Below are 72,089 nucleotides of genomic sequence, written 5' to 3'. Positions count from 1 at the left end.
TATGAACTAAACTAAACAGAAAATAAAACTAACCTAAACAGGTACTAGGGCCCACATGGCAGTGGCTCTAGGGGGTTAATTAGGGCGTCATTAGTCGTACGCGGCCACGTCAGATTGCGCCGGTGGTTAGACAACACCGACGACCCAGAGCGGCGGTGGCTTGCCGAAGTGGCGCCAGGGGCGGTGGCTAGGTGCGCTGAGGGCACCAGGAGGAAGCCCACGCTCCCGCGCATCCAACAGAGGCAGCGGCAGGTCACGGGGTGCCCGGAGTCGACGACGGCGAGCACCAGGGCGGCGGCCGGAGATCGGGCATCGGCGAAAACGACGCTACAGCGCATGGCAGGAGCAACGGATGAGTGTTCTAGGCTCCTGACGGCGTTTTGAGCATGTTTCAGTGCTCGGTTGCGGTCATAACTGACTCTCGCCGCAGCGGTGATGAAGCTTGACGGCGGCGAGCTTTCGGGTCCGACGGGGCAGCTAGCTAGGGGACAAAAACGAGCTCAGGGAGCAGGGGGAAATACAGCGGAGCTCACCATAGTGTCGAGGCGAAGCTCAGCTGGGTCGAGGAGGCGGCAGAGATGGCAAATCGACGGCGGCGGTCATCGGATGCCGGTGAGGAAGACGAGCTCGGGGGCATCACTGTAGGCCGTCCGGGGTGGTGTTATTCGGCTTGAACAAGCGAGGCGTCGTGGCGGAGCGATTTGGCACTGCGACAAGGTGTGGGAAGTGCGGTGGCCGCGGTGGTGGTGAGCGGCGGCGACGGCTGCGTTCGGGTGGCCGCAAGGGGGAGAGCGGAGGAGGGGGAGGAGCACGGGGAGATTGTTAGAGGGCCAGAGGGGTTGCGTGGCGCCCTTAGCCAGCTCCAGGCTGTCGGCGGCAAGCAGGAGGTGGCGAGCTACGGGCGCGCGCGCGTCGGGCACACGCTCTGCGTCCGACTGGCGCAAGGTGGAAGACGACTCTGCCCCTGGTGGGCTGGGTCGGCCTACTGGCCGCCAGGTGGGCTGCAGGTAAGGGTTTTGTCCTTTCCTGTTTTTTTCTAATTTTGTTCTGTTTTCTATTTTACAGGTTTGTTTTGAATTTGGTTCTGAAACCAATTCAATTTTTTTTGCTTCTGAAAATATTTTTAGGAGCTAAAAGAATTAAACCAATGCTCCACAAAATATTTCAGAATTATTGGACCTATATTTATTTAATAGTAGATATAAATCCAATTCAAATAGCTATTGATTTAATTCAAATGCCCAAAATAAATGTTTCTGAGATACCAAAAATATTGATTTGGATTTTTCCTCTTGCCAATATTTCCAGAGGATAATAGGAACATTTTCTCGGACATATTTGAAGCAATTTTATCTTGATTATTTTTTACAGGATTCTGAGGCTTTGAAAGTTCCTCAATTCAAATTTCATTTGAATTTAAACATGGTGTAGCAACCAAGCTAGTCCAAGGCCAGGGTAAAGCTAGGGATGTGACACTGGATCCGCTCGACAATCAGCCAAGATGACATTGACGACCTGGTTGAGGGGGGACTGATCCCCCACGAATCCGTGCGGCTCCCGGGGAATGAGACTGAGCCGAAGCCGCAGGAGGGTGAGTGCGTTCTCCTTGCCACCCATGTCGACCGCGGGTTTTCTTTGCCTCCCCACCCTTTCTTTCACGGTTTCTTGAACTTCTTTGGGGCTCAACTCCACCACTTTTCTCCAAACACCATCGTGTACCTTGTCGCTTTCGTGTCTATGTGCGAGAACTTCTTGGGTTGTCGACCACACTGGGGTCTCTTCATGCATATATTCACATGTCGCTATCAGACGGTCAAGAAGGCCAACCCAAGTGACGAGAGGACGCACATGATACAGATGTGCGAAGGTCTTGGAATTCAGATGAGGAACAAAAGCACTTTCCCAACTAAGATCCTTCCCGACTCGGTTCGGGGTTGGCAGTCGACCTGGTTCTACTACAAGGACAAGCTGACCCCGGGCCAGTCGACTAGACTTCCACCCTTTTCCATGGCTCGAGTGGAGAAGCCCTCCACCTTGAGAGTAATCCCAAAGGAGAAGGCGCAGGTGAAGGTGTTGGTCGAGCGGGTTGTCCAACTTGTTCGCGACGGAGTGACCGGTATGGACTTGTTGGAGGTCTTCCTCAGTCGACGCATCCAACCACTCCAAGCTCGTGACCATCTGATGTGGATGTACTCAAGACTCGAGGATTCCACTCGGATCCACCCGGAGGATGTCAGTGAGGACACAGTGGAGCATTGGCTGAGAGGTATTGCCGGCAACAAGGATAATCCCCGAGGGTCCAGGAGGGTGGTTCCATTCGACCATTCGCGCCAGCCGGAACAGGTAAGATTCTGCATTGTCGAGTGTCTTCTTGTTTTACTATGTAGCTTCCTGTTGACGGTCGACTATCTTTATTTTATTCCTTGTCTTTCAGGCTCTTGTTGATATGTACTCAATGTCGAATGGAGTGCAGGAGCAAAATGTCGAGGGAGAGGTGAGCGGGGGCGAGAGCGGCGAGTGGCACTCGAATACAGAGGAGGACGAGGAGAGCGACAACCCGAGTGACGAAGAAGAGGTCGACTAGCCTCCTCACAAAGAAAGGAGGTCCAAGCACGCTCACGACCCGGCAAGCACCCCTGACCTGGTGGCCGCACCAACTGGGCACTCTTCAAAGTGCCCTCGGACGTCTTCTCCGGTGCCGACTAAGAAGGTATCTAAACAGGTCAAGACCGCACCGCCTCCAGCACCGAAACCATTGAAGGTCGCATCCTCCAAACCGCCGAAGGCTTTGCCGAGAATCAAAGTGACCATTCCCACCATCTCTAGGTAACCATCTGACCTGATCTTTTGGTCGACTCGAGCAACAGAACATAACCGACTGAATGCTGATATTTGTAGTGCTGCTACCTCTGGAACTTCCTCCCGCCAATACCGAGACGAGGAAATGGAAGACGCGGTTACCTCCAACCCAGGTACAATTCTCGTGATCTTGTTCTTGATTATTTGCTCAATTAAATTCTGGCGATTCAAGGGGTCGACCGATTTATTTGCAGCCCCACCCAACGTTATCGAGCTTCCGGATGATGATGAAGATGTGGCCCCGAGGCCCAGAAAGAACAAAGAAGTAGCGGCTAGCAAGACATCTCAGCCGGGACTGACGACGGAACCAACTGTCCGACAACCTGAAGATGCAGGTGGGGCCTCTGTAACTTTTGTTGTCCCATTGTCGAGTGAGCGCCCTGCACCGTCGATTGTGCCAGTGTTTCCTTCAGCCGCCCAACCCCATGCCTCGGAGCTCCAAGCCCCCGCATCTGGGCCATCTGCTCCTTTCTTCACCAACTATCATGTTCCGGAAAGCCAGTCGGACGCCGCTGCAGAGGCTATCCGTCAAGCTAGCATGATGATGGAGTGGATGAAGATGGTGCATGACAACAGCCAGGCTGCTTATGACGCCTGTGCGGCTCTTTGGGCCAATGTCCAGGTAAGTTGGCTTTCGACTGACCTTGTTCTATTAGGATATGCTACCTGAAATATTTTCTTTCATACAATCTTTTATTGTTTGCGTCGAATCTGTACACCCACTGGGTGTTTTGTTGTCTTTAGTATTTGCGCTCTGCCACTCGGCCTAGGCGAGTGGGATCTGAACTGGTGGGGGCACGCTAAGTACACCCCTGGGGTCTGAGTAGTTTTCACTTTCCTTTCTTCCACTCGACCCGGGCAGACCAGCTGAGTGGGATCTGAACCAGTGGGGGCACGTCAAGTGCACCCACTGGGTGTAGTGCCCGAGACCGCGGTCGACTGCTGGCAGTCGGCTAGGGTCTGAATAGTTCTTTTCTCTTTCTTCTCTTTTTTTACTCGACCTGGGCGGACCAGTCGAGTGGGGTATGTATCAGTGGGGGCACGCCAAGTGCTCCCGCTGGGTGTAGTCCCCGAGACCGCGGTCGACTGCAGGCAATCAGCTGGGGTCTCAGTAAACTTTTAAGTTTTATTCACTCAGAAGTAAATAATCTTTGATCTTGTCGGTTGACATGTCTTTTACCTTCTGCAGAAATCTTGTACTCTCATTTCCAAGTTCGCCAAATATGAGGAGAAGCAGAGGCAACTCAACCTTGACTTGGAGCTGGCCCAACAAAAATTGAAGAAAGCTCAAGATGAAGCTGCTGGTATGGAACGTAACTGCCTGTCGACTGCTCACGTCGATCGTCCTTTAAAATATTTCTTTGATCTCTTGTTTGATCCGATTGCTTATTTTGTAGAGAAAATGAGGTTGGCTCTGGAGAAGGACTTGGACCTTGCAGCTGCGCAGAAGGAGGCCCAAGATAAGATGGTCCTTGCAGACCAGAAGATGGCTTTGGTCGGAGTGTTGGAAGAAGAAGTAAGCAAGCTAAAGTCCTCTCTCACTGAATCCAATCGAGAGGTAACTTGTCTGAAGAAGGATAAGATGGCTCTGAAGAGGTAACTTGTCTGAAGAAGGATAATTTGCTCTAGAGAACTCTTGCCAAGAAGCTCTTTCTTATGCTGGAAGGTACTCATTTTAATCCGACTGCTTTACTACTTGCAAGTTAGTCCTGTCCAGTCGACTCACTAACTCTTTGACTGCAGAATTATGCCCAAACTTTGACGAGGAAACTGGACGGATCGAGACGGGTTTAGACCCTATCATTTCTCCCGTCGGTGACGAGGCTGCCATGAATGTGCTTCGACTGGAATCCCATGTCGCCAGTGTCACAAGGTACCTCGCTCGTATGAAGGTGGCAGTTTCACGGATCGACTCATCACTCTGGCCAAGGGCGATGCTTCAAAATGACCTCGAATCTCTGATGACTCGGCTCAACAAGGTTCCTAGTCGAGTGCAAGAGTGGAAGAAGTCCTCTGCCCAGTGTGGTGCTGACGTGGCGTTGTCCTTGGTAAGAGTCCACTGCAAGGAAGCTCGCAAAGATAAGCTGGTGGCGGTAAAGGTCGCCAACACCAAAAGACACGATTTCTAGTCCTTTATGGAGACTTTCATAGCTTCCGCCACTCGGATTGCAGATGGAATCAACTTGGACGAATTCGTTGAACCTGCGAGCCCTCCTCCTGCTGAATGAACAAACTTTGAGATTTAAACTTGCCTTAAATTTTCCTCGGGATGCCGAGTGGTTGCTGTATCCATTAAACTCCTTCGGGCTTGATGCTCGAATACTTTTGATCCGTCGCCTGGAATTTTTAGGATCTATCTAAACTTGGTTTATTTTTGAATATGTTTGTATTTGCCTTCGCATGGTATTTGCTCTTTGGGATGTAGCCCTGAAGTGGAGAGTTCAATCGACCAGCGCCTCATCGTCCCTGCGGATAGGGATGGGGCACACATTGTATTTGTGGTGTAGCTCGGAGAAGAAGGCCGCAGTCGACCTGCACCTCATCGTCCTTGCGGATGGGGATGGAGCGTACGTTGTACTTGTGGCGTAGCTCGAAGAAGAAGGTCACAGTCGACCTGCACCTCTTCGTCCTTGCGGATAGGGATGGAGCGTACATTGTACTTGTGCCGTAGCTCGGAGAAGAAGGCCGCGGTCTACCTGCACCTCGTCGTCCTTGTGGATAGGGATGCAGCGTATGTTGTACTTGTGGCGCAGCTCCTAAGGGGAAGGTTGCAGTCGACCTATACCTCGTCATCCTTGCGGATAGGGACAGACTTTAAACCTTAGGCGAGTACTGGACTGCAACTAAGCCTCCGAGTGGGAGGGTTGCTCACCACTCAGTAGGATTTTTTAAAATTAGGCGAGTACTGGAATGCAGCTAAGCCACCGAGTGGGAGGGTTGCTCACCACTCGGTAGGATTTTACAAACTTAGGAAAGTACTAGACTGTAGCTAAGCCCCCGAGTAAGAGGATTGCTCACCACTCGGTAGGATTTTACAAACTTAGGCGAGTACTGGACTACGGCTAAGCCCCCGAGTGAGAGGGTTGCTCACCACTCAGTAGGATTTTACAAACTTAGGCGAGTACTGGACTACAGCTAAGCCGCCGAGTGGGAGGGTTTCTCACCACTCTGTAGGATTTTACAAACTTAGGCGAGTACTGGACTGCAACTAAGCCCCCGAGTGAGAGGGTTGCTCACCACTCGGTAGGATTTTACAAACTTCGGCGAGTACTGGACTGCAGCTAAGCCCCCGAGTGGGAGGGTTGCTCACCACTCGGTAGGATTTTACAAACTTAGGCGAGTAATGGACTGCCGCTAAGCCCCCGAGTGAGAGGATTGCTCACCACTCGATAGGATTTTGCAAACTTAGGCGAGTACTGGACTGCAGCTAAGCCCCCGAGTGAGAGGGTTGCTCACCACTCGGTAGGTTTTTACAAACTTAGGAGAGTACTGGACTGCAGCTAAGCCCCCGAGTGACAGGCTTGCTCACCACTCGGTAGGATTTTACAAACTTAGGCGAGTACTAGACTGCAGCTAAGCCCCCGACTGAGAGGCTTGTTCACCACTCGGTAGGATTTTACAAACTTAGGCGAAACGGATTCGCAGCTAAGCCCCCGAGTGAGAGGCTTGCTCACCACTCAGTAGGATTTTACAAACTTATGCGAAACGGATTTGCAGCTAAGCCCCCGAGTGAGAGGCTTGCTCACCACTCGGTAGGATTTTCTTTTGAACTTAGGCGAAACGGATTCACAGCTAAGTCACCCAATGGGGGATTTCAGACGCAAATAAAAGCAACAACAATCATTCAAGAGGATTGTAAAGCTCTTGTCTTTGATAAACAAATTACAAAGGTATTTCTTATTACATTTTATTTGAATGAGTACTTAAGTATAAAAGGGGCGGAGCAGCTCCGCATTCCAAGCTCGTGGCTCGTCCTTCTTATGCTTGACATTGTGAAGGTGGTATGCTCCATTGTGGAGCACTCTGGTGACAATGAAGGGACCTTCCCAAGCTGGGGTGAGCTTGTGTGGTTTCTGCTGATCCACTCGAAGAACCAAGTCACCTTCTTGAAAGGCTCGACCCTTCACGTGTCTAGCGTGGAATCGACGCAAGTCTTGCTGATAAATGGTCGACCGGATCAAGGACATCTCTCTTTCCTCCTCTAGGAGGTCAACTGCGTCTTGCCGAGCTTGTTCTACTTCATCTTCAGAGAAGAGCTCAACTCGTGGTGCATTATGAAGCAAGTCACTCGGTAGAACAGCTTCAGCTCCATAGACCAAGAAGAATGGAGTTCGGCCAGTCGACCGATTGGGAGTTATCCTCAATCCCCAAAGAACTGATGGAAGTTCATCAACCCAGGCGCCCGCTGCGTGCTTGAGATCTCACATCAGTCGGGGTTTCAGTCCTTTGAGAATCAGGCCATTTGCTCTTTCTTCTTGTCCATTCGACTGGGGATGGGCGACTGAAGCATAGTTGACTCGTGTGCCTTGTGAGGCGCAGAAGGTTCTGAACTCATCAGAATCGAAGTTCGATCCGTTGTTAGTGATGATGTTGTGCGGAACCCCATACCTGAATGTCAACTCTCTGAGGACATCAGTACTAGCTTCAATATTCTTAATAGGCTTGGCTTCGATCAATTTGGTAAACTTGTCGACTGCTACAAGCACGTGAGTGAACCCACTCCTTCAGTTGACCAACCATGTCCAATCCCCAAACAGCAAAGGGCCAGGCAAGTGGAATGGTCTTCAGGGCTGATGCAGGTTTGTGCGACATATTGGAGTAGAACTGGCAGCCTTCACATATGTCGACTATATCTTTCGCCATTTTATTTGCTCGTGGCCAATAAAATCCAGCTCGGTATGCTTTAGCCACAATGGTCCAAGAGGACGCATGGTGACCACAGGTCTCCAAATGGATGTCGTGGAGGATCACTCGACCTTCTTCTGGCGTTGTGCATTTTTGGCTAACCCAGTTGCACTTTCTCTAAACATTTTTCCTCTTATTACAGTAAAGGCTTTGGATCGACGGACGATCTGTCGAGCCTCTTCTACATCCTCTGGGAGCTCTTTCCTAAGGATATATGCAATGTATGGCACTGTTCAATCGGGAGTGATGACCAACACCTCCATGATCAAGTCGACCACAGCTGGGACCTCAACTTCAGTCGGATCTAAGGCACTCTTAGGCTGCGGGGGCTCTTCAGCGAAGAGATCTTCTTGAACTGAAGGTGCATGAATATGCTCCAGGAACACATTACTGGGAATAGCTTCCCTCTTGGAGCCTATCTTTGCTAAATCATCTCCTGCTTGATTTTTTAGTCGGGGTATATGATGGAGCTCTAACCCCTCAAACTTCTTTTCCAACTTCCTCACCGTGTTGCAGTAACCAGTCATGGCTGGGCTTCTGACGCCCACTCCTTCATCACTTAATTGACTACCAAATCTGAGTCGCCATAGACAATGAGGCGACGGACGCCGAGTGAGATGGCCATACGCAACCCATACAAGAGTGCTTCATATTCTGCTTCATTATTGGAGGAATCAAAGTGAATCTGGAGGACATATCTGAGCTTGCCAACTCAGGGGGATACCAGTACCACCCCAGCACCGGAACCATTCAGCATCTTGGAACCATCAAAGAACATGGTCCAGTGCTCCGAGTGAACTTGAGTCGGCAGTTGTTGTTCGATCCACTCGCGAGGAAATCTGCTATTGCTTGGGACTTGATAGCTTTCTTTGCCTCGAACTTGATATCTAAGGGAAGGAGTTCAATAGCCCACATTGCCACTCGACCAGTTGCATATCTGTTGTTCAGAATCTCTGATAATGGAGCGTCGTTGACGACTATAATGGAGTGATCGGAGAAGTAATGTGCAACCTTCTTCGTGGTCATATAAATCCCATAAACAAGCTTCTGATAATGTGGATATATTTGCTTTGACGGGGTCAAAACTTCAGAAACGTAGTATACTGGGCGCTGAACTTTGTAGGCTTTTCCTTCTTCCCGCTCGACCGTAAGTGTTGTACTGACGACTTTCCCAGTGGCTGCAATGTAAAGCAGTAAAGGCTCTTTGCTGATTGGAGCAGCAAGCACCGGCTGGGTGGAAAGCAGGGCTTTAAGCTCTGCAAATGCTTCATCAGCTTCAGGAGTCCACTTGAACTTATCTGACTTCTTCATCAGTCGATAAAGAGGCAGTGCCTTTTCACCGAGGCGAGGAATGAATCGATTGAGGGCGGCCAAACAACCAGTAAGATTCTTGACATCATGCACACGCACAGGGCATTTCATCTGGAGTATGGCACCCATTTTCTCTGGGTTAGCGTCGATCCCTCGTTCGGAAACGAGAAAACCGAGTGATTTTCCGCCTGGAACTCCAAACGTGCACTTTGATGGATTAAGCTTGATATCATACCTTCTGAGGTTGGGAAAGGTTTCAGCAAGGTTAGCCAGTAGGTCGGAACCTTTACGTGACTTGACCACAATGCCATCCATGTATGCTTCCACATCCCGACTGATCTAAGTGAGCAAGCACTTCTGAATCATCCGCATGAATGTGGATCCAGCATTCTTCAAACCGAATGGCATAGTGACATAACAGAAGCACCCGAATGGGGTGATAAAGCTGTTTTTATCTCATCGGGTCCATACAGACGGATCTGATGATACCCGGAATAAGCGTCCAAAAAGGACAAACGCTCACACCCCGCAGTCGAGTGGACTATTTGGTCGATGCGAGGGAGAGGAAAGTGATCTTTCGGGCAGGCCCGATTGATATGTTTGAAGTCGATGCACATGCGAAGTGAGTCGTCCTTCTTTGGGACCATGAGAACATTCGCTAACCACTCGGAGTGGTAAATCTCTCGGATAAACTCAGCTGCTAGAAGTTGAGCCACATCTTCACTGATTGCCTTTCTCTTCTGTACGACTGACCGTCAAAGATGTTCTTTGACTGGTTTCACTCTTGGGTCGACTCGCAAACGATGCTTAGCCAGTCCCCTAGGAACACCTGGCATGTCAGAAGGTTTCCATGCGAAGATGTCCCAGTTCTCAGGGAGGAACTGGATGAGCGATTCTTCCTATTTGGAGTCGAGTGTTGTTGAAATGTGAGTCGGAGCGGCATTGGGATCCGTCGGGTGAATGCGAATCGGCTTCGTTTCACCAGACGACTGGAATGCTGAATCTATGGCTGGCTTCTTAGCTCGCAACAAATCACTCAAATCTGCATTTTTTTGATACTCCTGCAATTCCACTACTGCCATCTGTGCATCGGCGATCTTTGAGCCCTTCTGGAAGCATTGTTCTGCCTTCTTTCGATTGCCAGTGATAGTGATCACCCCTTTAGGACCAGGCATCTTCAATTTGAGGTACATGTAACACGGTCGAGCCATAAAACGTGCATAAGCTGGCCTGCCAGAATAGCATGATAAGCGCTCTAAAAGTCTACAACTTCAAATGTCAACTTTTCTTTGCGGAAATTCTTGGAATCGCCGAAAACTACATCAAGGGCAATCTGGCCGAGTGACGCGGCCTTCTTGCTAGGAATAACTCCATGGAAACTCATGTTTCTTTCACTGAGTCTGGACATCGGAATGCCCATTCCTTTCAACGTCTCTGCATACAGTATATTCAGAGCACTGCCACCATCCATCAGAACCTTAGTCAATCGAGTGCCTTCGACTACTGGGTTGACCACCAGCGCTTGCCTTCCAGTGGTGGCTATATGCGCTGGGTGATCGTACTAGTCGAATGTAATGGCAGTCTGAGACCACTTCAAATAACTGGGTGTCACCGAGGTGACCATGTTCACTTCTCTGTTGATGACTTTCAGTCGACTCTTACTCTCAACATCAGCGAAAATCATCAGAGTGGAATTGACATGGGGGTAACCATCATCGTCCTCTTCCTCATCCTCGACTTTGTCCGCTTCCTTCTCCTTTTCCTTGGGTTGTTTCTCTCAGAATTGCTGGATTAGGAGTCAACACTGTCGAGTGGTATGTTTTGGATAAATGAAATTACCCTCTTCATCTTTCTTGGTGTGAATGTGGCATGGTAAATCTAGCACATCATTTCCATCTTGATCTTTTACTTTCTTGGGGCTCCACGATCCTTTGGGTTTCCCTTTGAACTTTCCTTGAGTCACGGCTAAGGCTTCTCCAGGAGCAGCTGGCTCGGCCTTGTGCTTCTGCTTCCGACTGGAGTTCCCTCCTCCGATTTCGTGGGCGACTGTTTTGTGCTTGCCACTCCGGAGTCGGTCTTCTTCTTCACCATTGGCGTACTTGGTGGCAGTCTCCATCATCCGAGTCAGAGTCATATCTCCTGTCCGACCGAACTTCAGATTCAACTCCCGATACTTAAAGCCTTCTTTGAAGGCACAAATTGCTTGGTGATCTGACACATTCTCGACTGCGTGGTGCAGTGTGATCCATCTTTGGACATAATCCCTCAAAGTTTCATTTGGTTTCTGAATGCAACACTGTAATTCCGTCAGCCTTGCCGGCCGTTTGCAAGTACCTTCAAATGTTCTGACAAACACTCGGGCAAAATCTTCCCAAGTATAAATACTACCAGGCGCTAACTGATTCAGCCATGCTCTGGCCGAGCCCTCTAACATCAAAGGGAGATGCTTCATGGCCACTTCATCGTTGCCACCACCAATCTGTACAGCCACTCGGTAATCCTCAAGCCAAGTGTCAGGCTTGGACTCACCAGTGAACTTACTAACTCCAGTCGCCAATCTGAAGTTGGGAGGAATCATCGCAGCCCTTATGGCTCTGCTGAAGCACTCTGGAGCTAAGACATGCACTCTGCTGCTGGTTGGAAAATCCCTGTCGCGGTCTTCTCTGTGAGCTCTGTTTCTGTCGACTAGGCCCTGAACGAGAATAGATCTCGCGTCAAAGCCTGGTTCCCTGGGGTCAACTGGAATCCTTCACCCACCACTGTGAGGATGTCTGTCATTATGCTGCCGAGGTGTCACATCCCTAGCTAGTCACTGCTTGTCCTTGCATCATGTTTAAATTTATGAAAGTTGAATTGGGGAAAGTGGAAATTCTCAGAAATCATTTCTAAAAATGATCAACATTAAAAAAATTGCTTCAAATAAACCCAAGAAAATGTTCTATTCATTTCTGAAAATATTGGCAAGAGGTAAAATTCAAACCAATATTTTTGGAATCACGGAAATAATTATTTGGGTCTTTGAATTAAGTCAATACTTATTTGAATTGGAGATATAAATTCCTATAAATACTTCTATAACTCCAATAATTCTGAAAACTTGTGAGTGGCTCTGAATATGTTGTATCAGGCCACATGATAATTTTCAGAAGCTACAAAAATGATTTGGTTTAGAATGTAAATCAAAACAGAGGAATAAAAACAGAAAATAGTAAGAGAAATAGAAACACAGAGAGAGCTGACCTGGCCTCACCTGTGTAGCCCACCAGAGAGGCCGGCCCACCACCGTAGCAGCCCCGCTGGGCAAAGTGAGCCCAGCCCACCACCACAGCCGCCACCGTCTTCAACCTCCTGCCAGTAGGCAGGAGGGCGTGTGCCCGACGCGCCTGCCCACGCGCCTGGCCACGTCCTGCTTCTCGTCGCTGCCCCAACGCCCAGGACGTCGCCACACACCCCCTGGCCCCTCTCGCTCACTCCCTCGAGCTCATCCCCCTCCTCTGTTCTCTCTCTCGCACGCACCCGAGTACGCCCGTCGCCGCCGCTCGCCATAGACGCAGCCACCGCATCCCCTGCGCCTCTCCGACGTGTCCCCGTGCTCCGCCCTGACCCCCTCTTCCTCCTCACCGAGCCGCGTGACGCCGGAAGCCCTAAAACACTGGCCACGCCGTCTCCTTCAACCTCGTTCCGCCGAGATCGTCGGCGACCGCACACCGTCACCAACCCGTCCTCGAGCCCACCGAGCTGCTCTACGTGACCCCAGTGAGCTCCTGCTCCGAATCCCCCTCCTCCCCGCCATTATTTCAAGCCCAAACTGCCGACTCCTTGCTGACCGAGCTTAACGCCGCTCGGGCTCTTTGCCGGCGCCGCTCCGATGCCCATTTGGTCGCGCCAACGTGCCAAACGACGCCGCCGCATCACGTAGTGCCTTGCCCGCGCTTTAGCTCGCGTGTTTGCTTGCTGCAGCCACTTTCCCGTGGATAGCCGAACTCCGGCCACCGCTGTCGAGCTTGCCGGCGTCGTTTACGGCGTCCCCATGTCCAGCAACTTGCACCACTTGATGCGGCAGCTCCCCAGCTTCACATAGATGGCCTCCGCCGTCATTCTGGTCGCCGGAGTGCAAATCCCGCACCCTCCACCGCGTCTGCTGCTGCCAGCGGCTAAACACCGGCGCGTTAGCCCCAGTTGACCAAGGGGTTTGACCTCCCCTATCTCAATGACAGGTGGGGCCTCCCTGCTAACTAACCTAGATTAGGATTAACTAAACCTAGCTAATTTAGCTTAGCTACTGACATGCGGGACCCGCCCGGCTAACTAAGTTAGTTAGGGCTAATCCTATTTAGGTTTGTTAGGTTAGTCACTGACCAGTGGGCACAGCCCAGTTAGTTAGGGCTAACTAACTTAGTTAGTTGACTGGGTCACTGACCAGTGGGTCCCACTGGTCAGGTTTGACCTGGTCGATTCCTTTGACCTGCTGACGTCACCCCGACGTCATGCTGACGCAGTATATGCTTCTGGGATTTTAAATAAGTCAGAAATGATTTATTTATTTTCAGAAAATACCCAAAACTTCTAAAAATTATAGAAATTCAACCGCAACTCCAAATGAAATAAATTATATAAGAAAAATGATCAAAAAAATCCAATCTATCCATCTGTACAATTTTAATGCATGTTAGAATGACTTATGGCTGCTGTTTAGGCCAAATCATATGAATGGCATTTAAACCCTCACATATGGAGTTTGAATTGAACCTAGGGTTCAAACCAACTCCATTTAACATGTTGCTAGTTGCATTAGCTCAAAACACAGCATATTGACATGTCATGATCATGCATCATATTGTCCATTGCATTGATTGTGCTCTCCTTCTCTGTTGCCGGTATTTGTCCCCTCTCGATAGACGTGCTTCCGACGATGAGTTCGATGACACCGATGAAGAACTATAATATCTTCAGAACTGCGAGGCAAGCAAAACCCCCTTGTTCATTCCGATACAATCCCACTCTCTCGCTCCTGCTCCCTTTTACTGCATTAGGACAACAACGATTCAACTATTACATGTTGCGGTAGTTGAATCCCTTTCCTCTGCATGACCTGCCATTGCCACAGTAAATAGATGAAACCCACTAGCATGAGTAGGAGTTGTTTGAGCCCTGATGTGCCTACTCATTCATGCTTGTTTGTCATGCTTGCTACTGCCTAGAGTTGAGTCAGGTCTGGTTCATCAGGGATGAATCGGAGGTGTGTGAACATGTCCTACTGTGTGTGAGCTAAGTGAGTGAACACGATTTGGTAAAGGTAGCGGTGAGAGGCCATGTAGGAGTACATGGTGGGTTGTCTCACTGAAACCGTCCTCAGGAACTGAGTTCTGTGTTTGTGATCCATGAAACAACTACTACCACACATTGGTCCCTGAAATATGACCTCGCTCGACTTATTGACCCCTCTCGTCCTCTGTCCAGGAGTGCAACTAGTTTCTGGTGTTTGTAGGTTATGTGTTGGCGGCCGTGCATAGCGCTGACCCTAGGGGTGGGCTATGATGCGGTAGATACACTATGGCTGGGTATGTCGGGCGCCCGTTTGGCGTCTCGGGACCCTGTACACATCGTTTGGGGCCGTTGAGGACACCCCGGACGGATTTCCTTGCGGATGGAACCCGAATAGGCGATAAACCTGGACTAGAGACTTGTGCGATTAGTCAGGTCGTGGTCTACACCCACATCGGCTTTCGCTTGAAGTCTGCCGAGCACATGTCGTGTGCAGACGCTAAGTGGTGGAAACATGTATGACGAAGTACACCCCTGCAGGGTTATAAACAATCTATTCGAATAGCTGCGTCCGCGGTAAAGGACTTCTAGGTTGCCTATAACAGTTCATAGACAAGTGGAAGTGGATACTCTAAAACTCGCAAGATACGTGTGAGTGCTATGGATGGCCTTATCATAGGTAGACGGGAGCGGATCCATAGTGGTGTATTGATATGGTGAATATGTGGACTCGTGTGCGCCACCTCAAAAGAGTTGCTTGGAGTCGTAGTTCAGGATAGCCACCCAGTCAAAGCTGTCTTGCTGCAGTTAAACTCCACTACCCCTTTGTTGATACCGATGCATATGTAGCTAGTTCTCATGTAAGTCTTGCTGGGTACATTTGTACTCATGTTTGCCTATTTTATATTTTGTAGAGAGACGTTAGTCTCGCTAGTAGTTCCGCGTGGACTTCGACGTTTAGCTTGTTACCTCAGCTACGATCTTGTGCCCTCGGCAGGATCTAGTGGATAGTCAGGCTTCTCAGCCTTTTTCTTTTGTAGATGTCTGTACTCAGACATGTTAAGCTTCCGCATGTGCTTGTTGCTTGTATGCTCTGTATGTTGGGTCATGAGACCCATGTTTGTAATATCTCGCTCCTCGGAGCCTAATGAATACATACTGGAGTCGTAGAGTTATGTTGTGATGCCATGTTGTATTTACACATATCGAGCATATTGTGTGTATGATTGAAATGCTTTCTATGTGTGGGATTCGACAATCTAGTTGTCTATCCTTGGCAGCCTCTCTTATGGGGAAATGTAGTCTAGTGCCTCGTTGAGCCATAGTAGTCCACTACAGCCCGGTTCACCGGAGTCCTGCTAGCCCAGCACTACTGCTCAGGACACTAGACTGGCCGGCATGTGTTTCACTTCGTTCCTATGTCTGTCCCTTCAGGGAAATGTCACACGGTGACATCTGGAGTCCTGCCTAGCCTGCTACAGCCCGGTTCACCGGAGTCCTATTAGCCCAGTGCTACAGCCCGGATTCACACGCTGCTGACCGGCATGCTCGAGGTTGATCCATGTATGCCTGTCCCCATAGGTTAGTGCCGCTTTGGGTTCACGACTAGCCATGTCGGCCCGGGTTCTCTGTCATATGGATGCTAGCAACACTATCATATACGTGAGCCAAAAGGCGCAAACGGTCCCGGGCCATGGTAAGGCGACACCCGTGGGAATACCGTGCATGAGGCCGCGAAGTGATATGAGGTGTTACCGGCTAGATCGATGTGACATGGAATTGGGGTCCTGACAGCGTTGGTATCAGAGCCTGACTGCCTGTAGGATTACCGAGCCAAACTGGTCGAAGTTGTGTCTAGGAATGCTTTAGTTATATAAGGGAATTGATTGTGGAAGGGAACGTAAGGCTCTTTTTACTTCTTATACCTTATGCCCTTCTGATCTGAGCCAACCTCTTCCTTTCTACGGGGATTAAGAGCTAGGCTTCTCTTCTATCTCTTAGGATGACGTGTTGCTAAACTATAGTTGCCTAGGATTGTTGAGTTCAAGCCTCAGTTCAGTTCCTACTACTTCCATATGTTCATAGCAGGCCTCAGAACCTTGATATTGTGATGTTGAGTGGTTATGCCACCATTTTGCAGGATGTCTCAAATCATTTTGAGCATTTACAGCCGTTATGTTGTCCGAGTCATCCTAGGTATCTAAATAGTCTGATGCACTTGCAAATCTTTCCTCCATGTTCCCGTTGTATTTTTGGGCCAGATTAAGCACACTAATCGGTGTGTTGAGGTACTCCGTTGCCTTGACGTGTATGTTGGAGTTAGTATTATGACCCTAGGTGTCCTCGACAATTTAGCAATGCTTCCGTATCCACAGTGTGATGGTTCTAGCCATCATTCTTGAAAGCATCCCGTGATGCCATTTAGTTAGTAGGCATTCTATTCCTGGGTTTTTGAACCCGAGATTCACCCTACTTACTTCATGTTGATAGTGTTTGCTCGTTCCTTTAGGTTATTAGTAACCTTTGCATTAGTCCTCGAGGTCCGTGGTATTTCCTTCTTCCAAATACTATGAACCACTTATGGCAGAAGTTTGTTGGATCAAAAGATCACAATCAGAGTGCTCTTGATGAGTTCTTTGTTCTACATTGTGAATCTGCCAGTTCTACCTTTCTGCATGGGTTATCCAGAAGAAATGTTGAGCTTGCTCGGCATACTAATCCATGCATCCACAACTCAGAAAGTTAATATGTTCCTTTGAGATGTCCCTCTCTTTAGTTGTATCATGATCTCCGTCTATCACTTGATAGTTAAGAGCATGTCTTGCATTCATGCTCATCGGTACCTCTTATTCTTGTGGTCCGTCAAGCCATTCTAGTTCAGAATGACTAGGAGAAACAAATCCAGTACCTCATCCATTTCTAGGATTGGGTCAAAGCAGTTGTATTCCGCAGATCAAATGCAATCAAGCTTTGATTATGTTCTACCCTGAAGTATTACCCACTTTTATGTCAGGAACGTCATGAGAGTTGCACCTTCTCTTATGAATTCTTGATGCAGTGATACTCTCGCCATCATCGTTCATTCCTCGGTCCCGTGTTGCCATAACCGGAATGCCGACAAGTGAACTATGATGTGTGAAATCGATACTCCTAGCAACCTCGTTGCTTGGTAGTTAATGGACAATATTCTCATTCTTAGCGTGTTGGTTATTAAATCATCATCCTAAGATTGATCGTGCTATCTAGTCCTTATTTTTGGTACACTCCTCGATCAATGAGTTAGGATTATGTCAATCCCTCACTCTTTTGATCATATCATCTTGCCCTAAAAAGCAAGGTTGTTCTCGAGCTTAGTAACATATCGGTGGTTCGTGATTTTCCGAAGATCTTCTCGGAAGTATTACCCGGTTGTCACCTGACCGCTATGTTGAGTTCGTGATCATGTTGGTTTTCCTCTAAACCACCCATTCTCCAAGAATCTGTGTTGGATATCCCTGAGCTAGTTGGTTGAGCTAGACAACAACTTGGAGAGCAGGAAGATAAAGTTTTGCTTCACTTAGTTCATCAAGGGATATCTTCTGTGTGTGTGTGTTGAAGAAAGATGATATCTCCATTGATTGGCCCTCGTGATCAGTTGTTGGAGCTATTGCCTTGTCAAAACTTTGACTTGAGTATGGGCTATTGTCAAGTCAAATCAGAACCAACAATGTTGGTAGTGTTGTCTTACCCGTGGATGATCCCTCGAGCATACACCATTACATCTTTTGGTCTGACCAATACTATCGCATTGTTCACATAATGGTGGAAGTCCAGTGATATGGAAATTCCGATGAGTTGTTGTTGAGCCCATCAGCAGCATTTTGTCTTCCCCATGATTCATGTTGAACATCAACCTAGTGTTGAGAATTTTGTAAGCAATGCCTTCGTGTTCCGTTCATGAAGCTTATGCGTGGATGAAAGAAGTGACTTCCTCTAATTCATGTGTATTTGGTGCAAGTTGTCGCCGTGGATTCGAGAAAGATTGTTTTTGTTTCCTCTAGAATCTTCCCAAGTTAGTCACGCATATGTGTGAAGTACTCTAAGGTTTGATAGGTTGGCCGCCTCCATTCTATATGTGTTTCCTAGCACACTAAGCCACTGATTGATTTGTTCAAGGAGAAGAAGTTCCTTCTTAAGAATGATGACTTATGTCAGGACTTCGTTATCCTCGATGACGCTTCCCCAACCTGAACTTGGTAGTATTTTATTATAAGACTACCATGTGGTCACGCTTGTCTCGGACAACGTGTTCACCTGTTTGTAGCAAAACCAGCTCATATTTTGGAGCTTACTACCGTAGTCCATTTCCCGAGAATCTCGTAACGTTGTTTTCGTTGAATTGTGTTGCAAACTATCATTTTTCTTTCTAGACTCCCTGAGTCTGGAATATCCTGACACCAACCAGATCTGAATCTCAGGCAGATATGATGGTTGGAACATTTTTCCCAAGAACTATAATATTGGTCTCTGTGTAACTCGGTAAAGTGGATGTCGTGACACACCCAGTCGGAAGACCTAATATTGCAATATCTTGATTGAAGAAGTTGGCCACCTCCCCATAAGGATTTTGTAGGATTTACTCCAGAAGTTGTTCCTTATGGATCCTTTGTATTCCGAAGTCCGACCACTACTTGATGGCTATGTTGATGCTTTAAAGCATGACCATGGTAACCAGTACATCAAGAAGAACATTAGAAGAGAAGTGCTAAATGTCTCTCGGTCGATCATCCAGATTTCGTTCCCTTGGCCTCGCTAAGGTGAAATCTGAGAAAGGGTTGTCTTTCTATGCATCTGCATTGTCCATCACTATTCGTCAAGGTAGTAAGATGTGTTGCCAGGATCCTCGACTTGGATGTTGGTAGAACCTTGATAAATATGGAAATGCTCAAGTTCTTGAGAGCACGCGCAAGCAAAATCATCCCTTGCGTTGTCTTCAACAAGGTAGTTCACATCATCCATTCTAGCCCGAGTATGTCATTCCTTCGAACTCCTTTAAACGATCCATTATGAATTGCCTCAGGCTGGTATGAAGAGTTTCAATGATCTATGGATCAAAAGTAATTCTTTTTGCCACTCAAAGGAATAATTTTCTTTGTCACCTTCCCTAAGGTGCCCCATTTTGGAATCATGGTGATTATTTCATCGCAATCTTGAGATCTTGCCCCACCCTCTTCAGCATGGGATTTTTTTCCTACCAGTAGAACCTTGTCATCTACCTCTTTCCATCACTCCTGATGTGTGCTTTGCGTCTCAGCTCGTGAGATGTATCTATGTCTCATTCCGTGAGTTGATCTTGAGTTGTTCGATCTTTGAGAAGATCAATTTCTGTAGAGCTTCTTTCTGTCACCACCGTGCTGGACCAAAATCTCGAAGGCAAGGACAACAAGATCATTATGATGCAATGTATCAATAGCTACCAGAAGGGCAAATCGATCATGAGGATTGTGATAGTTTTGCGACCACCTTTTACCTTACCTCACGTCTTGAATCTCGGGACGAGATTCTTGTATAGTGGGGGTGAGTTGTCACATCCCTTCCTAGTCACTGCTTGTCCTTGCATCAATCTTCTTGCATCATGTTAATTTCTGAAAGTTGAATTGGGGAAAGTGGAAAGCCTCAGAAATCATTTCTAAAATGATCAACATTAAAAAAAATTGCTTCAAATAAACCCAAGAAAATGTTCCTGTTAATTTCTGAAAATATTGGCAAGAGGTAAAATTCAAACCAATATTTTTGGAATCACAGAAATAATTATTTGGGTCTTTGAATTAAGTCAATACTTATTTGAATTGGAGATATAAATTCCTATAAATACTTTTATAACTCCAATAATTTTGAAAACTTGTGAGTGGCTCTGAATATGTTGTATCAGGCGACATGATAATTTTTAGAAGCTACAAAAATGATTTGGTTTAGAAACTAAATCAAAACAGAGGAATAAAAATGGAAAACAGTAAGAGAAATAGAAAGACAGAGAGAGATGACCTGGCCTCACCTGTGTAGCCCACCAGAGAGGGAGAATAGTTCCGTTAAGGGTTCCTTTCCCTGGGTACGCATGCCCTAATGTGCATGTAAGAACTGCGAAAAGAGACGCAGACTATAAACATCTAGGGGCATGTATCAAAATAAATAAAAGTCATGTTTTGTTCACCGACTGAATATTCCCTTAAGAACGCTAGCTTTCAGCTTCACCCAGTCTGAGGTACACATCCAGCTGACCCGGCATTAACAATCGCAGAGGTGCTCCCCTTCTGCCCTAGCCGAATTAACGGGAACGTAGGGCATAAATACAAGAGCCAGGCAACCCATCTTGGCCAAAACTTAAGTCATATCGATGCATATAATGGCAAAAAAAGGTACATGCGGAAGAATAACACATGTGTAGGGCATAAAGCCTAGAAAAATAGTTATATTAAGCATCTGTATAAGAAGCACCCAGGTATAATGAGCGCGGTTAGCGCGTCAAGATTGTGTAGTTAAGACACAAGTGAGCCTTTTAAGTCCTTGAGGAGAAGAAAAAAGAAAAGAGAAAGAGAGAAAAGACAGATAACGGATATGCAAAAAATTGACGGGGGAAAGGAGACGAACATAGAGTCCAGCACTAGGCGTAGAATCTTCGGAGTCTGGCTGCGGTCCATGGGTTTGGCTCGAGTCGATTGTCCGATGCATCCCGCAGATGGTACGCTCCACCGGTCAGAACCTGGTCAATAATGAAGGGACCTTCCCATTTGCGCTTGAGTTTGTTCTTTTTCTTTTCCGGCAGGCGTAGAACTAGTTCGCCAACGTTATAGGTTTTGGCCCGTACTTCTCTACTTTGCTACCTTCGAGCCTGTTGCTAATAGAATGCGAAACGGGCTTTTGCCACGCCGCGCTCCTCCTCCAGGGCGTCCAAACTGTCCCACCGATCGAGCTCGGCCTCTTTTTCTCCCTACATGCGCACTCGAGGTGTGTCATGAATTATGTCGCAAGGCAGAACCGCCTCTACACCGTACACCATAAAAAAATAGTGTGTATCCGGTAGTGCGATTCGGCGTGGTACGCAACCCCCATAGTACGTTGTCGAGCTCCTCTACCCAGTGCGTGTTTTATTCATTTAAGGACCGCACTAGTCTGGGTTTGATGCCGCTCATGGTAAGACCATTTGCTCGCTCGACTTGACCGTTAGTTTGCGGGTGATAGACAGAAGCATAATCAAGCTTGATGCCCATGTTTCTGCACCTAAGTTTTACCTCGTCGGCTATAAAGTTCGTGCCGTTGTCAGTGATGATGCTATGGGGGATGCCATAGCGGTGTACAACCCCAGATATGAAGTCTATCACCAGTTCGGATTCAGCCATTTTAACGGGTTTGGCTTCTATCCATTTGATGAACTTATCCACCATGACCAATAAGTATTTTTTCTTATGGGTTCCCCTTTGAGGGGTCTGACCATATCAAGCCCCCAGACCGCAAAGGGCCAAGTAATGGGGATTGTTTGGAGAGCGGTAGGCGGCATATGGCTTTGGTTTTCAAAAAGCTAGCAACTGATGCAACGTTGGACCAGATACTGTACATCTGCTCAGGCCGTCGGCCAGTAGAAACCTGTATAGAAGGCCTTGCTTACAAGGGCCCGGGCTGCGGCGTGGTGGCCGCCGAGTCCAGCATGGATTTCTGCCAAAAGCTTTCACCCTTCCTCTTCGGAGATGCACCTTTGAAGGACTCCGGTAGTGCTTTTCTTATAAAGCTCTCCCTCGTGGACCTTGTAGGCTTTAGATCGCCGCACTATGCAGCGTGCCTCATTTTGGTCCTCGGGTAGTTCCTGCCTGGTTAGGTAGGCCAGGAATGGTTCTGTCCACGGGGCGATGACGACCATTATCACGTGGGCTGAAGGTGTTATTTCGGTGGCAGAGCCTCCGATTGTGTCAGAGTGTTCGGTATCTGGTGTTATGGCCGGGTCCGGGCTATTGTTACCGGTGTCCCCTTCCCATACCACGGATGGCTTAAACAGCTTTTCCAGGAGGATGTTAGGTGGGACAGGGTCGCGCTTAGCGCCGATACGGGCGAGGATATCCGCCGCCTGATTGTTTTCTCGAGCCACATGGTGGAATTCAAGCCCCTCGAACCGAGGTGACATTTTGAGGATGGCATTGCGATATGCCGCCATTTTAGGATCCTTGGCATCGAAGTCTCCATTTATTTGAGATATTGTGAGGTTCAAATCCCCACGCACCTCCAGGCATTAAATGCCCATGGAAACTGCCATCCGGAGACCATGTAACAGGGCCTCGTATTCGGCTGTGTTGTTGGAGTCTGTGTATAGTAATTGGTGTACGTATTGTACTTTATCTCCGGTGGGGGACGTCAGGACGACGCCAGCCCCCAGACTAGCCAGCATTTTAGAGCCGTCAAAGTGCATGATCCAATTGGAGCATGCGCTGTACTTTTTAGGGAGTTTGGCTTCTGTCCATTCGACGACGAAATCGGCCAGTACTTGCGACTTAATGGCTAGCCGTGGTCTATATGTTATGTCGAACGGGAGGAGATCGATATCCCATTTGGCAATCCGGCCCGTGGCATCGTGGTTGTTTATTATGTCATTGAGTGGTACTTCTAAGGCCACCATAATTTCCGGGATGCCATGAATACCGCGTATACTATCTTTTGATAATGTGGGTACTGTTATTTGCATGGAGTGAGGATAGTGGATACATAATATACCGGCTTTTGAAGTGGGAATTTATGTCCGTCCGTCTCTCGTTCGATGAGGAGCACTGCGCTTATAACTTGGTGAGTTGCCGCTATATATAACAACATTGGTTAGCCGACATTTGGCGTGGCCAAGATTGGGTTGGTGGCCAGGATGGATTTTATTTCTTCCAATCCGGCTATGGCTGCGTCCGTCCACTCGAAGCGTTCGGTGCGCCAAAGAAGGCGATAGAGGGGGAGTGCCTTTTCTCCTAATCGGGAGATAAAGCGGCTTAAGGCCGCCACACATCCAGTTAACTTCTGGATTTGCTTGAGGTCAGTTGGGATAGCCAACTGCGACAGAGCCCGGATTTTAGCCGGATTTGCTTCAATTCCTCTACTGGAGACGATTAAGCCCAGGAGCTTTCCGGCGGGTACACCGAAAACGCATTTTTCTGGATTGAGCTTAATGTCGTATATTCGGAGATTGTCGAACGTGAGCCTCAAGTCATCTAGTAAGGAGTCGACGTGTCTGGTTTTAACGACCACATCGTCTACGTATGCCTCCATTGTTTTGCCGATCTGCTTTTCCAGACATGTCTGAATCATGCGCTGATACGTTGCGCCGGCATTTTTGAGCCTGAAGGGCATTGTGTTAAAACAGAAGGGGCCGTATGGAGTGATAAATGCCGTTGCGGCTTGATCGGACTCCGCCATCTTAATTTGGTGGTAACTGGAGTATGCGTCGAGGAAGCACAATGAGTCGTGTCCTGCGGTGGCGTCGATAATTTGATCGATGCGAGGGAGGGGGAAGGGATCCTTTGGGCAAGCCTTATTAAGGTCCTTGAAGTCGACGCATAGGCGCCAGGATTTGTCCTTCTTTGGTACCATCACCAGGTTTGCTAGCCAGTCCGGATGTTTTATTTCTCTATGAATCCGACCTCCAGTAACTTGGCTAGCTCCTCTCCCATGGCTTGTCCCTTAGGTTCAGAGAAACGCCGAAGAGTCTGCTTGACCAACTTGAATCCCTTTAGAATGTTAAGGCTATGCTCGGCCAGCCTGCATGGGATTCCTGGCATGTCTGAAGGATGCCAGGCAAATATGTCCCAATTCTCGCGCAGGAACTCCCGTAGTGCGGTGTCTACAGCAGGGTTTAACTGTGCCCCGATGGATGTTCTTTTTGTGGGGTCCGTTGGATGGACTTGGAATTTGACTATTTCATCCGCTGGTTTAAAAGAGGTGGACTTGGATCTTTTATCGAGTATCATGTCGTTCCTATCCACTGTGGAGCGCAACGTAGTTAATTCCTCCGCCGCAAGGTCTTCGGATAATTCCTCGAGGGCCAGTGCACTGTCTTGTTTTCGGCGCGGAGTGCTATGTCTGGATCACTAGCTAGAGTGATGATTCCATTAGGCCCGGGCATTTTGAGCTTCATGTACCCGCAATGGGGTATGGCTTGGAAGATCGTGAATGCCTCCCGCCCTAGAAGGGCGTGGTATCCGCTACTGAACGGGGCCACTTGGAATGTAATTTCTTCAGACCCAAATTCTCCGGAGTGCTGAATACCACATCTAGTGTGATTTTCCCAACGCAACGTGCCTTCCAACTGGGGATGATTCCTCGGAAGGTTGTGCTGCTTTGCTCAATACGGTTTCTGTCTATTTCCATTTTTTGAAGAGTTTCCTCATAAATGAGGTTTAACCCGCTGCCGCCGTCCATGAGCACTTTAGTAAGCCGAAAGCCGTCCACAATTGGACTGAGGACCAAGGCGGCTCGTGCTCGGGCTGTTCGGAATTTAGGTTCGTCACTGGCATTGAAGGTGATAGCCGTGTCACTCCATGGATTTATTGCTGCCACGTGGCAGACTTCGGCAAGGCTGTGGAGTGTTCGCTTATGCCTATTATTTGAGACGAAGGTCTCGAAGACTGTTAGTACTGTATTGTTATCCACGGGATGGTGCTCTATTGTGTTTTGAATGAGGAGATCCTCACCGCTCTTGGCCACCTGCCGGAGTACCCAACATGCTCTAAGGTTGTGTGTTGGTATGGTTTCCGCTGTACTATGAATTTTGTAGGGCCCGTTAAGCCATCCCTCCAATATGGTTCCACGCCCTGTAGTGGGCATTTGTTTCTTTGTAATTGAGTCGGACGACTTATGAGAGTGCACCCTTTTAGTTCGGGCCGGGGGTTTTGTCAAAGCCGGATTATCCCAAAATTTTGTTTGGGTTTTCCAAGCGCTTTACATCGCACAGTACTTCCATACTATGGCCGCCAAGTCAGCGAAGTGTGCAATGTCATGGCGACTTATGGCGTTGAGGATTCCCTTGTCCGTGCAATTGTTGCAGAAGAACAAAATTGCGTCTTCCTCGCGATAGTCCTTGACCTTGTTCATTACAAGGAGGAATCTGGCCCAATAGTGATGTGCTGTCTCTTGGGGCTCTTGCCTAATGTGGGAAAGATCATTTATATCTGGGTGGGTGGGTGGATTTAAGTCCAGACCTTGACCCAATCTTAGACCCAGGGGCGGAGGAGTTTCTGATCTTGGAAGTTCGGGCTCCGGGATGTTGCCCCGCAGGTTTGGCATGCAGTCTGATTCTAGGTTCAGGTTTAGGGTGATGTCCCCCCATGGACGGGTATCCGGCTCGGAGAGCTCGGGAATCCGGACATAGTTCATCCTCAGGATAGAGGAAGATTCGCCGCATTGCTCCTCCACCACCGCTATCTGATGGGTGACCAACGAAGAGTTAATCTCCCTTTGGTCGGGTTTAAGCCCAATCCCATCATAGTCCGTAGCGACTCCCAGAGCGGCGATGCGATCCAAGAGCCCGTTCAAAGAGGAGAGCTCCATTGGATCCATCTGCTCGGTGAATTTCGAGCCTATGTGGAGGCTATTTCCGATGACCCAAGAAGTCATCGTCGGTGCAGTGGCCGAGCGGGCCGTCGTGACGAAGCCTCCTAGTCGGAGAGTTTGGCCTACAGCCAGGGCTCCCCCAGAGGTGATGTTGTTCTTGACAACGAGACGAGCCATCCCTCCTTATGATGACCACACAGTAGAACTCTCAATGAAAGCACCAATTTTGGTGTCAAAACCGGCGGATCTCGGGTAGGGGGTCCCGAACTGTGCGTCTAAGGCGGATGGTAACAGGAGGCAGGGGACACGATGTTTACCCAGGTTCGGGCCCTCTCGATGGAGGTAATACCCTACGTCCTGCTTGATTGATCTTGATGATATGAGTATTACAAGAGTTGATCTACCACGAGATCGTAGAGGCTAAACCCTAGAAGCTAGCCTATAGTATGATTGTTGTTGTCCTACAGACTAAACCCTCCGGTTTATATAGACACCGGAGGGGGCTAGGGTTACACAAAATTGGTTACAAGGGAGGAGATCTACATATCCGTATTGCCAAGCTTGCCTTCCACGCCAAGGAGAGTCCCGTCGGGACACGGGACGAAGTCTTCAATCTTGTATCTTCATAGTCCAACAGTCCGGCTGTCCGGAGGCCCCCTAATCCAAGACTCCCTCACACTTGCTAGCTAGTTACCCACACATACCGGCATACCCCCAACGGCCAACGACCGGATGGAGTTGCGCGATGGGAACGGGTGCCGGAGATCATAGTTTAGGTTAATTAATTATACCTCCAGAGCCGGATGATTCCATCTCTCGAGGTGTAATTAATTAATGTAATCTAAGATCAAATAACTAAAGCTTCCCCAACCACTAGCAGAGTGTGCGCGGAGGGACGACGAGACCCGAGCGAGACTTGGCGCCTAAACGGCGAGCAGAGGGACGTGACCCGAGAGCGCCTAAACGACGAGTAGAGCGCAGAGGCACGCGAGCAGAGTGCGCCACGGCCGCCTAAACGGCGAGCAAGCACATGCATAATTATTGCATATAGTAGATGTACATAGCCAGGAATAGCCGTCCAACAATATTATTTTCAAGGACATGCATTAATATATTATTAGTTAAATCTAAGGTCAAAGTTTGGTACTACAAAATACGAAGGGGCCAATAAACAATAAACCACGACAGAGGTAGTACCTATAGGAGCACAGACGCCCAGTATGAAAGAAAATGTGGGTCAAACCCTAGTTGAAAAGGGAAACAGTGTCTAACTCCATCTTACAAAAGGTACAAAAGAACGAGGATTAATTGTTCATCAGGTTTACACATACGCCGGATTGAACAGGGCAATAACATCTAACTCAACCAATGTTTTTGGTTGTCACAATCAAATGGATCGGTCCGATCCATAAAATCAAGATCCTAGTACAAAAGTTCTACTAGTCCATGATGATGACAAGTTGTTGTAAATATAAGCCGAGCATGATCAGAAGCCGTTAGGTCCACCTGAAAGTTATTTTTATGTTGTTCCACATACAGTTTCATGAGAAATTTCTTGTTGGAAAACTTAATCCTCACGGACAATAGCGCCCTCGCATTCAACATGAATAATGTGACAAAGATATTGTTTGGACTGTTGGATGGATATACTTCCAACGTTACTGTCTTCAAACGAATGTCATGAGATATGAGAAAATCTTGGTGCTTCTTGAACCATATATCCATGTGTTAGTGCCTAAATAGAGATGAAGATTGAAAACAGTTAATGTCTAAAAAAGATTATGTTGAAAGAGCGATAGCTGAATGATTAATTATAGTACATTATATATGGGCTTTCAATCTGCGTGAAATTGTCACCTTTATATACAAATTCTCCAGACATGGAAATCATTGTAGCAAGGCAATAATGATGTTGAGATCAAAACACCACATACTGATATATAAGGTCTTGACAGAATCCACCACCACTGATAGGATGGACAAGCTCTTCATTGAGCATAGAACATAATATTAGCATTGAAAGTGTACTCCAAGATGATACTTAACTTATGCACACAAACGAAAAATGCAAATTAAAAAAGTGTACATGAATAATATACAGTACCTCAATAGGTGTGGAGGCAAACACCATCTCGAACCATTTAAATGGATCATGAATTGCACCCAAGGACTCCATTTTTGGCACAGAGACCATAGTTATTTCCGAAGGTTTATAACAACAATCAAGGAGCAACCTTTGAAGTGAAGGGGCATCTTCGAGGATGAGCTCATGTCCTTCAAAATGAATTCCAATGCTTACAAGGTGAGGAGACTTTATTTTGAGACAAGGGATATGGATTCCATTTCCAAAAAGAAGCACCAAATGCTCCAGGGCAGGGAAACTAGAGTGGATGATGTTGTCGAGTGAGGCCTTTGACAGATGAACCAACACAAGCCCAAGTTTTTTCAGCAGTGGCAGTCGACGCATTTGTTCCAATTTGTCTGCTATATGGCATCGGGTCAAGGTGGAGGTGTGGAGAGAGGAGGAAAACCATGAGATTGGCATTGGTGGTGAGGGCACAGATGCAGTTATTGGTGGTAACCTATCGTTGTACTAATGGTAGAACTCAAGCTGCTGGAGTCTATCGAATTGACAGGATGTCAGCCAGGCGGCCACCATGCAAGGTATGTCCAGCAGGTAGCATGTCGGGATGCAGATGCATTGAACGGAGCCCTGGTGGGAGGATATGGTGGCTCCGGGGAGTTTAGAATCATCATTGACTGATAGCTGACGACGATGTAGATTAAGAGGTGCGGCGCACAACAGAGTGCGCCACCGAGATGCGAGGACTTATGTGCGGTAGCCATCCTTGGTGGCGAGAAGGGAGATGATCTCCCCAAGGATGTTGTCCGGGAGATCGCTGATGCGGTCCACCGAAGATTCTACTGGTTCCTCAGGTCCAGGGGGTGTGGCCGCTTCTGGCCGCGCAGCTGGGTCCAAGATCTACATCCAGCGGCATCACTGGCTGAAGCCCCATCTGTGTACATACCAATCTGAAAGAAAAAATGGAAAAAACATACATGTAGGACATTCAAAATCAATTCTCAAGATCTAGAAGAAAAAAGGCACAAACATATATGTAGGACATTCAAAATCAATTCTCAAGATCTGGCCATGAATTATTAGCACGCAAGCTAACCCTAGTCGGATTATTAGCAAAAATCATTTGTACAGAACAAACAATTAATCACTAACTCTATACAGATAAAATTCACACACTCAATGCATTATGTGCATTTAACGGATCTTTATTACTCTGATTTCATGGATTGAGAGAACATAACCATAGGATTTGTATCCCAAAAAAATATAGAGGGGGAAGTAAGTAGAGAAAACACAAGATATGTTTCCCGCATAAATGGGTATATAGATGAGTAACCGGTTTTCCATCGGAGTCGCAGTGATTGCCGGAGTTGCTGTTGACCTCCGGCTTCGTCTGGGGGCACGAGGGCGCCGACAAAGTCAAGGTTATGCTGTTGCCCAGGCGAGACCTCGTCGGCGGCGATGGCAACCTCTGTGCCCAGCTTCATGCGTTGCGCGGGTGCTTCACCAGCACTAGCGTCACCACTCCCTCCGATGGTGCGCTTTAGCGGCATCCTCATACACTTCAGAGTCCAGACGTTGGTGACCACTATGGACCAGGGGTGCGGCCACCTATTATAGTAGACAGCTCGGGTGTGCAATTAATACGGACCAGTGGGAGCGAGGTGGGCGGCAGTCAAAGGCTGTCTCGCCTCCTGGTGAGCCTGCGAGGCGTACTTCTGCCATTCCTACCATCATTTCATATAGCTACTCGCACGCCTCCCATCAATACGCACACCTGCACGCATGCCTCCTGGTGTGCCTGCGCAACGGACTGCTCGCATGCGTCCCGTCAACTCATGCCTGCTCACACGACACACGAGGTGTGTGGTAGCACGTATATTTTTTGGTTTATTGATGATTCATTATGCCGCTTTACTACTTAACTGAAGCATGGCACGGTCTAATGCACACAGTCTGAATAAATAATCTGTATGAGATATTGGTTGCCAGTTTTTAATAATCTCCCGTTTGTGAGAAGATTATATCAAAATGAGTCTCAAATTTGACAAAAAATACAATATCACAGTCTACTGGTGTCCTTATATGACACCATGATAAGTTTCATGAATTTCAACTAAGTTTTCGATTACTGAATTTTAAAACATATATTCTCAATGTTTTGAAATCTCTTGCACAGGGAAACATGCACCCAGGGACACATATGATTTTGCAATCCATTTTGGTGCACATGTATCTCAAATTTGATTTTTGCACATTAAATCCCTAGGAAATCAATCACTTTATAAAAATGGTTGAATGATGTGTGGTGTGGATCATGGTGAGATTCCATATCAAAGTTCGAGCACGTGCGTACACACCCTCCCACCGGCTTGAAGTGAGGGGGCTACATGCATCGTGGTGTAGTGTGTTTCCGGTTTGCGAAGCATGCGCCATGTCAAAGTTGTGCATTGGGTATTCAAACATCACATAACACAGGGGCACATGCACGCGGTGGTTTTGTCCTATGACATCACTTGCGTGTGCCACTCTCTGTGAGCCCACGAGGTCGTCGACCAGTTGAACGCACAACGAGAGAGAGGTTAATTTGACCAACGAGAATGGTTATTTTTTGGTTTGTGTTATGTATATGCACGGTAGGAGTATGTAAATGTCAAAGAGGGGGTAACATGAATACTATATATATATATGTGTGTGTGTGTGTGTGTCATAACCTCGCTCCATGTGGGGACTTTCCGGTTCTCGAGGAAGGTGCCACATCAAAGTTGTACATTATATTGGTATTCAAACATCATGCAATACCATGCAGGCAGTGGTTACCCTATAGGGACCCAGTCGCGTGTGCCGCTTCCATCTGTGGGCATGCGTGGTTGTCCTCCATCACTTTGACTTAACGAGAGAGAGGTTAATGTGACCATCAAGGAATGATTCTTTTCTGGTTTGTGCTATATAGTAGAAGTACATACATATAGCACATACCACGCATCATGAACCTCGCGCTATCTGTGGGAACTTTTTGGTTTCCTATATATGTGGTGCCACATGAAAGTTCTGCATTGCATATTCAAACATCACACAAACACCTCTTTGGTCCACATGGAGGCGATGGTACGTAGTCCTATATAGGATGATCAATCGCGTGCGACATATGCTTCGCTTCTGTGTTGGGCCCGTGAGTTCGTCGTCCATCACTTTGACCCAGCGACAGAGAGGTACGTTTGATGAACGAGGATTAATTCTTTTAGGGCTATGTTACTAGCTGTATAGTACGTGTCGAAGGGGGTGACCAGCATATATATATACACACATATATACATATATATACATACATAAACACTATTCTGATCACGGGACTATATATGTTGGTCACCCCCTTCGACACGTACTATACACCTAGTAACACAGCCCTAAAAGAATTAATCCTCCTTGTTCATCAAACGTACCTCTCTCTCATTGGGTCAAAGTGATGGACGACGAACTCACGGGCCCAGCACAGAAGCGAAGCGTACGTTGCACGCGAGTGATCATCCAATATAGAACTACATACCATCGCCTGCGTGTGGACCAAAGAGGTGTTTGTGTGATGTTTGAATACGCAATGCACAACTTTGATGTGGCAACGTACTACTGCCTGGGTAGGTCAGGTTGTGATCAAAATAGTATTCTCATCTCGTGCTAGGTTGAACCTCCGCATATAAACACTATTCTGATCACGGGATGAGAATACTATTATGATCACAACCTGACCTGCTCAGGCAGTGGTACGTTGAACTTCCCCCAGTGCTAGGTTGAACCTCCGCCAACATTGTCCAAATGGGGCTTGCGCGTTGGAAAGCTGTGGACATGAGTATCATGACCCAAGTTAAATTTTTGGCAAAATGTAAGCATTTTAACAGCAGTTTTGAAAACCATTTTTTTCTTCATACAAAATACGTGAACCGTATGTTCGATCGCATTTCTAAACCGTTTATCGGAATGAGGCAAATAATACGGCATTGGAAAACTTCTGCAAACCCGCTCCTCCACATGTTGAAAGATTTCTCTAATTCCCTATGGATAAAGAGTAATTTGGAAAATCGTTAAATTTCACAAACCGAACAGCCAAGTTCGTATTTTCAATGTAATTTATAAACGGCTAATCCAATTGAGGCAAATGATATGGCATTGGAAAGCTTATGAAAATGCGCTACTTTTTCATGTTGAAAGTTTTTTCTAATTTTGAATGGTTTAAAAAATTTAGAAAATGGTACAAGTTCCACCGAGTTTGTATTTTCGAGCTAATTTTTATCCGTACGTCTGAATGCAGCAAATGATACGGCGTTGGAAAGCTTGAGGAAATGCAAAACTTTTTGGTATATATTATTTCTCTCAATTTTTAGTCAATTTTGAAAATGTCTAAAAACACATTTTTCTGTAATTTCTACAGACTTCATCGAAATGGGGCAAATAATATACCGTTCAAAAGCTACGAAACACGCAAAACTTCATCATGTTGATGGTTTTCTCTGATTCCTAGCCTTTTCAAGTAATTTCAAAAACAGCTAGATCATGCGTTCTGCCTTTATCGCGAAACAGATTCTTCGAAAATGCACCGCGTGAAGAACTTGAACTTCTCAGCATGTCTACTTGAACTTCACTCTATTTTTCACGTTTTTTTTTCTCGTAGCTCTCCATCCACTCACTGGAATTGAGCAAGTGATATACCGATGGAAAGCTGCTGTAAACACGCAACTTTCCCGTGTTGATCATTTTTTCATACTCGTGATGATTTTAAAAGTTTTTTATCTGAAATTCATTCAGCATAATAGTTGAACTTCCTGTTGTTTTCACGTTGAACTTCTATGACGTATTTTTGTTTGTAATTTTCTCATCCATTCGTTAGTGTTACACAAATGATATTCCTTTTGTACAAACCTCTCTCACAATTATTTTTTTAACTTTCTCCGACCGAGGACTTGAACTTACACATATGATATTCCTGATGTTTTGAAGTAAACTAGAAAATGGCGAGATCATGATTTCTATGTTCATCGCTAATGGAAATGCACTGCGTGAAGTAGTTGAACTTCTGGGGCATGTTTGTTTGAACTTCACTCTGTTTTGGACGTGCTGTTTTTTGATGTGCTATTTTTTGCAGTGCGTGAAGTAGTTGAACTTCTGGGGCATGTCTGTTTGAACTTCACTCTGTCTCACTTTATTGTATTTTTTATTATATGAAATACACACCATGTAGTACGTGAACCTCCGGTTGTCATCACTTTGAACTTCTCTCTGGTTTGAGAGAAATATTTTAAAACATAAAAAAACAACATATTTTTTATGTATTTTGGACATCTAAATACACGGTGAACCTCTCTCATAAGAATTTTTTGAACTTTTCCTCGTCGAGCACTTGAACTTCTAGCAACCATTTTTTTCGTTTATGAGTTGTTTTTAAAAGTGAAAAAAGTGGCATTGTGTTTTTAATTTTTTTAACATGTAAATCCAAGGTTTTAATAAACTCCAAACTTCTCTGTTATTTCAATTTGAACTTCACCATTTTATATATTGAGTAAAGAATTGTATTCAATTTTTATACAAAAAAATCGAACATGGAAATACAAGGTGAACCTCTCTCGTAAAAATTTTGAACTTCCCCGGACAAAGCACTTGAACTTCTTTCAATAAACCTTTTGAGCTTTTATTTTTCTATACTTTTATTCTCACCTAAAATGCATTCCTTGTAGTAGTTGAACTTCTCATTGTTTTCACCTTAAACTTCTGTCATGTATTTTTATTCAACCTCTCTCAGAAGAAGTTTTGAAATTTCTCGGGCCGAGCACTTGAACTTCTAGCAACAAAACTTTAGGCCTTGCATTTTCATTCTTTTCTGAATACAAAATGCACACCGTGTAGTATGTGAACTTCTGGCAGTTATCAATCTGGACTTCTGAGATCATGCGTTCGGCATTCATCAGAAAAACAGTGTCTCCAAAAATGCACTTCGTGAAGAGGTTGAACTTCTGGAGCAAGTGATATACCGTAACTTCCCAACCACTTACCAGAATTGAGCAAATGATATACCGATGGAAAGCTATTGAAAACACGCCACTATTTATACACTCAGCTTCTCCCCTATTTAAACTTGAACCTCTAGGTTTTTTCTAGAAATGGTGAAAATCGATTTTCTCTACAAAATTTGTAACTTCTCTATTTTTTTAATTTGGGCTACTTAATTTTATTCTTTAGTAACGGGGAAAATCCTATTCCTTAATAAATATCATACTGCTTGTTATTTACATTTGAACATCTTGGTGTTTTTAAGGAAAGAGAAACATCCATTTTCCAAAAACAAAAGGAAAATTCCATGGGATTTTTCTGTACAAAGATATGTATGTCTCTTTTTTGTTTTCTATTTTTTGTCGAACTATCCAATTTATTAAATTTGAAATTTGAGAGTTAACATTTTCTAAGTGAGCCTTTTTCTATTTCTTAGTATATAAACATGCAAAATCTGATTTATATAATTTTTTGGAACTAATATTTATTAATTGGAACTTCTTGGTTTTGTAATAAACATCGAAATTCTTCATCGTTAAATTTGAACCTCTTGCTTTTATTAGAAATAGGGGAATCCGTTTTTCAATGTTTTTTGAACTGCCCTTTTTTAATTTTGAACTTCTTGGTTTATTCTTTGAGTAATAGGGAAATCCTAGTTTCGAAATAAACATCGAACTGCTTCGTTATTTTCAGTTGAACTTCTCTTTTTTATAAACCTTTATGAACAATATTTTATCTAAACTTATTGATTTTGTAATAAACATCGAACTGTTGTATTATTTATATTTAAACTTCTAGATTTTTTAGAAATAGGGAAACCCGTATTTTCTGAACTGTTTTGTTTTGTCAATTTGACCTTATTGGTTTGTAATCAGCACTGAACTTTTGTCTTGTAAAATTTGAACTTCTAGATTTGAAAAAAACAGAGAAAATCATTTGTTTTACAAGTTATGAAATGCTCTGTTTTTTAACTTACTTATTTATTCATTAGCAATTAGGAAAATATTAGTTATTTAATAAACATTGAACCCTTAATCATTTAAATTTGAACTTCTAGGGTTTTTTAGAAGCCGGGAAAATCCTAGTTTATTTTAGAAATGTGAATTTTTTATTTTTATATGACATCTAATTGCTCTACCTGAGTTTTATGTTTGTTAGTTTTTTCTTTGAACTTCTTTATTCAGGGATCCTAGATTTTCAAACGTTTGTTTCTTTTAACTTGATGGTTTTCTAAAAAAAATACTTTTGAAAAAAATAACGTCAATGTTTTTGTTCTCCCTATTTCCAATGTATTCCTAGTGAACTTCACGTGATTTCTTATTTTATTTATTCCCTTTTTAAACTACGTTATTTTGGTCTATAAAAATCGGATGCAAATTCTTAAGTTCAATATACACATGTAGAAATATTCATTAATATTTTGGAAACAGGAAATGTCAAATCTCATGTATCTAATTCACAACTGACAACTGAACATGTAGTAGCACACACATATGACCAAAAAAGGATACTACTAGGATGATTGGTGGCATGCCTGTGCTGCTAGGCAGCAGTTGTGTCGCGTGCATTAGCACACACTACACAAGATGTTAAGCAACTGAAATATGAAATGAGCTATCCCCATTTAGGAATAATCACAAACACCCACAGGCACAAATACCACCTATCTACAACATCATGAAACTGTTACTAAAATATACAACACCTGTTGAGGCTGTGTGTGCAGGGGCAACACCTGCATTGCTCTCGCACGCAGTAATTAATAGGGAGAGGCGTGTTGCGCCACCAGGGTAGTGGCAGCGTGGCACGCGAGTAGAAGCTGAACTGAAGTGCACGAAAATGTTGCACTGCCTGCAGCTTGTTGTACTGGATCGCGTGGCTACTTTTTTGGTGCTTCCTCCTTTGATCCCCAATGGCACTTTTGGCCTCACCGGTATCTGCAAGACAAAATACCTGCTCGATGTGAAACAGGTAGAGATCGGTCACACAAACACAGCATGTACTTGTTAAAACTAGGGGAATCAATTATGCAGCTGCCAAGGTGGGCAGCAGTGCTCCGACGCGCCCCCAAGCACCGGTACAAGTAGGAAGACCTTTGCGCCAGCAGTGCTGTTGGGTATGAGTGTGGCTTACAGCTGTTGGCGGCTCTGAACTGCAGCTGGATCACACGGCAGCCTCTAGAAGGCCGCAGGATAGTATCCTCCATGGCCGTCGCGGCCGGTGGGGGGTTGGTGGCTCTCGTGGGTGGGGAAGGCGGTGGCCATTGTTGGAGGCGCGCAAGCCATGGAATGTGGGAGGGTGCTGGGCATCAGGATCTGGTCGGGGCACTGGCCGCAGCGGCCGGATCTAGTTCAGGCACAATTTTTACCTCCAAAGTCATCTGGAAGTTCTTCACTGATGTCTGCACCTTGTATCCCATCCTCCCAACCCTCTCTCTGAAATCTAGTTCGTAGCGCTTCGTCATCTGTTGCAAATGCAGGAAAGAAACACACTGCCTTTAGGTACTGATGAAACAAATACATCTCACAGATTAGCTCCCAATTCCCGACACGTCGATCCGAAGGCTCAATAAGTTTCTTAAGGGAAGCTACTTACATTGTTGTAGAAAGGTGATCTTGAGCAGAGTCAGCTCTGCTCCTCTTCTCCTACCAATCCTTTTTGAAAGCCCACTGACGTGTTCAATCTGCAGCAAAATTCCACAGCTAAAGATAATATGCCTCCTTGGTTTAAACGAATCCATTCAAGTTCACTAATGAATCTCCCAATGTTTGAAAATGGATTTACCAGAGCAGAACTGTTGGTCCTCACTTGCATGGACTGGTACTTGGGGATCCATGCCCTCATGCTTTTGAAACTCCCCGTAAGCGTGGTTATACTAGGGGCAAACCTGCACAAATCAAAAATAGTTAAAGAAATCCATACAATTCATGGACATGTCACGCACGGAGATTGAATCTTACGCGATAACGCCAAGAAGCCGCTTGAACCGGCTCTTAAGCTCATCGACCCGGTTCCCCTACGTCGGTGACTGTCGGTGTCAAAACCGGTGGATCTCGGGTAGGGGGTACTGAACTGTTCGTCTAAGGTCGATGGTAACAGGAGACAAGGGACACGGTGTTTTACCCAGGTTTAGGCCCTCTCTATGGAGCTAATACCCTACGTCTTGCTTGATTGATATTGATGAATATGAGTATTACAAGAGTTGATCTACCTCGAGATCGTAATCGCTAAACCCTAGAGGCCTAGCTTGTATGGCTATGATAATGAGTCCCCTATCCAGACTAAGTCCTTCGGTTTATATAGACACCTCGAGGATCTAGGGTTACATAAGTCGGTTACAAATAAAGGAATCTACATATCCAGTCACCAAGCTTGCCTTCCACGCCAAGGAGAGTCCTATCCAGACACGGGTGCAGTCTTCGGTCTTCGTATCTTCATAGCCCATCAGTCCAGCCCATGACTAACAGCACGGACGCCCGAGGACCCCTTAGTCTAGGACTCCCTCAGTAGCCCCTGAACCTGGCTTCAATGACAAGGTGTCCGGGGCGTAGTGCTATCTTTGACATTGCAAGGTAGGTTCCTCCTTCTGAACTCCAAAATAGTCTTTGGATGATTGATCATGTCTGGACCTATAACATCCAGCCGTAGAGAGTATAGTATTCTACGAATCCAATCTGCTGATAACTTTAGTAATATGACATCACGCTTCTTGATCATTATTTCGAACCGTTTCCCGTCCCGCCATTCCATGTTTTGGCGCGTGGTTATCATTGACACGTCTTGTCTAAGCAGAGATCGTGTCCCCTAATTACGGGATTTTCATCAATATGAGCGTGGGTAACCCAACCGTCCTGCGGGAAAGATTCCTTAGGAATAGGCAGGTTCTTAGGCTTAGAGGAGGCGTCCAAGACCCGCTGCCTTTATAAAGGAACCAAGGGCCTTTTTTATGCCAAACCTCTCCTCAGCCTTCCCGACCTCAAGTTCTAGCACCCAAGGTTCGACTTCATCGTTTCAAGCCTCCCATTATGTGCGGACCTAGCTCCCAAGGCCGATGGGTGGCTTCCACCATTACGGAGGAGGATATCGCAAAGCTTTGGGCAGCCAGATATTTGACCGCGGAGGTCCACCACAGGCTTCCTGCTCAAGGACAGGTTATTCCGACCCCCAGATCTGGGGAGAGGGTCGTGTTCATCTCCCACTTCCTCCGTGGGCTAGGGTTTGCTCTTCACCCCTTCGTCCGGGGGCTAATGTTTTATTACGGACTAGATTTCCATGACCTAGCCCCGGACTCTATCCTCCACGTCTCGATGTTTATCATTACATGCGAGGGCTTCCTCCGAATCCCCCCATACTTCGGCTTATGGCTCAAGACCTTCAGTGTGAAGCCGAAGGTAGTCGATGGGGAACAGGTGGAGTGCGGCGATGCTACAATTAGCCAACTCACCAGCACTCCTTGGCCAAAAGGTTCTTTTACCGAAGCTTCCAATCACTGGCAGCGGGAGTGGTTTTACATTAACGAGCCCTGCAGCACCAAGTGGGTAGCCGCCCTCACATTCCGTCCTAGCCCACCGTTACAGCTTGCATCATGGGACAACAAGGGGCTGGACCAGGGATCAGTTAATGAAGTGCATACTTTACAAAGCCGCATCTGAACCCTCCTCGAGAGAGACATCAATCTTGTCAACGTGATCCAAGTGATGTTAGTTCGCCGAATCCTGTCGTGCCAGCGCAGGTCTGCCTCATGTGGGAGTTTAATCTAGAAGGACCACAAACCCTGCAACACTTCTTCGGCACCACACACAAAGGGATGTGGAAGTTATTTTTCGGGAAGCGGAAAAATTGGCTAGACACCACCGAAGATGCTGGCCTTAACTGCAACCGTCCGGATACCCCGGTAAGCACTTGGCTCCCGAACACTTTGTAATTATGCATACCGAATATGGTACTGAGCAAGTTATCTTCCTACAGGGCTGGACAAAGATGGTGGAGCTAATTATGTGTTCGGCCCTCTGCCCGAGGGCCCAGCGAATCCTGTTCTAACAAGGATGCTGGCCCTAGCACCATACTAGATGCCTGTGAAGGAGGGGGAGGCGGAGAGTGAGAGGACCAAAGATGGCCCCTATTCCAAGGGTGCATCGGACATTGTGTCTGGAGGAATCAAAGTCCCCTCATCCGAAGACAAAAGTGAAGGGGGGGCCACTGTCTCCTTTCCTCCTAGGAAGAGAAGGGCCTCCTCTGAAGATCGGGAGAAGCAGGCTCCTAAGCGAGGCAAGATGCCTCAGGTGGCTCGCTCGGGCTTGGAGGACGTCGAAGTGCAGTCTCATGATGAGGACAAGCCTCAGGCCAAATCGTAAGTGAATCAAGGCTGTTTTAAACATGTTCCATTCCTTTCTTATAATGCCTGGAATATATATTTTTGATTTTGCAGCTCAGCACACAGTCTTCCTCAATAATCCTCTTCCTCAGGGGACCTTCTCCCAGAGATGATGGAAAGCGATACGCCCCCATCGGCCTCTCCGTCCAATAGGGTGGACGACTTAGAGGTGTCGTCGAAGAGGGTCTTCCCCGACCAACAAGTGGTGCAAGGGATGATGAAGACATTGCCCGAAGGTGATACTTCGGTAGCCCAGGGTCTGGGGAACAACAATGGGGGCCCCGAGCAATCCGGTATACAGCCGGATACGAATAAACGGATCCCTTCAAAGGGTGGTCGTACTCTTACGGCAGCCTCTAGAGACCCAGAGGCGCCGGATATCTTGACGAACATGCTGCGGCAGGCGTCCGTCTCGGAGGAACATCGTACCGTAATGGGCACAGTGGTTGAAAAGGTCCCGTCCGCGAAGAGCGGATTGAATGAGGCCTTTGCGAGCCTACTAAGAGGCTTCTAGGTTTGTACTGTAATATGTGCAATCGTGTTTTATTCAAAAAATACACCTGTGTATAGATAGTAGCCCCTGAGACTCGGGTTGGCTTCCCATGGGAGGCGAACGGAGGATCAAGAAGAAATATTCAAAGGACTAATCTGATTAACTTGAACACAGGCTACTTCCCCCCTTACTACTTCCCAGACTATGGATGTTGCCGAGCTGCAACCGAAGCTTGATGTGGCCAGGGATGACATTGTGTTAATCAATATGCGTCTTGACGAATTGCAAGGTATGTATTCAGCGCAGTCCCTTCACATACATTGTTGTGATATAAGCATGATGCTAAAAGTCATATACTGTAATATGCATGACTGCAGATGGTGCTGCCGCCATTGAAATTCTTCGGGCGGAGCTGGTCCAGGCCAAGGAGTAGGCGCGGTGTAGTAATGCGGCTGCCGAAAAGGCATCGGCTGAGCTAAAAGCCGAATGAGCTGCTCGGCGTCAAGACGAGGAGAAGATATCCATGATGGCACTCGAACTAAAAAATGCTGCTAGCCGCTGTGAACTCCTTGAGAAGGAGAATGAAGCCAAAACGGCTGAAGTTGACAGGGCCTTACGAGAGGCGAGAGAAGCGCGGTCTGAATCCAGAGCCGCCCGTGAGGAGATTCGGCAAGCTAGGGAGATTGCGGCTAGTGAGCCATTTTTGGTACAGACTAAGTTCGGCGATCCGAACTATGCTCGGCTTAACCAATTGTGGAGTTCTTCGGGCGAGTTTTTAGACTTCCCGAAGAGTTCTTCCAATGCGGCGCAGTTTTACCAGGCGCGAGAGGGGGTATGCAACAGAGAAGCTTTTGTGGTCACAATTTAGTGCGTTGAAGCGCCCCCTGTTGCTAAATGAGATGATGTCCCAGTGGGCCGAGCTTCATAGGATATCCGGCGCTGCCATGAAGAACATCATAACCCGTTTATGGCCAACGGAGCCTGTTCCAAATAGTTACTTCGGCTTGGTGCAACGGCTTGTTGACGCGGTGCCACGTATCGACGCTGTGAAGAGGTTGGTGTGCATCGAGGGTGCACGGATGGCCTTTGCCCGAGTCAAGACATTTTAGGGGATGATGAAGGCCATCGATGTTGCGGTGAAGAGTCCACCCAAGGGCAAGGACCACCGCGAACCTGATCATTATTTTGAAGACGTCCTAGTGGCCGCCCGCTTGATAGAGGGTCAATGCTCGAAAGACATAATGTTTGAGTGAGGTGTATGAGAATTGTACAAGAAAATTTATAGTTAATCTATTTTTATATATATTGCTCGAAAGTTTGTGTTCCTCCTGTGCGGTTGTTTTAATATAACCTGGAAGTTTTCCAGTCGTCGGCTTCAGCCCCCTCGTAGGAAGTACGCGGGTGTTTGGAAAATCATTTGATCACTCTTGACCCAACATCTTGGTCCGTGAAGGAGGTGTCAGTGCGGCGAACCAGGCAACCAGACTATAGGGCGTTAACACTTTCACTTAGCCATAGGAGTTTTATGGTGGGTCTACGACATAGCCCCTGGTATGTATGCGGCTTATTCATACGATGTGTGTACATATTTGACCGAAAAGAGGTCCTTCGTGTGACACAGAGGAATTTCTAGAGATTTCGATAAGTCAATGAGTGGTTGAGCAGCTCTCGCCGCATCATGACACTCAGTTTTTGGCTTTCTCTACTGAGGTGCTAAGACAGGTGAACCGGAAGCATAATCGCAGTAGTTCTCCCTTTACTACCCTAGCCGATAGAGCGGAACGTAGGATAGCAAGCACAGGAGCCTCGGAACCCAACTATTGACCTGAGACATGATTCGGAGCTGATGCATATAAGGCCAAACTCGCGATGCCGAAGTATGCTGTAAAAGCTGTTCGGACTTTGTTGGCAACTCAATTGTTCCCGTACCGAGCCCCTGGCAAGTTTAAGCCGGGGTATATCTTGTGAAACAACCATAGGAGGCATATGCATTTGCGGAAATACGTGGATGATTAATTCGGGTAATGTGAACTGGGACCTGAGCGATATGCCAAAAATTACTTGATATATATAAAGGCCACGACCCCGGCTATTTGATATACCCTGGGTCAAAGGCAGAGGAAAAAGGCATGTTACAGGCTCAAAAAAGAGTATGGTCTACAAAAAGTTATTTTGGACCTCCTGTCGCACATCTGCGCCGCCTGTCCTCGGCGAGGGGAAATCCTTGATGGAAGTATCCCCGTAGGTGAGTGTACGGATCCGAACTCCAATAAAGTCGGCCTTAGATGTTTCTCCTTTGCACCACCTGTTTTTAAGAGGTAATGAAGAAAGAAAAAGGAAAGTAGATAAAAATGTTACCAGAGTGCTTGCAGACTTGTCTGTATTATGCTTCCGCCAATGCCCATGGTATCTTAAGTGGGTAGTTATGTATGCGCGATATAGTTTTAACGGGTATATGAGATGGGCAACGGAAGCCGAACTACTATTTCTGCTCCGGATTTGATCGATCTTTCGGGACAAATTGCTTCTGGCCCCCGGCATTTGGCTTGTGAACCACTCCGTCATCCCTATTGCCTGGCGGCCCCCTTCCCTTGTGTTCGGCGTTGAGCTTGCCAGCCTACTTGGAGACCCAACAATTTTTGTTGGTATGATTAGCTGGTTTATTGGGGTGGCCGTGAATCTGGCAGGGTCGGTCCAGTATCCTGTCTAGGTTGGATTGTCCGTCTCTGTTTGCCTTGAATGGCTTTTTCCATTGACCAGGCTTGGGATTGCTGAATCCGGCGTTGACCGCTGTGTCGCGTGATCTTTCATTATCATTGTGACTGTTGTGTTTGCTTCGTCGTGGCTTGCCATTGCCATCTCGGATTTTGGAAGTGCCCGAGTCGCTGGCGCTATTGCTTCTACGAGCAAGCCAGTTGTCTTCTCATGCACAAAAGCGGGTCATTAGAGCGGTAAGGGTTGTCATGGATCTGGGTCCTTCTTGACCGAGGTGGGGTGCAAGCCATTCATCCTGGACGCTGTGTTTATAGGCGGCAAGGGCTTTCGCGTCCAGACAATCGACGATTGATTCTTTTTAACTAAGAACCTAGTCCAGAGCTGCCTGGCTGACTCTCTGGGTTACTGGACAATGTGACTTAAGCCATCGGCATCTGGTGTCTGGACATATGTTCCTTGGAAGGTGTCGCAAAAGGCGTCCTCCAAATCTTCCCAGCTGCCAATAGAATTTTCCGGCAGACTGTTTAACTAGTACCGAGCTGGTCCTTTGAGATTTAGTTGTAGGTATTTCATGGCATGAAGGTCGTCCCCACGTGCCATGTGGATATGGAGGAGGAAGTCCTTGATCCATACCGTGGGATCCGTTGTTCCATCGTATGATTCAATATTCATGGGTTTGAACCCGTCTGGGAATTGATGCTCCATTACATCGTCTGTGAAGCAAAGAGCGTGTGTGGCGCCTCTATACTGGGCCACACTACGACATACCTCCGATGGAGTCTGTTTGCGGTTTTCGGCCCGGGCGTGGCTAGGTTTGTCATGTCCGAATAGGTGGCCGTCGTCACGTGTCGAGGTATGTCCTCGCGATCTGTAGGTCGCTCTTGAGTGTCCTGCTCTACTACCCAAGTCTTGTTGACGGTCGTATGCACAACCTCGAGCTGCTTTGTTCTTGCCTTTACGGCGAGGTGGGTGGTGTGGTGTTTGGCTTGAGTTGTCGCTTTGCATAGACCACGTGTTGGTCGACCTGACGCCTTGTGCAATAATGGCACGGGCTCGAGCGCCTTATCGTCGCCCTAGGGTAGCAATCTACTCTTCGGGTAGCTTTTGGCTAGGCCACTAAGGCCGTATTCTTCGGCGGCTAGGACTTTGGTCCATCTATCATTGAGCAGATCTTGGTCAGCTTGAAGTTGCTGCTGCTTCTTTTTCAGGCTCCTTGCAGTGGCTATTAGTTGGCGCTTGAAGCGCTCCTGCTCAAGAGGTTCCTCAGGCACGATGAAATCCTCGGTACCGAGGCTCACCTCATCCTCAGAGAGCAGAAGGTAATTGTCATCCTCCGAGTCTTTCATACGTGGCCTGTTTACCAGGGCTAACCTGCCCGTCTTCCCGTTCATCTTGGTCATTAGCTGTATCAACGGGGTCTCTGTTGTCTTCGGCATCGTCGTCCATACCGTCAATGTTATCGGAGTCGTAATCAAGTGTATCCGTCAAATCATCAACCGTGGCTATGAAGTGGGAGGTGGGTGGGAAGCAAAATTCTCCGCCGCCAGCCCCTGGTTCAAGTCAGATATAGTTCGGCTGTGAGTCCTTCACCAAGGACAGGTTCTTTCAGGAATTTAGCACATCGCCCAAGGGCGAGTGCTGGAAGATGTCTGCGGTGCTGAATTTGAGGATCGATAAACGATCAAGATCGGCGTCCGCGGGCTCACGTGGTTCGGAATTTACGTTCGGGGACGAGTCCGGAGTCCCGGTGACAAAGACGTCATGAGAGGTTAAGTCTATGTGCGGCTCCAACACCGTGGGATCTGTGGCCTCCGTGGTGGGTTTGATCCTCCCGTCCTCGGACGGCGCATTCTGCTCCAGTTCTAAGGCCAGAACGGTTATAGGAGCGATCTCCTAGAAGCGGTCTGATGACAGATTTAGGTCATGATCATCGGGATGATCGAGAGCGGCTACCGCGGTCTCGAATCCGGCGAAGATCAAGTCTGCACAGATGTCCGCAACGTAGTTCAAGCTCCCAAATCTGACTTGATGGCAAAGGGCGTAGCTTTCAATCTGCTCCAGATGGCCAAGCGAATTGGCCCGCAATGCGAAGCCGCCGAACACGAAGATCTGTCCAAGGAGAAAAGTTTCTCCTTGGACGGCGTCATTATTGACGATTGAAGGGGCCATTAGAACATTTAGCGACAGCACAGAGGAACTCTCAATGAAAGCACCAATGTCGGTGTCAAAATCGGTGGATCTCGGGTAGGGGGTCCCGAACTGTGCGTCTGAGGTCGATAGTAACAGGAGAGAAGGGACACAGTGTTTTACCTAGGTTCGGGCCCTCTCTATGGAGGTAATACCCTACGTCCTGCTTGATTGATATTGATGAATATGAATATTGCAAGATTTGATCTACCTTGAGATCGTAATGGCTAAACCCTAGTGGCCTAGCTTGTATAACTATGATAATGAGTCCCCTATCCGGACTAAGTCCTCCTGTTTATATAGACATCGGGAGGATCTAGGGTTACATAAGGTCGGTTACAAAGAAAGGAATCCACATATCCAGTCGCCAAGCTTGCCTTCCACGCCAATGAGAGTCCTATCCGGACACGGGTGCAGTCTTCAGTCTTCGTATCTTCATAGCCCATAAGTCCGGCCCATGGCCAACAGGCCGGACGCCCGAGGACCCCTTAGTCCAGGTCTCCCTTAGCGACCATTAACACCCATCATTGGTTCATGTCTACCATGGTAAATCAGTCTGGAATCCAGGCGAGCGACATCGAGAATCATGAAGGGGAACGTCATGTACCTGGCCCCAAATCGGGTACTTGCATCCAACAAGATTGGCACCCATAGTTCTGAGGAAGTTCTTGTCGAAGCTACAGAAGACGCCGTCCTGGTTTTGCGCCACGATGGACTCCGACCTCCCTCTCCTCCTCCGGTGTCGGGCCCCTCCTACAATCGCACAACAGAGAGACGGGCATGCACGAATCCTTATGACACCAATTTCAGCAACTAATAACACTACTCTCCCCCGGATTTGGAAAATTTGAAGCCTAGAAAGCGAAGGGGGGACGGTGATTAGCTCATGTTGGTGTAGAGCGAGTAGAGCGCGTCGCCTCTGGCCCCGGTGGCCTTCTCCCTGATGATGACGCTGGTGCACCTCCCGACATTGAGCGGCTGCGGGCGGTACAGCAGCGCCCTGTTGGGCAGGGTGGCCCAAGACGCGGTCGGCGCCGCCTCGTTGTCGGAGAGGCCCCATGCCTCGTAGGACGACGACACCGGCGACGGCGGCGGCGGCAGCAACTCCCTCGCCTTTGGCCCGACTGCTTGAGAGGAGCCACGTCGGCCGAGGGTGGAGGAGGGAGGCACGCCGGCCGTGGGGAGGAGGCCCGCCGGCCGTGGGGGAGGAGCTGTGAGGGAGGAGGCGCGCGGCAGCAGGGATGGCAGCGGCGGGGATCAGGGAGAGAGCGAGGGAGAGGTGGGGAACGTGGGGTTCGGGTGGTGTTTCTTTTTTTTGTGAGTTCGGGAACACCTCCGCTGTTCCTATATATGGCTCCGTGATCCAAATAGTTATTCTAATCCTGGGATTAGAATAGTACGGTCCTATATATACATCTGGGCTATTCTATTTCGTGTAACAGAATATTATTCCGTTACCCTACTTGAACTGATGAATTTGAGCATTTGAACTGATGAATTCGAGCGGTTGAACTGATGAATTCGAGCGGTTGAAGTGATACTTTTATTTTCCTTTGAAAATCGTCTTCTTTAGTTCAATTTTTTGCAGTTTTTTTTGTCGAAGCGGGGCATGTAATATATTGTTGGAAAGCTCTTGACATCTACATTACAATCATATAATTTATTTTTGCAAAAATATTATGGTGTAAGAGCAGTTTTGAAAAAACATTTTTTTCCAAACCAAAAACGCGAATCGTATTTTGGACTTAATTTTCAAACGGTTTGTCGAAATTGAGCAAATAAGATGGCGTTGTAAAGTGGTGAAAATCCGCTTCTTCCATATATCTAATGTTTTTTCAAATTCTATACGATTTCAAAGTAATTTGGAAAAAATGTATTTTTGTGTTTTTTGCAAACAGTTTGTCGGATTGACGCAACTGATAGATCATTGGAAAGCTATGGAAAATGCGCAACTGTTTCGTATAGAAAGTTTTTTTCTAATTCCTTATGGTTTTAATACGAATTTGAATATGGATAAATTTGATTTCGAACACGATTTTTTTAAGTTTGTCGAAATGAGGCAAATAATATACCGTTGGATAGCTATCGAAAATGCGAAACTTACTCATGTTGAACATTTTCTCTACTTCGCAACCGTTTTAGAGTAATTTTGAATAAGGTGAAACCCATTGTGTTGTTTTTTCCTGTCTAAAAAACAGAGTACTCGTACTGATATATGTTTGTGTTTGTACTGAGGTATTTTTCACTGTCAGAAATGTTTAGGGGTTGATCACTGAATGTGTCATCATATCCGAACTTGTGAGGTTCATCAATTGGTTTATTTGTGTGAATTCAAACCCATTGTCCTTTCTTGCACACAGATACAATTATATGTACATCAATTTTTTATTACCTGTAAATGAACTCTATTTTTAGTTGAACTTTCCCTATAGATGTACATGAATTTTTACCCGTAAATGAGCTCTCCTTTTTTGCTGAACTTTCAAGATAGATGGCATGATTTTTTCCATTCAGTTCACCATTTATTAAAACTGAATATGCACAGGAGAAGGACCACATGCATCCAACAATCTACGAGGTTGCAATAAATAGGATCCAATATATTCAACAGAAAGGGTTCAAGTAGTACTATAAAAAATCAAGTACTACCAAGCTCTCCTCATTTTGTTTGCTGTAGTTCCCCAAAGTGATGCAGCATACATATAATTGCTTTTTTAGGAGCTTGAACTATTGTTTTTGTTAACATAGGAGCATCAATTGTAAAAGTGGCGAACTGAATATAACTTATTCCTATGGATCTCAGTGGAGTGAAGCAGGGAGCAGTATGTGAATGGCAGCATAAGAACGACGAGCATGGTTGTGGCGTCCAGCAATGGCAACATTAGCAAGACGGTGTAGAAGGCCCCTAAGGAATCCCTTGAACTCAGGATGTAGTGGCAGCGATTATTTTCTTGAATCCATTGAACTGAAGGGAGCTCCTTTGACCTATAAGATGAGCGGAAAAAAAGGATACAAGATGAAATGAAATTTGTCAAGGTCGAAATAACCATAATCATGTAAAACATGTAAAAATAACGACAAGATCATGCATAGTAACATTAGAAGTACACAAAGAAACCTAAACAGGAGTTCTGTACTTTGAAATACTTCATTTTAGTTCCCAAATACTTCATTCGTTTCAAAATATGAACTTCTATATTTATTTACTTAGAACTTACTATGTTTTCCCGGTATATTTCATGGATTTTTTGTGTTTCATGTTTTTTGTTTATTTTGTTTATGTTTTTTCTATGAACTTATTATTACAGAGACTCCTTTTCTTTTTCAATTCAAAAGTGAGCAAAGACTAGTTTTAATTATCAATATAATCAACATTTTCTATGAACGCCCTGGTCACTGCGACAGTGAACGGCCTGGGGCGACGGGATTGGACTGACGTCCATAGCCGAGGCCGATGAGGGCAGCACGACAGGAGAGCTACATGGACTCCGGGGGGCATCAATACATGAACTTCCGTACATAATAGCTCTCCCTGGTGTACTTTGATAAGCCCAAATAAAAATGGGAGACTAATGGCACCCATCTATGGTATCTCAATAAACACAAATTCTCCTATTTAGAGCATCACAGAGCTCACATCTCGCACAAATAACACACACAGAGCACACACCATGCATGCCCGCACAACATCAGACCCTTCCTTAACTTGCAAGACAATAGAAGCAGCGAATATTCTTTTATTACCTTCTTTGTAGCGGTAGCATCAAGCACACTAGGTAACAGCTAGGAGCTAACATGAGGTGCACCAACAGCTAGTGGCAGCAAATCTAGGTCGTCCTGGATGTGGCTGGAAATGAGAAGCAGACGAAGGACGAGGTCGTCCTAGTTTCAAAAATATCACACAACCAAGTACTGATCAAAATCAATCATTGTTCATATCTCTAAATCCAGTGCAAAAATTTAGAGCCTACTTTGTCCACAATCTATGTTGATTTACTCCAAAACACAAAAATTGGGAAGAGAACATCCATCGCACACTTTTGGTTTGCACAACAATGTTCCTAGAACTGTCCATGTTCAGAACCGAAAGAAAATTATGTTTTATAATGATGAAATGACCATCAAGCATGGCACGAGGAGCTTGGACGGAGAAGCGAGGAAGAGATGGACTGGTGTCAGTCCTATATTTGGACAGGGACGGGAAGGGTGACACCGGAGGACTACGGCGTCGGTGTCAACAGTGTTGCCCTACTAGATCCAGCGTGTGGCCTCTTCGGGGGCGCGAGGCGTCGGGGGATGCCAAAGTTAACAAAGGTAATTCCTAAATATGTATCAAACCGGGAAGGAAGAAAAATGGAACTTATAGCTCAAATTTGATCATGAATAGTAGATGTCAACTAGTACTACAGAAAGTTTTGGTCAGTCCAATAACTTATTAATTGGTAAGTCGGTAAGAAGACTAGCATTCACATCTGTTGGATTACAAAAATATATCCAAGCCGGCATGGGTTTTGTTGAACCGAGATTTTGTGCTGAAACTGAACCATGGTTTGGAAGCCTTGTGCTGAATTAAAAAAATGGGCGTATAATACATATTGAATCACTGCTTTTTGCTTCTTTTTTTATGAATTTCTCGTATAATACATACTGAATCACTATTATTTTTAATAACAAATTGCATTATACTAATGAGAGAATGTCCCTTCCAGGAGTGACGCATTGAACCTCCAACAGATCAAGATTTGTACCTCAACACATGCGTAGTGAACTACTATATAATATACAAACCAAATTGTTTTTTCTGTAACACACATGAAACTGTATTTGTGCTTACTTTACGAACTGATGATAAATTACATCATGAAATCCTACACATAGTGTTTTGTTTCTTTTTTTGTACAAAGCATATGATTTGTGAGCTGCATAGGTGAGATAAATCATCCATTCTACACTTTCTGAACACTGGAGATAGCAATACACGAACTTACCGGGAGAGATCACACTGAACTGATGGGGCTCCGAAATGTAGATGGCAAGTATGCACTCCGCCGCTCTGCTGTGAGGGAGGTTTTCATTATCACTGACATCCTTGTCATACTGAGCAGGAGAGGTGTTGGTCATCTGGTCTGACCACGTGTTGGGTTGTGAGCCTTGGACTCTTTTTCGCACGTCACCTGATGTGAAAAGTGCAATTGGAAAGGCTGAGCATCAAGTGATAATTAAGGAAGGCTACCAAATAAACGGAAGTAGCATTTCTTACATGACGTGTAGTGGTAGGTATTGGTTCATTACTTTTGCCACCCAATATGGTGTCAATAAGGATGCGGTAGCACTCGTCCTCGATGGGAGCCCAGTTATTGTTGAAGAGCTTGAGGAAGCGCTTCAGGACTGGCCAAACATGCTAATTGGAGAAGCCAAGAGGCTTCATGGCCTCTAGCTCCTTTCTAGTAGCATTAGCATTGTGGGAAACCATGGCCTTTAATGAAATGGTTCGGGGATCACTCCCAGTCAGTCCCGTCCTCGGACGACGCATTCTGCTCCAGTTCTAAGGCCAGAATGGTTATAGGAGCGATCTCCTGGAAGCGGTCTGATGACAGATTTAGGTCATGATCATCGGGATGACCGAGAGCGGCTACCGCGGTCTCGAATCCGGCGAATATCAAGTCTCCACAGATGTCCGCAACGTAGTTCAAGCTCCCAAATCTGACTTGATGGCCAAGGGCGTAGCTTTCGATCTGCTCCAGATGGCCAAGCGAATTGGCCCGCAATGCGAAGCCGCCGAACACGAAGATCTGTCCGAGGAGAAAAGTTTCTCCTTGGACGGTGTCATTATTGACGATTGAAGGGGCCATTAGAACCTTTAGCGACAGCACAGAGGAACTCTCAATGAAAGCACCAATGTCGGTGTCAAAAACGGTGGATCTCGGGTAGGGGGTCCCGAACTGTGCGTGTAAGGTCGATAGTAATAGGAGAGAAGGGACACGGTGTTTTACCTAGGTTCGGGCCCTCTCTATGGAGGTAATACCCTACGTCCTGCTTGATTGATATTGATGAATATGAGTATTGCAAGATTTGATCTACCTTGAGATCGTAATGGCTAAACCCTAGAGTCCTAGCTTGTATAACTATGATAATGAGTCCCCTATCCGGACTAAGTCCTCCGGTTTATATAGACACTGGGAGGATCTAGGGTTACATAAGGTCGGTTACAAAGAAAGGAATCCACATATCCAGTCGCCAAGCTTACCTTCCATGCCAATGAGAGTCCTATCCGGACACGGGTGCAGTCTTCAGTCTTCGTATCTTCAAAGCCCATCAGTCCGGCCCATGGCCAACAGGCCGGACGCCCGAGGACCCCTTAGTCCAGGACTCCCTTACCGACCATTAATACTCATCATTGGTTCATGTCTACCATGGTAAATCAGTCTGGAATCCAGGCGAGCGACATCGAGAATCATGAAGGGGAACGTCATGTACCTGGCCCCAAATCGGGTACTTGGATCCAACAAGATTGGCACCCATAGTTCTGAGGAAGTTCTTGTCGAAGCTACAGAAGACGCCGTCCTGGTTTTGCGCCACGATGGACTCCGACCTCCCTCTCCTCCTCCGGTGTCGGGCCCCTCCTACAATCGCACAACAGAGAGACGGGCATGCACGAATCCTTATGACACAAATTTCAGCAACTAATCACACTACTCTCCCCCGGATTTGGAAAATTTGAAGCCCAGAAAGCTAAGGGGGGACGGCGATTAGCTCATGTTGGTGTAGAGCGAGTAGAGCGCGTCGCCTCTGGCCCCGGTGGCCTTCTCCCTGATGATGATGCTGGTGCACCTCCCGACGTTGAGCGGCAGCGGGCGGTACAGCAGCGCCTGTTGGGCAGGGTGGCCCAAGACGCGGTCGGCGCCACCTTGTTGTCGGAGAGGTCCCATGCCTCATAGGACGACGACGCCGGCGAGGGCGGCGGCGGCAGCAACTCCCTTGCCTTTGGCCCGACTGCTTGAGAGGAGCCACGTCGGCCGAGGGTGGAGGAGGGAGGCACGCCGGCCGTGGGGAGGAGGCCCGCTGGCCGTGGGGGAGGAGCTGTGAGGGAGGAGGCGCGCGGCAGCGGGGATGGCGGCGGTGGGGATCAGGGAGAGAGCGAGGGAGAGGTGGGGAACGTGGGGTTCGGGTGGGATTTCTTTTTTTTGTGAGTTCGGGAACACCTCCGCTGCTCCTATATATGGCTCCGTGATCCAAATAGTTATTCTAATCCTGGGATTAGAATAGTACGGTCCTATATATACATCTGGGCTATTCTATTTCGCGTAACAGAATATTATTCCATTACCCTACTTGAACTGATGAATTTGAGCATTTGAACTGATGAATTTGAGCGGTTGAACTGATGAATTCGAGCGGTTGAAGTGATACTTTTATTTTCCTTTGACAATCGTCTTCTTTAGTTCAATTTTTTTGCAGTTTTTTTTGTCGAAACGGGGCGTGTAATATATTGTTGGAAAGCTCTTGACATCTACATTACAATCATATAATTTATTTTTGCAAAAATATTATGGTGTAAGAGCAGTTCTGAAAAAACATTTTTTCCAAACCAAAAACGCGAATCGTATTTTGGACTTAATTTTCAAATGGTTTGTCGAAATTGAGCAAATAAGATGGCGTTGTAAAGTGGTGAAAATCCGCTTCTTCCATGTATCTAATGTTTTTTCAAATTCTATACGATTTCAAAGTAATTTGGAAAAAAAATGTATTTTTGTGTTTTTTGCAAATAGTTTGTCGGATTGACGCAACTGATAGATCGTTGGAAAGCTATGGAAAATGCGCAACTGTTTCGTATAGAAAGTTTTTTTCTAATTCCTTATGGTTTTAATACGAATTTGAATACGGATAAATTCGATTTCGAACACGATTTTTTTAAGTTTGTCGAAATGAGGCAAATAATATACCGTTGGATAGCTATCAAAAATGCGAAACTTACTCATGTTGAACATTTTCTGTACTTCGCAACCGTTTTAGAGTAATTTTGAATAAGGTGAAACCCATTGTGTTGTTTTGTCCTGTCTAAAAAATAGAGTACTCGTACTGATATATGTTTGCGTTTGTGCTGAGGTATTTTTCACTGTCCGAAATGTTTAGGGGTTGATCACTGAATGTGTCATCATATCCGAACTTGTGAGGTTCATCAATTGGTTTATTTGTGTGAATTCAAACCCATTGTCCTTTCTTGCACACAGATCCAATTATATGTACATCAATTTTTTATTACCTGTAAATGAACTCTATTTTTAGTTGAACTTTCCCTATAGATGTACATGAATTTTTACCCGTAAATGAGCTCTCCTTTTTTGCTGAACTTTCACTATAGATGGCATGATTTTTTCCATTCAGTTCACCATTTATTAAAACTGAATATGCACAAGAGAAGGACCACATGCATCCAACAATCTACGAGGTTGCAATAAATAGGATCCAATATATTCAACAGAAAGGGTTCAAGTAGTACTATAAAAAATCAAGTACTACCAAGCTCTCCTCATTTTGTTTGCTGTAGTTCCCCAAAGTGATGCAGCATACATATAATTGCTTTTTTAGGAGCTTGAACTATTGTTTTTGTTAACATAGGACCATCAATTGTAAAAGTGGCGAACTGAATATAACTTATTCCTATGGATCTCAGTGGAGTAAAGCAGGGAGCAGTATGTGAATGGCAGCACAAGAACGACGAGCATGGTTGTGGCGTCAAGCAATGGCAACATTAGCAAGACGGTGTAGAAGGCCCCTAAGGAATCCCTTGAACTCAGGATGTAGTGGCAGCTATTTTGTTGAATCCATTGAACTGAAGGGAGCTCCTTCGACCTATAAGATGAGCGGAAAAAAAGCATAGAAGATGAAATGAAATTTGTCAAGGTCGAAAAAACCATAATCATGTAAAACATGTAAAAATAATGACAAGATCATGCATAGTAACATTAGAAGTACACAAAGAAACCTAAACAGGAGTTCTGTACTTTGAAATACTTCATTTTAGTTCCCAAATACTTCATTCGTTTCAAAATATGAACTGCTATATTTATTTTCTTAGAACTTACTATGTTTTCCCGGCATATTTCATGGATTTTTTGTGTTTCATGTTTTTTGTTTATTTTGTTTATGTTTTTTCTATGAACTTATTGTCACAGAGACTCCTTTTCTTTTTCAATTCAAATGTGAGCAAAGACTAGTTTTAATTATCAATATAATCAACATTTTCTATGAACGCCCTGGTCACTGCGACAGTGAACGGCCTGGGGCGACGGGATTGAACTGACGTCCATAGCCGAGGCCGATGAGGGCAGCACGGCAGGAGAGCTACATGGACTCCGGGGGCATCAATACATGAACTTCCATACATAATAGCTCTCCCTGGTGTACTTTGATAAGCCCAAATACAAATAGGAGACTAATGGCACCCATCTATGGTATCTCAATAAACACAAATTCTCCTATTTAGAGCATCACAGAGCTCACATCTCGCACAAATAACACACAGAGCACACACCATGCATGCCCGCACAACATCAGACCCTTCCTTAACTTGCAAGACAATAGAAGCAGTGAATATTCTTTTATTACCTTCTTTGTAGCGGTAGCATCAAGCACACTAGGTAACAGCTAGGAGCTAACATGAGGTGCACCAACAGCTAGTGGCAGCAAGTCCAGGTCGTCCTGGATGTGGCTGGAAATGAGAAGGAGACGAAGGACGAGGTCGTCCTAGTTTCAAAAATATCACACAACCAAGTAATGATCAAAATCAATCATTGTTCATATCTCTAAATCCAGTGCAAAAATTTAGAGGCTACTGTGTCCACAATCTATGTTGATTTACTCCAAAACACAAAAATTGGGAAGAGAACATCCATCGCACACTTTTGGTTTGCACAACAATGTTCCTAGAACTGTCCATGTTCAGAACTGAAAGAAAATTATGTTTTATAATGATGAAATGACCATCAAGCATGGCACGAGGAGCTTGGACGGAGAAGCGAGGAAGAGATGGACTGGTGTCAGTCCTATACTTGGACAGGGACGGGAAGGGTGACACCGGAGGACTACGGCGTCGGTGTCAACAGTGTTGCCCTACTAGATCCAGCGTGTGGCCTCTCCGGGGGCGCGAGGCGTCGGGGGATGCTAAAGTTAACAAAGGTAATTCCTAAATATGTATCAAAACGGGAAGGAAGAAAAATGGAACTTATAGCTCAAATTTTGATCGTGAATAGTAGATGTCAACTAGTACTAAAGAAAGTTTTGGTCAGTCCAATAACTTATTAAGTGGTAAGTCGGTAAGAAGACTAGCATTCACATCTGTTGGATTACAAAAATATATCCAAGCTGGCATGGGTTTTGTTGCACCGAGCTTTTGTGCTGAAACTGAACCATGGTTTGGAAGCCTTGTGCTGAATTAAAAAAATGGGCATATAATACATATTGAATAACTGCTTTTTGCTTCTTTTTTTATGAATTGCTTGTATAATACATACTGAATCACTATTATTTTTAATAACAAATTGCATTATACTAATGAGAGAATGTCCCTTCCAGGAGTGACGCATTGAACCCCCAACAGATCAAGATTTGTACCTCGACACATGCGTAGTGAACTACTATATAATATACAAACCAAATTGTTTTTTCTGTAACACACATGAAACTGTATTTGTGCTTACTTTACGAACTGATGATAAATTACATCATGAACTCCTACACATAGTGGTTTGTTTCTTTTTTTGTACAAAGCATATGATTTGTGAGCTGCATAGGTGAGATAAATCATCCATTCTACACTTTCTGAACACTGGAGATAGCAATACACGAACTTACCGGGAGAGATCACACTGAACAGATGGGGCTCTGAAATGTAGATGGCAAGTATGCACTCCGCCGCTCTGCTGTGAGGGAGGTTTTCATTATCACTGACATCCTTGTCATACTGAGCAGGAGAGGTGTTGGTCATCTGGTCTGACCCCGTGTTGGGTTGTGAGCCTTGGACTCTTTTTCGCACGTCACCTGATGTGAAAAGTGCAATTGGAAAGGCTGAGAATCAAGTGATAATTAAGGAAGGCTACCAAATAAACGAAAGTAGCATTTCTTACATGACGTGTAGTGGTAGGTATTGGTTCATTGCTTTTGCCACCCAATATGGTGTCAATAAGGATGCGGTAGCACTCGTCCTTGATGGGAGCCCAGTTATTGTTGAAGAGCTTGAGGAAGCGCTTCAGGACTGGCCAAACATGCTAATTGGAGAAGCCAAGAGGCTTCATGGCCTCTAGCTCCTTTCTAGTAGCATTAGCATTGTGGGAAACCATGGCCTTTAATGAAATGGTTCGGGGATCACTCCCAGTCAGTCCCATTGCTACTTGTGTTGTAGAGAACATGAATATAAAGCAGATGGTGACTCCTCGATTTTTCTTTACGACATATCTAAACTTACAGAACTTTGAAACTTGCACTAACAATATTTAGGTGATATATCTAAACTTTACAGAATTTTGAAGAAACTCGCTGCAAATCATTACGTATTTAGGTGATATATGTAAAGTTACATAATTTTGAAACTTGCACCGACAATATTTCTGCACATGCACCAACTATTTTCTGATTTTAGCAATGCCACTAAATTTACTTGTCCTTGACCTGTAAAATGAACTGAAAATGCATACGAAGGTGCACTGAAAAGGATGCTTTTTTCATTTTTGTCCTAGAAACATATCAACAAACTTAAGAGCATACTCACAGCCCTATATAGGGATGTTACTAGTTTTGTTGGGTTCTTAAGAGACACAAACAAACACCTAGCAAGCACAAATGTACTAATTTTTCTTTTTTGTTTCTCCTTGTTTTTTCTCATAGCAAATTTGTGTCATACAAATGCAAAATCAAGACAAAAATGGTTGTGTCAAGTAGCAATCAGCAAGTAGCATCTGCACATTCACGTAATTTTAAGAGTGAAAGAACAGAGAACAAGAGTCAAAGATGAAACAAAAACATTTTTACTAGTTCATAAAATCATCAGCTATCCGTTCAAGAGTCAAAATGGACAGAGTTCATCTAGTCTCAGCTATAAGTTCACGCAAGCTACAGAGATGGAGAGAACTTCTTTTAAAATTGAACCAAATTGAAAAAACAAACTAAACTGAGTGTGTCGATTTACCGGAGGTCGGGCGGCCGGGTGCGTGCTCGGCGCAGCGTGCCTCGTGCGGGAGTAAGCAAGAGAAAGAGGCAGCCCGGGGTGTGCTCGACGTGGCACTAGGAGATGGCAGGAGGAGAGAGGAGGCCGGGCACACCGCCCAGAGGTGGCTGCAGGAGCACGGCAACAGGGGCGCGTGTCCGGAAGGTGGAGCGCGGGGTGACCTTCATACAGCTCCTTGAGCGACCGAGCATGGAGCAAGCAGTTGGACTGCCGACTTGGACGGCGCGCAGTGGCCACGGGATGCAGCGACGCAGATGCGACGGTCCACTGCGGGGTTGGGGGAGGGTCGCCAAGACGGTGGTAGGGACGGCTGGTCGCGGCGGTTGGTGGCGCTAGGGTGGCTCCCGACGGAGACGGCTGGATGCAGGGTGGCAACGGTGGCGCTCGGAAGCAGGGAGGCACGCCGGTGGCGGGGGAAGCTGGGAGTGAGGGCGGCGCCGGTAGCGGGTGGAAGCAGGGGCGGCTCTACGTTGGGTGGAAGCAGGGGGCGGCGCCGGGAGCGAGGGAGGAAGTGGTGCTAGCGGCGAGTGGAAGCAGGGGCGGCGCCGGCGTTGTGTGGAAGCAAGAGGTGGCGCTCGGAGCGAGGGAGGAAGTGGCGCTGGCAGCGAGTGGGGGCGGGGCGGCGCCGGGATGCGGGCAGGAGGTGGGGCGGGCGGAGCCAGGATCCGTGGGGAGGTGGGGGCGGGCGGCGCCGGAAGCCTGGGACAGGTGGGTCGCGGACGGCGCCGGGAGCTGGGGAGGAGGTGGTGGGCAGGCGGCGCCGACCAGGAGAAGGTGAGATGGGGGTTGGTCGGCAGGGTGGGGGTGGGATTTCTTTAGTTCAGTATCGGTTCGGGTTGATCAGCTGACGTAAAAAACTAGATGCGGTCTATATAGGGCAAGATGGTAACAAAATAATATTCTGTTACTAGTAATAGAATAGCCCTGTCCTATATATATATATATATATATATATATATATATATATATATATATATATATATATATATATGAACGTCACATGAACGTCACTTTGTGTGGGGACTTTATGGTTTTTGAGGCAAATGCCACATTAAAATTGTGCATTAGGTATTCAAAACATCACAACACACCTCTTCACATATATGTTTTGGTACACGTGCAATCGCAATGGTTGTTGTCCTATATATGGCACTCACTCACGCGGTTATCGGCAATGCTTCCATATGTCACCCCACTTGTTCCATCACTTTCACCGATAGTGCGAGAGAGGTTAACTAATTTGACTTAGGAGGGGATTAATTTTTTGTTTGTCTCATGTTATAGATCATGATATGAGATTACATATATATAATAGTGCATGTGGACACATGAATCCATCCCGCTGGATCGAAGGGGGGTGGGGCGAGCACATGACACGTCATGAACGACCTCTTAATCTATGTGGGGATGTCGGGACCCTGATCCTGAGTCACACTGACCTAGCATGTAACACATCATATCACTTTGCGGCCTCACGCGCGGTATTTCCACGGGTGCCACCTTAACTGACCCGGGACCGTTTGCGTCTTTTGGCTCACATATTTGATAGTGTCGTTAGCATCCATATGACAGAGAACCCGGGCCAACATGACTAGTCATGATTCCAAAGTGGCACTAACTTACAGGGACATGCATACATGACCCAGCAACGAACGTGTCGATCATCAACGTATGAACCCAAATCGTAGCAAGCTACAAGGACTTAAAGGAACAACGCGTGACAATTCCCCGAAGGGACAGACATAGGAACGAAGAAGGACACATGTCGGCCAGCCTAAGTGTTCCGGAGCAGTAGCAAGCTACCATGGCTCAGTGGAAGCACTAGGAGACATTTCTCCATAAGAGAGGCTACCAAGAATAAACAACTAGGTTTTCGGATCCCACACATACCAAGCATTTCAAAATCATACACACAATATTCTCGATATGTGCAAATACAACATGGCATCACAACAAAACTCTACGACTCAAGGTATTTATTTAAAAGGCTCCGGAGAGCCATACATAGTAAGAATTACAATCATGGGTCACATGACCCAACATACAAAGCATACAGGCAACAGAAGCATAACATGTCTGAGTACAGACAACTACAAATGAAAAAGACTAAGAAGCCTGACTATCTACAAGACCCTCCCAAGGGTACAAGATCGTAGCTGAGGTAACAAGCTAAACGGCGAAGTCCATGCGGAACTACTAGTGAGACTTAAGTCTCTCTGCAAAACATAAATTAAACAAATGTGAGTACAAATGTACCCAGCAAGACTTACATCAAAACTATCTACATATGCATCAGTATCAACAAAGAGGTGGTGGAGTTTAACTGCAGCAAGCCAGCTTTGACTCAGTGGCTAACCTGAACTACGACTGCAAGTAACTCTTTTGAGGTGGCGCTCACGAGTCCACATATTCACCATATCAATACACCATTATGGATCTGCTCCCATCTCCCTACGAGAAGGCCATCCATAGCACTTACGCTTATCTTGCGCATTGTAGAGTATCCACTTTCACTTGTCTATGAATTGTATAAGCAACCCAGTAGTCCTTTACCGCGGACGCGGATATTCAAATAGATCATATTAACCCTGCAGCAGTGTATTTCTTCACACACGCTCTCGCCACTTACCGCCATGTACACGTCATGTATCTCGGCAACCTTCAAGCGGAAGCCTGGCAAGGGTGTCAGCCACGACCTGACTAACCACGCAAGTCTCTAGTCAGGGTTTATCACCTATTCGGGTTTCATCCGCAAGGAGATCCGGCCGGGGTTTCGCTCACGGCCCCAAACTATGTGAGCAGGGTTCCCAAGCTGTCGGATGTGGGGTTCCGGCAAACCCTTAAGGTTCGAACACTGGGTGCTCACGAAGTATTTCCTTCCTACCGATCTATGCCCTAACTCGCTAAGATCTCGCGGACGAACTCGACGAAATCGCAACACAGAAAGACACGAGGTTTATACTGGTTCGGGCCACCGTCGTAGTGTAATACCCTACTCCAGTGTTGTGGTGGTGGATGTAACACGCCGGATGTGATTTACCTAATATGTACTCCAACTCTTGCCGTTTCCGGCGCTAGGTTATTTTATTATCTCGGGTTCGGGTTTTTGCCTCCGTGTGTTGTTGTCGTTGTCATGCATCTCATATCATGTCATCATGTACATTGCATTTGCATACGTGTTCATCTCATGCATCCGAGCATTTTTCCCGTTGTCTGTTTTGCGTTCCAGCGCTCCTATCTCCTCCGGTGTTCATTTCTACCTTCTTTTCGTGTGTGGGGGTTAAACATTTCCGGAATGGACCGAGACTTGCCAAGCGGCCTTGGTTTACTACCGGCAGACCGCCTATCAAGTTTTGTACCATTTGGACTTCGTTTGATGCTCCAACGGTTAACCGAGGGACCGAGAAGGCCTCGTGTGTGTCGCAGCCCAACACCCCTCCAATTTGGCCCAAAACCCACCAAAACCCTCTCCATCATCTCGGTCATTCGATCACGATCGCGTGGCCGAAAACCGCACCTCATTTGGAGTCTCTAGCTCCCTCTATCTATAAATATGTGCCTCCCCCTGGATTTTCCGCGCAGTCCAAACCCTAGTCTCTTCCTCCTCCCGCCGCCAGACACGTCCGGTTCGGCCGGACAAAATGCGCTGCCACCCCGAGCCACTCACAGGCCGACACGTGCCCATCGCCACCTGCCGCCGCCGCGGCCCGCGCGGCCCACGGGGAGCCCGCCCCGGGCCGGATCGGGCCCGAGCGCCCCGCGCGCCTAGCTCCGCCCGCGAGCTGTGCTCCGCCACCCTTCTCTTCGGTCGCCGCTCGCTGGCGCGCGCCCGCCGCCTCGCCGCCTCCGCAGGTCCCGTCGCCGCTCACGCCGCCCAAGGCCGCCGCGCGCCGCATCGTCGCCTCCCCACTCCGACGAGCTCAAGCTCCGGCCGCCGCACCTCCTTCTACGGCGAACTCGAGCTCCGGTACCGTTGATCCTCGGGAAACGTGCCACTACAGTACCCCCTCAGATCCAGATCCGGATCTCGGGTTGACTTTTATCCCTCAAACCCTAATTATTTTGCAATGTTCATCATGCTATATCTCCGCATCCGTAGCTCCGTTTTGGGCGTGTAGTATATCAAAATGTTCGTCTCAGAGAGTACATCATTTCATCTCATTCCATCATTTTCATTTGAGCTCATCTTGATGCCCGAAATGCTGTTGGAAGAGTGCTATTTGAGTTAATTGCTAGATCTGCTGCACCAAATATCTATTTGTCATTTTTGCCATGATTAATGTGTGCATGATATGCTCCTGAGCTCTACATGTGTTTTGGTATATGCTTTGCCATCTTTCGAGAGGTGCTATCCATGTATTTTTGTGATGTGTGTGGTGACTAGCACAAGCTTGCAAAGTGGTGCATTCGTTAATGCTGATTTCAGGGACTTGACAATTTCACTAAGTCCTTGATCTATTTTTATCAATATGCCATATGTTCATGTTGTTTCCTAGTGATCCGTGCCTCTTTTGAGGATGATCAGTAAGGATGATTTGTTAATCTTGTAGTGCTCTATCCATACATGTATTTGTTTGCAATTATGGAGCACCCTACCTTGAGTCAATCGAGCTCCACTTTTGCTATTTCGTGAATCTGGGTAGATTGTCTACTTGTTAGCGATTTTGCCGAGGATGTTGTTGTTGATCCGTGCATGCTATGTTGTTGTTCTTGCCATGTCTAGCTTGTATAATGTGTATTCTTGATGGGTGTATGCTTATATTGTCATGCCTTGCTCTGTAGTGAGTGCATCGAGCTCGTAAACATGCCTACCCGTTAACAGATTTGCATGCTCCAGTTTTTAACTAAGTCTGCGATCTGATTATGTTTTTGCCATGTTCACATGCTTGCAATTGTATTTTCTGATCCCTTTTGGATAAAGGTCACGAAGGGACTTTTGTTAAGCTCTTTGAGTAGCTCCATGCCATGCCTTGCTTTGCCATGTTAGGTTCCTGTAGCATATAGATTTCATGCTCCAAAGTGTGCTACCTGATATGAAATTCCAGACTAGTGTTATGTGAAATATGTTTGCCAATTGCACTTTTGCCATGCTTGTTTGAACCTGTTAATGGATGAATTGGCCGTAGCTCAGTGTTCATCTTTTGTCAAGCATCATGAATGGATCCCTGCCATGTATTTTGTTGCCATGTTTGAGTGCTGTAGCATATTTTTCTTGTTGCATTTAGATGGCTACTTGCTGTTTATCGCAGACCGGTGCCATATTTGAATTGCTTGCCATTTCCAAACCGTGCACCCAATTCCAGTGTTCTTTATATTGATTTTAACCGAAATCACCTCAATTTTCCAGTGGCACTCTTGTATTTCCAAGTTGAGGTCAGGTTCATTCATTCCTTACCAAATCTTGCATATGCATCACATATCGCATCCCGCATAGCATACCATGTTTGCATCATGTTGTTTGAGCTTTGCATGTGGTTGATTGTGTCCTTTTTGTTTGTTTGCCTTGTTTGGGTAGAGCCGGGAGACGAGTTCCGCTAACGAGGAGCCCGTTGAGTTTGCTTTCGAGGATCCAGTCAACTCTGACAACTTTGTAGGCAAGATGATCATACCCTCGAAATCACTTCTATCTTTGCTTTGCTAGATGCTCGCTCTTTTGCTATGCCTATGCTACGATGCCTACAACTTGCTTATCATGCCTCCCAAATTGCCATGTCAAACCTCTAACCCACCATGTCCTAGCAAACCGTTGATTGGCTATGTTACCGCTTTGCTCAGCTCCTCTTATAGCGTTGCTAGTTGCAGGTGAAGATTGGAGATCGTTCCTTGTTGGAACCTTATTTTCTTGTTGGGATATCATTATATTATCTTGTTATCTTAATGCATCTATATACTTGGTAAAGGGTGGAAGGCTCGGCATTTTTCCTAGTGTTTTGTTCCACTCTTGCCGCCCTAGTTTCCGTCATATCAGTGTTATGTTCCCGGATTTTGCGTTCCTTACGTGGTTGGGTAATAATGGGAACCCCTTGACAAATCGCCTTGAATAAAACTCTTCGAGCAATGCCCAACCTTGGTTTTACCATTTGCCACCTAGCCTCTTTTTCCCTTGGGTTCCCGAAGCCCAACGGTCATCTTATTTAAACCACCCGGGCCAGTGCTCCTCTGAGTGTTGGTCCAAACTAGAGCCCTGTGCAGCACCCCCTCGGGGAAACTCGAGGTTTGTTTTAGTTGTACGGATTTCTCATCTGAGTGTGCCCTGAGAACGAGATATGTGCAGCTCCTATCGGGATTTGTCGGCACATTCGGGCGGTGTTGCTGGATTTGTTTTAACTTGTCGAAGTTGTCTTGTAGAACCGGGATACTGAGTCTGATCGGAATGTCTCGGGAGAAGGTATATCCTTCATTCACCGTGAGAGCTTGTCATGGGCTAAGTTGGGACTCCCTTGCAGGGATTTAAACTTTCGAAAGTCGTGCCCGCGGTTATGGGTAGATGGAAATTTGTTAATGTCCGGTCGTAGATAACTTGGACCTTAACTTAATTAAAATGAATCAACTGTGTGTGTAACCATGATGGTCTCTTCTTGGCGGAGTCCAGGAAGTGAACACAGTGTTGGAGTAATGCTTGCCGTAGGTTGTTCTCTAGTTATTCGTTCGTTCTTTGCCTTCTCTTCTCGCTCTCTTTTGCGAACAGGTTAGCCACCATATATGCTAGTTGCTTGCTGCAGCTCCACATATTACATTGCGTTACCTATAAGCTTAAATAGTCTTGATCGCGAGGGTGCGAGATTGCTGAGTCCCTGTGGCTCACAGATTACTTCCAAACCAGATGCAGGGCCTGATGACTCCATTCCAGATGATGCGCTTGAGCTCAAGTGGGAGTTCGACGAAGACTCACACCGTTACTATGTGTCTTCCCCTGATGATCAGTAGTGGTGCCAAGTTGGGGCGATCGGGACCATGTCGCATGTTGGGTTGATCTTTCATTTTGGTACCGTAGTCGGACCATGAGTGATTGGATGATGTAATGCTATTTATGTACTTTGTTTGACGTGGCGAGTGTAAGCCAACTATGTAACTTCCCTTTTATTATCTATTTACATGGGATGTTGTGAAGATTGGCTTACTTGCGATGTTGCTTTCAATGCGGTTATGCCTATAAGTCGTGCTTCGACACGTAGGAGATATAGCCGCATCGAGGGCGTTGCAAGTTGGTAATCAGAGCCTTCCCCGACCTTAGGAGCCCCCACTGCTTGATCGTTTTTAGCAGCCGTTGTTGAGTCTAGAAAAATGTTTTGAGTCATTTAGGAATTATATATCGGAGAGTTTAGGAATTCTTTTTACTCCTCGGTTCCTTCATCGCTCTGGCGAGGCATCCTGACGTAGTGTTTTGACTCTTCTCTTCTCAAATTTCACTAAAAAAATTTAGGATCACGCGGGTATCTTAGAATCGTTCTGATGGATTTGTGACGAGAACATTGTTCTTGGTGCCTCCTGTCATTTAGGGGTTGTGGCAGTGTCCCGGAGAGTTGAGCTCCGAGGTGTTGTCGTCACAATTTTATCGTTGCAGTTCTGGAATACCTGAGTGTAGTTCGCCGACATCGAAAATCTCTTTTATGCAGTTGTTGGTGAGATAACCTTGAGGCCACCCAGTACTGGGGCGGGAGTTCGGGAGTATTGCCATAACTTGTATAACAGATGCTTTTCGAAGGTTGAGGTAAACGATTTCCGAAGTTTTTCTCAGTTATGTGTTGAAGGATGGATACAGCTAGATGTAGGATTTGCTAGATTTGGCTGAGATATTATGCTTCCCCTGTATCCCCAACACCTGATTGCATAACCGGAAAGGTTCGGGAGTTTCATAGGTGGGAATTCTTGTAGCTCTAGTTCTTCTTCCACGGATATTTGGTTGAGATTGGGTGATCTTTACCGAGTATTCGTTCTTTCTCCGTACCTTGTTGATTTATTTCTCTACCTAAATTCTAAGTGGCTTCTCAATTTATGGATATGTGACCATTTCAATTGGAATGCATTCGTTCATTTTGTTCGGATGTGAAGACTATATGTTGCAATTTCATCCCGTTGGATTCAGCTTCAATTTTGTCTATCAATGTGCTAATGAATGTCAACCTCTTCAGGATGGCTCCTCCAACGCGCACGACTCCGAATCCTGATCCGCCACCACCACCTCATCCTCCGGAGGCATGGCAAGCTGTGATGGCCGCTACCAATGCAAACACGTAGTTGATCATACAAATTCTTCAAGAGTGCAACCAAGCGAACCAAGGCAACCAAGGCAACCAAGCGAACCAAGGCAACCAAGACCTCAACAAGTTCCTTGCTAACCAGCCAAAGACCTTCAGCAATTGTGTTGAGGCAACTGATGCTGACGATTGGCGTGTGGACCTATGCAAGCATTTCGAGTGCAGTAACGTCAGGCCTGAGGACTTTGTCAAGTTCGCTTCCTTCCAACTCAAAGACCAAGCTGCAGAATGGTTCCAGCAGTACAAAGATTCCAGAGGAGGCTGTGTGATTACCTGGGATGAATTCCGTCAAGAATTCAAAGCTCATCATATTCCTCAGAGCATGGTTGAAAGCAAGCGTGAGGAATTACGCAACCTGAAGCAATGCTCTAAGTCTGTCTATGACTACAACAAGTTGTTTCAGAAGCTCGCCCGCTTTGCTAAGCAGGACGTCCCTGACGTGAAGAGCATGATATACCAGTTCAGGGGTGGTCTCAGAGAAGAAATCCAGCTAGCTCGTGTTCTCTTTGAGCCCTTGAGGTACGATGAGTTCTACAACATGGCATTGAAGCAAGAGGCTGCTCAACTGAAGTATGATGCTTCCAAGAAGCGAGTCAGAGATGCTACTCCTTCTTCCTCTACTCAAGTGGCCAAGCAGCAGAAGTATTGGCTTCCTCCTCCTCTGTTCTGTCAGCCTTATCAGCAAAAGAGCAAAGGTTCCAGTTGATATTCCCACCCACCCAACCCTGGCTTTCAGAACAAGACTTCGTCTCAAGCTCCAAGATCGAGTGCTCTGTATCATCGTCCGCTTTCAGAGGTCATGTGCAACAAGTGCCAACAGAAGGGTCACTATGCCAACAAATGCTTCAATCAGAGGCGTCTCCCTCCTCCTCCTCCTGTGAGATCGGCAAGTACAGCTGTGGTCAAGCATAACCCCAAGCACGCCAGGGTCAACATGGTGAATGCAGCTCAGGCAGAGGACTCATCAGATGTCATCATGGGTAACCTTCCTGTTAATGATGTTCCTGCAAAAGTACTTTTTGACACTGGTGCATCGCATTGTTTCATCTCGAGACCTTTTGCATCTAAGCATGATTTTGTTACTCAAGTGTTGCGAAAACCGTTGTCTATTGACTCTCTGGCCCGTCTTTTGACATCTCGAGGATGCGTTCCGGATGTTACAATCACTTTGGGTGACTATAAGTTCTTGTCCTCTCCAAATGTTCTTGGTGACTCGGATATTGATCTTATTCTCGGGAGAAGGTATATCCTTCGTTGACCATAAGAGCTTGTCATGGGCTAAGTTGGGACTCCCATGCAGGGATTTGAACTTTCGAAAGCCATGCCCGCGGTTATGGGCAGATGGGAATTTGTTAATGTCCGGTTGTAGATAACTTGAACCTTAACTTAATTAAAATGAATCAACTATGTGTGTAACTGTGATGGTCTCTTGTCAGCGGAGTCTGGGAACTGAACATGGATTTGGAGTAATGCTTGTCGTAGGTTGTTCTCTAGTTATTCGTTCGTGCTTTGCCTTCTCTTCTCACTCTCTTTTGCGAACAGGTTAGCCACCATATATGCTAGTCGCTTGCTGCAGCTCCACATATTACCTTGCCTTACCTATAAGCTTAAATAGTCTTGATCGTGAGGGTACGAGATTGCTGAGTCCCCGTGGCTCACAGATTACTTCCAAACCAGATGCAGGGCCTGATGACTCCATTCCAGATGATGCGCTTGAGCTCAAGTGGGAGTTCGATGAAGACTGACGCCGTTACTATGTGTCTTTCCCTGATGATCAGTAGTGGTGCCCAGTTGGGGCGATCGGGACCGTGTCGCATGTTGGGTTGATCTTTTATTTTGGTACCGTAGTCAGACCATGAGTGATTGGATGATGTAATGCTATTTATGTACTTTGTTTGACGTGGCGAGTGTAAGCCAACTATGTACCTTCCCTTTTATTATCTATTTACATGGGATGTTGTGAAGATGGCCTTACTTGCGACATTGCTCTCAATGCGGTTATGCCTCTAAGAAGTGCTTTGACACGTAGGAGATATAGCCTCATCGAGGGCGTTACAATGGATTGCCTCTAGGGCTGATGATGAACAGTACAAGGGAAGAACAGCCTCCTGGGGTTGAGGTGTTCTTGTGAGTAGGCTCTCGATCGGGTTGGATCAAGCTAAGATGAGATGCCCCTACTATGGTGGCTAGCTCTACTTATATAGGCCCTGGTCCTCTTCCCAAATATCGAGCGGGAAGGGAGCCAACAACGGCGGGCCAATTTGGAGGGGGGCAGCTAGTACAAGCTATCCTAACAAAAGTGGTATGCGCCTGCGAAAAACTCTGGTGGTGACGCCACCTTGGGCTCCACGATGACCTCCGTCTTGCCGTCCTCCTGGTCTTGGTCTTGTTGCACCAATATAGCAACCTTTGCCTGATGCCTCGGTACTCTTCGCCTGCGCTGGCCTCCTTAGCACCAAAGAGGAAACAAGGACGCTGCGCGTGCTGGCGCCCACCTGGTGTCGTGCGTCATGGCTCACATCACGAGGGCCTCGTGAGGTTTGCCCCGCCTTGATATCTCTGCTCCTCGTGAGCCTGGCTGGCTAGGCTACTCCAGAGGAGGTCTTGCATCGTCTCCCTCGCGAGGCTTGGACCCTCCCGAGGGTCTTGGATGCCTTGTTGATGAAGATGGGTCGTATGGCCTGCTGGCTTAGCCACATCGTGGGCCGCAGGCAGGCAAGTCCGGGGACCCCCGTTCCTAGAACGCCGATAGTAGCCCCTGGGCCCAAGGTGCACTCGGGCTTGGCTTCGCGGCGAAGCCAAGGGCCAAGTACGAAGCGCCGCGGGCCCCAAAAGCCTACAGCCTCGATTGACGGGTGGTGGTTGATTGGATGTGGGCGTCTCCGCTTCCCTGCCCTTGAATCCGCCTGGCTATGCGGCCCCGCCTCTTACACAGTTATTCTTCCTTCGCCACGCCCGGCTCTTCCAATCTCCATGCTGTCTCGACGCCCTGCTCCGCCTGTTCAATCCGACCTGTGCTCCGCCCGCTTCACCGCCATGGCACCGAAACAAGCCGAAAAGGGAAGAAACCTCTGTCCTCGCCAACTGCGCCTCCATCCTTCGAGCCGGCGCTTGGCCGGCCTCGGGTGCTCAACGACGAGGCCATGGACAAGGTGCGCCCCATGCTAGGCATCTCGGGAGAGACACCAGCTTGGCCCGCGTCTCGCACCAGCATTACTCGGGCAGTTACCGAGGTTCCGATCTTCATTGATGCCCTCTGGGCTGGCCTGATTCCTCCCTTCTCCTCCTTCTGCAATGCGGTGCTCGAGCACTATCAGATCCACATGCTCCATTTTGATCCTCAGGCTGTGACCCTTCTCGCCGTCTTCGCCTTCGTGTGCAAGGCCATGGTGGGCATCGCCCCCTCCGTGGCACTCCTCCGCCACTTCTTCTCGTTGCATCTCACTGGTCCCCGGCAGAGCTCAGGGTGCGTGGGTTTCCAGGCCGTGGCTGCGACGGCAGGCGCGGGGATCGACTTCGAGCTCCCTTCATCCACGAGCGAGTTCCATACGCGATGGGTGTTTGTTGACGCAGGCGTGCTCAACCCTCTGCTCCAAGCTCCGGTGGGGCCTGTTATTCCAAACTCTGGCTGGGGTCATCAGAAGCTCACAAGCCCCTGCCTTGCCCCCGTCTGGACCAGGCTGAGGTGGTTGAAGGACCTTGGCGTGACTGCGCCCATGATGGTGAGGGAGTTTGTCAGGCATCCTCTCGCTGCATGGCAGACAGTACTCACGGTCCTATCAGGTGTCCCTTTGCTAGACGAGATGCCCAGGAACAGCTGCATGTTGTACCACAGCGAGAACAAAGTCACATTTGCCGCGAACATGCCTTCCTTTGATGAGTGGGGGCTGCGCCCAATCGGCTTGGTGGGGCCCTACGAGAACCCCGTCATCGTGGTCCCCTTCTTCGCCGCGGCGCCGGGCTCGCCCCAGGTGACGGTGCGGGGGAGCGAGCTGCGGCGGGGGCCGGCGGCTCGGGTGCTGAGGAGCACATGTTGGGTGGTGCTCCGGGGGCTTCATCCTCGGGGGCCTGCGACCCCCCTCCTGAGGCGTCGGCAGCCAAGGAGATGCGGCATGCGTCTCCCGAGGTTGAGGATCCAAAAACCTCGGGAGGTCGCAGTGGGAAGGAGCTGGGCTGTTCGCCTCAGCCGGGCTCCCTTGAGGCCGTCCCTCTTGGGTCTTCTTCGGCTCTGTCACGCACCGGCCATCACGTCCAGCGCTTCGGTCGCCTTTGTGTGGACTTCGAGGAGCTCCGCAAGAGGAAGGGATCCCCCGGCAGCAGCAAGATCTTTGGGCCGTTGAAGCGACGGAAGTACATCGCTATTGACGTGTATGTATCTTGTCACCGTGGCTATTTGCATGTGGTCTTCTTATCCTGACGCCTGTCCTCCAGGGCTCCTCCTGCTGAAGCTGTTGTGTGGAGCTTGAGGGTCGTGCCCAAGACTCCTCCTCCGCTCATGAGCAGTCGCTGGCTCACCTCGGTCTTCGGTTCCTCTTGAAGCAGCGAACCTCGATTAGCTTGGGCTCCTCGCGAGGATGGGCTGATGTCAGGCACAGCACCAGCCCCCAGCCCTACCGGGAGGTGGCACTGTAACACCCCGGATGTAACTTTCCCTATTTGTACTCCAACTCTTGCCATTTCCGGCGTTAAGTTAATTTATTTTCACGGGTTCGGGTCTTTGTCTCTGTGTGTTGTTGTCGTTGTCATGCATCTCATATCATGTCATCATGTGCATTGCATTTACATACGTGTTCATCTCATGCATTCGAGCATTTTCCCCGTTGTCCGTTTTGCATTCCGGCGCTTCGTTCTCCTCCGGTGGTCTTTTCTAGCTTTCTTTCGTGTGTGGGGATTAAACATTTCTGGATTGGACCCAGACTTTCCAAGCGGCCTTAGTTTACTACTGGTAGACCGCCTGTCAAGTTTCGTACCATTTGGACTTCGTTTAATACTCCAACGGTTATCCGAGGGACCGAAAAGGCCTCGTGTGTGTTGCAGCCCAACACCCCTCCAATTTGGCCCAAAACCCACCAAACCCTGCTCCATGTCCTAGAGCGTTCGATCACGACCGCGTGGCCAAAAACCGCACCTCATTTGGACTCTCCTAGCTCCCTCTAGGCCTATATATACACCCCCATTCTAAATTCGCGGATCCTCTCCCCCCTAACCATAAAAAAATCCCAGATCCGCCGCTCCGGACGTGTCCGGGCGGAGCCAGACAACGTCCGCCGCCACCACCAGCCACTCCACGCCCGCCACCTGTCAGCTCGCCGCCACCTCCCACCGCCGGCCCGGGAGGCCCGAGCCGGGCCCCCGAGGCCCACGCGTGCCCCGCCGCCTGCCTCCACAGTCCGCCGCCTGGCTCCGTGCCCCGCCGCCCGCCGCCACCGCGCCGGCCGCTGCACACCACCGCGGGCCCCTGCCGCCGCCGCCGCGCGCCACCGCGGGCCCCCGCAGCCGCCGCCGCGCGCCACCGCGGGCCCTCGCCGCCGCCGCCGCAGCGCGAGCCGCCGCCGCCACAGGAGGTCGCCGGCGACGCCCCGACTCCGGCCGGCCTCCTCTCCCCATCTCCGGCAAGCCCCGGCCGGCCCTCCCTCCTCCTCCGGGGAGGAGCTCCGGCGAGAGCCCGGCCACCTCGGTTCGCGCGCCGCCCCGATCCAGATCTGTTTTCAGGGTTGACCTAATTTTTTTCTCTAAGTCCCAGAATTTAGTCCATATGCTCTTGTTTGCGGCTCCGTAACTTTGCATCTGTAGCCCCGATTCATACATATAGCATATCAAAATGTTGATCTCAGAGAGTACAACATTTCATTCCATTGCATCATTTTCATTTGAGCTCATCTTGATGCCCGAAATGATGTTAGAAGAGGGCTACTTGAGTTAATTGTCAGATCTGTTACTCCGTTTAGCACTTTTGTCATTTTTGCCATGATTAATGTGTGCATGATATGCCCGTGAGTTCTTCATATGTTTTGTTAAGGGTTTTGTCATCTTTCCAGAGGTGCAACCCATGTATTTTTAGGATGTGTGTGGTGACTTGTGCAAGCTTGCAAAGTGGTGCTCTTGCTAATTCTGTTTTCAGGGACTTAGTATTTTCACTAAGTCCTGGGATTGTTTATCTCATGATGCCATATGTTCATGTTGTTTCCTAGTGATTCGTGCCTCTTTTGAGGATGATCATTAAGGGAGTTTTGTTAATATTGTAGTGCTCTATCCATCCATGTCTTTGTTTGCAATTATGGAGCACCCTAGCTTGAGACAATCGAGCTCTACTTTTGCTTCGTTGCGAATCTGGGCAGATCGTCAACTTGTTTGCGATTTTGCCGATGTTATTGTAGTTGATCCGTGCATGCTATGCCATTGTTCTTGCCATTTATAGCTTGCATTTTGTGCCTTCTTAAGGGATGCATGCTTGTCTTGCCATTACTTGCACCGTGGTGAGTGCATCGAGCTCGTAAACATGCCTTCGTGAGTTATGTTTCAGCATGACCCAGTTTTCACTAAGTCTGAAAACTGATTATATTTTTGCTATGTTCGTGTGCTTGTTACTATATTTTGTGATCCCTTTTGGCTCAAGGTCACTAAGTGACTTTTGTTAAGCTTGTTGAGTAGCTCCATGCCATGTCTTTCTTTGTCATGTTCATGTCCTGTAGCATGTTGTTTTGTTGCTCCGAAGAGGGCTATATGATCTGAAATTCCAGACAAGTGTTAATTTCACCAAGTCTGAGATCTGTTTACCATTTGCGTTTTTGCCATGCTTGTTTGAATCTGTTATTGGATGAATT

At 47.0% G+C, this 72,089-nt stretch overlaps 1 pseudogene; it reads right to left on the bottom strand.

Annotated features, from left to right (window-relative positions):
* Positions 1–35,557: 35,557 nt before the first annotated feature.
* LOC123083812 (tubby-like protein 4) lies at positions 35,558–49,905 on the bottom strand (annotated as a pseudogene).
* Positions 49,906–72,089: the final 22,184 nt, after the last annotated feature.

Source organism: Triticum aestivum, chromosome 4A (assembly GCF_018294505.1).
Source record: "Triticum aestivum cultivar Chinese Spring chromosome 4A, IWGSC CS RefSeq v2.1, whole genome shotgun sequence".
Lineage (NCBI taxonomy): Eukaryota > Viridiplantae > Streptophyta > Magnoliopsida > Poales > Poaceae > Triticum > Triticum aestivum.
Note: the sequence above shows the minus strand (reverse complement) of the source record. Positions and strands in the feature narration are given on the sequence as shown.